We start from the raw sequence: 72,089 nt of genomic DNA, 5'->3' as shown, positions 1-72,089 counted from the left end.
CTGGAGATAGCGAGCTGCGAGATGGGGTAACTATACTTGAGTTACAGGTTCTCCAACAGGTTTCTGGCAAATCTCTGGAAAGGAGGGTTTCTCCTGCACCCAATGTGTCTGCTACAAAGAAAAATGCAAAGTCCAAAACAATGAAAGGTGGGAAGAAAACTCATAAAGGGCTGGACGAGCAATGTACTGCTCCTCCACGGTTTAAAGATGCTTCAGCTGATAGCCCCCTGCGTCGCTGGGTTCAAGCAAAGGGTGGGGTATATCCCAGCTATCAGGTACTAACCCAACAGATGAAAGTGCTGGTAACATAGGGACGACAGAAATAGGGGCAGACAACTCTGAGTTTGGACCTGTGACATCCTCTGGCAAATCACCCACCCTGTACTCTACTGGTCTACCATTAATATCTGGTTCTTCTCAAGCACTGACACAGTGTGCGGGGGAACATCAAACAGGAAAGGTTCAGGATCACGCTGAGCCGCCACTTTCTTTGATTTTCCAGGCTTTAAAGGATCAGAGATTAGAAGCACAGGAGCATTATGCTTAGGCTAGAGCTGACAACTACAGCATTCAGTAGTCATTGAAGGAGGTAATACTAAAGGTCGGGACACTTGCCGATGATGTTTTGGAGTTACAGCACAGGGTTGCAAACACTGAGGAGACTACTTCTCAATAGGCATCCTCGCTTCATATGCATGATGCCCATATCACAGCTATTCAGCTTAAGATAGAGGACTTGGAGAATCGCCATTGGCGGCATAACCTAAGATTGTTCAGAGTTCCAGAGGGAAATGAGGGGTTGGACCCCAGAGCATTTATAGTCCAGCTCTTACAGAAGGCTTTCCCAGATCTGGGGGACTGGGACTGGGACTGTCAGCTGCAAAGGGCTCATAGACTTCCACTTCTACAGCATAAGCAGGGGTCTTGTTATCCAAGGCTATTTTTTTGGGGGGAACTTCTTGCTCCGCCAGGCTGTATTTCTGAAGACTCGCCCTAGTTTTCCGGTGACGATTGATTCTTTCACTATCTTTGTGCGGTCAGATCTCTGTAAAGTGTCAATGGACAGACGCTGGCAATTACGTCAATTGATTGACCCGCTAAAAGCTACTGTTGCTCAAGTATGTTTGCAGGAGTCAGCCTGCCTGAAAGTTTTGCGGGGGCCAAATGTATTTCTTTTCAACTGAAAAAGAAGCTAAAGACGCTATTGGCAGATGGCAAACTGTGGTGTTGGATAAAGCTTGAGGTCTTTGTTCTTTGGTAGAAGGAGGGGAGAAACTGTTTTTTTTGATTCCTTGCTTTTTAAAAAAAATGTATTTCCCTTTCTCTTTGCTTTTTTTGGTTTCTTGTAAATGGTAACCTATAATTGTTTTTTGAGTAACAGGTGTGGGCTTGGCTGGGGAGTCACCTTGAGAGCATTGTCTCCGAGAAGCTGCCAAATCGGCAGCAGCTCATAAAAGGGTATGATTCCTCCTTCACGATATGGGGAGGGGGTGAGACCATTAAGGGTGAAGGGGGTGGACTTTAGGAGAGCAAGAAAAGGTCATCATGAGGGCATATAGGAAATTAAGAAGCATGCTTGTAAACAGGGATAACGAAAAGGGAATAAGTATAAGAATAAGGAAGCATATAGGGTTGGGTAGCAATAAGACAAAATTGATAACTTTTTGTAATGGATTGGATTAAGTGTCTTGCTTGGAATGTTGGAGGTCTTAATAGTAGAATCAAGCAGCAACTTGTCTGTGAAGAGCTAAAAATGTATAATCCCCAGATAGTTCTGTTGACAGAGACGCATCTTTCATTTAAGGATCGGAGACTTCTTAAACACTTGGGGTACGAACTGTAGTGTGTACGTCACAAGGTTTTTCAACAAAGGGGGTTGCAATACTAAAGCATACATGTTATTCATGTATGATACATGAGACACTGGCTGATCAGAGGGGTAGATGGGCAATTGCACATGTGGAAACAAGGGGAAATAAATATGTTTTGTGTTCATTGTATGGCCCTAATATTGATGATTCTATGGTTATTGATATGCTGAACATGGAAATGCTGAATTGGGAGGGTGAGTGGGTGGTAATGGGAGATTTTAATTGTGTTATGGGTTATAGTATAGATACAACTAGACATGGGGCTACCCATAGAATGCGGAAGACACAGGCAGCAATTTTAGAATTAGGGCCGCTCCAGTCCATTAAATCTATTACCAAGAGTTATATACCCCAACTTTTGCACCAAAAGAGCAAGACATACAACAGTATCTCCAGGATAGACATTTACCAACTGTGAGCGAAGAGACATCAGTTTTTAAAAAAAGGATATTTCAAGGGAATAGAGAGACTTGGCAATATCTACCCTGCCATCTGGAAAGGCGTCTGGGGAAGATTCTATACCCATTGAATTTTTAAAGATGTTTTGACCCTGCCATTCAGTTTTGTCATACAGTGTATTGGTACAAGCGGAAAGATACCAGAGTCATGAAATATGACCCAGATAGTCTTCTTCCTGAAAAAGGATCAACCCCCCAACGATTGTGGCTCGTACCAGCCAATCTCGCTTATCAACGCCAACGCCAACATTTTTGTAAAAATTCTCGCTAATAGTCTTGCCCCAGTTATGCCGGGGCTAGTATCTCCTCATCAACATGGTTTTATTAAAGGTAGGGATACTACAGCCCACGTTAATCTGGCAATTTGGGCTTTCGATATGGCTGGAAAGATGTCAACTCCTCTTGGTATGGTACATTTAGATGCCAAAAAGGCTTTCAATAGGGTTGGGTGGGACTTCCTGTGGGCTATACTTGCAATGTTTGGTGTTAAGGGACAATATAAACAATGGATACAAGCCCTATAAAATAAATCTCGAGCTAAACTAGTATATTTAGGTTTACAGTCATTCACTTTCTCGATCCTCTGCAGTACTAGGCAGGGCTGTCCTCTCTCGCCTTCGCTATTTGCTTTAGATATTGAGCTATTTATTTGTGCTTTGCAGTTTAACTCTCAAATTATGCCATTAGTATCAGGTGTAACTCAACTCAAGGTTGTCGCCTATTTGGATGATATCACAGTTTTTACAATGGAACCAGCCAGAGAGATAAAAGTAATTGAAGATGAAGCAGCCAAGTTTGGCTTTATTTCAGGGTATAAATTAAAGGTAAAAAAAACACAAATACTTCTGTATTTTAAACCCAAAAAATTACTTCATGGAGTTTGTTCTGTAGCTACCTACTTAGGGGTTAAGCTATCTGCACAGATAGATAGGATATTTTCTTTAAACTATGAATCTTTATTGAAAGATACATTTAAATCTTTAAAGAATTGGTATAAAGTGCCTATAGGTATTATAGGGCGATCCAATATTATTAAAATGAAGATACTACCCACATTTTTGTATCTATTGCAATCCATTCCTTTTCGGGTTCCCAATTCTTTTTTTTTAGGACATTAGAGGGTGTTCTGACCAGTTTCATCTGGGGCTATAGAAAAGCCTGGTGAGCAATAAACTTGCTAAAGCTTCCATAAAAGCAGGGAGGGCTTAATTTTCCTGATTTTAAAATGTATGTTTGGTCAGCTTTTGCTGGGCGCTTCTGCAGCCTCCTAAACCTTTCATATACAATCTTTTTTCATCAGTTTATGATGGGGGAGCAAAGTAGCATGTATCTATATAGAATCAATAACCCAAATTACTTCAAAGGAGTCAAGTTTAAGACTATAAGAGATAGTATTACCTACTGGCGGTCGCCAGTAGGTATATGTAGTTAGGATTTTTTTGAATAGGGATTTCTGAAAATTCTATGTTGAATAACTTTGGCGTTGATTGACGGAATAGGCAGAAATTTTCAGGACAATGGCACATTTTGTTTGTGAGTGTCCCCTGAAAGTTTGGGGGGGTTTCGTGAAGTGGGGGCCGAGAAAAAAGGGGGGTCCCAAAACGTGTTTTTAAGATTGAGTTTCCATAGGGTGGTTGGACTCACTTTTAGCTCGAACGGCTGAATGGATTTCTATGAAACTTGGCAAAATTGTAGGGACTGGTAGTCCGATGTGCCTTTGCTAGGTCTCAAGATATGTGCTCCAGTGGATTTTGAGTATTTTAGGTTCAAAAAAATATATATATCTGTGACAGCGTCCCGGTTAGCGCCCCGGTTCGCGTACCAGACTCGTAACGGAACTTCGCGAGGAGAAGCGGATTGGCTCTCCGGTGACTGTGAACATTCTAAGCAGTTCGGAGTGGCCGCCATCTTGTCTCTCGGTAGGATCGAGAGACAAGAGGTGGAAATAAACGAAGGGAGAAATGAATAAAAGGGGGCAAGGTAGACCCCTCATGACCACCTACGATTGATGTGGGGGCTATTAAAGGGCCCCACAGGACAAAAAAAAAAAAAAAAAAAGATTTTTCGCGGTGGAAGCGCTACCCGGTACGCGAACCGGGTAGCTTACCGGTAGCGTAACGGGAGTCTGCCATCATATGTTTCAGACGAATTTAGTCATAAGATGGAGGATAAACAATGTTGGGAATGGGTATAAGGGGGCACGGGAGACATGTCTTGACCCACTAGGTTTTCTGAGGGTGGCTGAGGAGGCCCATATATGTTAAAAAAAACACTTTTTTAAAAAATAATTCGCACGGTTAGCGCCCGGTCCGCGCACCGGGTAGCGTTCCGGAACGCGTAACAAGGGGAAAAGCAAGGGAAATAGTAAAATAATATTTTAGAGTGCTTTGAGGTAGGGTAGCTCTGAATAGAGCTGTTGTGTTGTGTGGGTGATGTAAGTACCAACATGTACGTACCAATGAAGAGTCTGAAATTCAATGTACACCGTCTCCTCTGTAGATATCTTGCATGTTCTAATATGGAATCCATAACATAGTCTGTCATGAAAGTAGAAACAGATCCTTTGAGCACTCCATGAGCACATAGTAATATAAAAATGTTGTACTCTTTACCATTAGTCTGACTTTTGTTTATAATTACTCTACTATTATATCTTAAATTTGGAAAAAAAATGAATAATGTTTTAAATAATTTTTAATTTATAAATAAAATGTTATTGATATTAATTTTAATAATCTTTGGAAATTTCAAGTATTACTTCATCTGGAATTTCATGATCTTTATTTTCATAAATTGTCTCTTGTTTTTCAAAATTGTCCATAAATTCCAACAGTTGTTCGTCCACTGTCACATTAAAAAAATCGTCAATATTGTCCTGTATTTCTGATTGTCATGAAACAAGCCAAAGGGAGTCCCATTAGTGTTTGGGAGGAAAGTTTGGAAGCTCGGTGTTTCCCACAGTTATTTCCAACAGGTCGAGGAGGAAGATATGATGAGCGACCTGATCAAATTCCTGCTTCTGAATACCGGACTTTACGATTGTATGCAGAAGATCCTAGGTTTCGTCAATGCATTCCCTATTTGTTTCATCTACTGTATGAAAGTGATCTGTCTGGACTGTCTTATGCAGTGAACCACATCCTGAAAAGTGGTGTACAGCTGCAAAATATCTCGGCAAGGGAGTTTATGGATAAAGTCAATGTGCAAGACAGTATTTTGGATTCTCACCTGAATAATCTCATGGCATGTCAGCGTGGTACTAATGAGTATTGGTACCGTCGTCATGGTGACTTAAAATGTATGCTGAGGAACTTAGGAACTCCCACATGGTACCTCACTCTCAGCTGTGCCGAGTATGGCTTGGAAGACTTACTTGAATTTCTACGAGAGGCAAATGGAAACATTGAAAATATCGAATTCAAGACACCCGGAGAACTGTGCTCTTTGGATCCAGTCAATGTATGCAGGTACTTCAATCATAGATTTGAAGCTATGATGTCTTTCATTACGAACAAGAAAAATCAACCTCTTGGAGAGGTGTTGGATTTCTTCTGGAGAAAGGAGTATCAAGCAAGAGGTGCTCCTCATATACATATGCTGCTATGGATCAAAGATGCACCCAAATTTGGAACAGATTCGGATGACTTAGTGATGAGTTTCCTAGAACAGTATTCTACATGTGCTGTTCCAAAGACAAAGGAAAACAAAAGTTTAAGAGAACAAGTTTTACACTTTCAAAACCATCGTTGTGGAAAGTACTGTCGTCGTAAATTCATAAACAAGAACAAGTTCTATACAAAATGTCGTTTTGGGTTTCCACGATCAGTGATATCTAAAGGAAGAGTGAACAATTTGATGTCTTCGCTGCGACATAATGTGACGAGGAAATCATCCAAAAATACATACAATTTAAAAAGAAACGAAGAGTCCAAGTACATCAACGACTACAACCCAGTGATTTTGTCCATGTGGAATGCTAACATGGATATACAGTTTGTGGCTGACAACTGTATGGCTGTGGCTCGGTATGTGACGTCTTATATCACAAAAAAAGAAAAGACAGAACTGAAGGATATGTGGGATGACATTTCACATGAAAAGAGCCTCAGAAAGAAGTTGTACAGTTTCATTCTAAAGATGTTGTCGCATCGAGAAATCGGAGCATGCAAATGTTCTGATCGGTTATCTTCAGCAAGTCTATGCCAAATCTAGGAGTATATTTTGGGTGAGTCTTGGTCTTGCTGCAAAACGTAATCGAGTTCTGAAACCTGTACGGGAAATTGAGTATTTGGCGGAGAAGGAGCCAAACAGTACAGATATTTTGAAGACCAACATGTTGGATACATATTATCCAAATAGAAGCAGTCACCTCGAGAATGTTTGTCTGTATGAGGTTCTACAAAATTACATATTCAAGAGGAACATCAAAGAAGATATTGATAAAGGAGTGTATGCTGTAATTGGAAGTGAGGGATGTCTGGTCAAGCAAAGAAAATGCCAATTGGTAAATCATCGAAAATTGAGTTGCGAATCTCCTGAAAGAAAATAGTTTTTCTATTTAGCTCTTTTGGAACTTTTCAAGCCTTGGCGTGCAGAAGAGGAACTGCTTGGAGATTTCCTCTGTTATGAAGATTCTTTCAATGCAGCCAAGGAGTCCATAGAATGTCCTGTTTTTCCAAAATATCTAGAAATGTGGAATGCAGAAATCGAGCAGGAAGCAACAATTGCAGCTGAGATTGCTAGAGACAGTTCTCAGGACAGTCAGAGTTCCACTTCATTGAGTCAGGATCCACTAGGAGGACCAGTTATCGAAAATGAAGCTGCCACTGCCATGATTGAAGTGGAAAGAGCCATGGCACATGCTCAGGAGGATGCGGTTAACTTAGAAGATTTGGAAAGACAACTCAACGTTGAGCAGAGGAAAATATATGACGAAGTTACCAACCAAATTGATCATGGATTAAGTCATGAGAAGAAAGAGTGCTCATGTACGTCATTGAAGCCTGTCCGACTGTACATGAGTGGAGAAGCAGGAACTGGAAAAAGTTTCCTCATTAAAGCAATTTCATGTTATTTGCAGAAAAGGACTGAGTCATCGCTGTCTTGTGTTGTCACCGCTCCAACTGGACTGGCAGCACATAACATTAAAGGTATTACTTTGCATCGTCTACTGATGCTGCCAGTGGAGCATGATAACAAATTACAATACCACAAGTTATCTGGAGATGCTTGTTGTGAAGTTTCAAGAGTCCAAAAGAAGATGAAACTTCTTATCATTGACGAAGTAAGCATGGTTTCCAATGTCATGCTTGCCTTTGTGCATTTGAGAATGCAAGAAGTTCTTAAAACAGAGTATGATGTGTTATTTGGTGGCAAACACATCATTGTTTTCGGTGATCTTCTGCAGCTGACACCAGTGAAAGGACAACCAGTGTTTAAACTACTTGCGCATGAAGATACCAGGAAGTGCCTACGGAGCATTGGCAACGTTAATATATGGTCAAACTTCAATTATGCTGAACTGCGTGAAAATATGCATCAGGTGAAGGATGAAGATTATAAGAATATTCTACAAGATGGTAGAATCGGAAAAGTGACCGAGCATGGGAAGGAAGCTTTACATGCACGGTTATTATCAAATTTTTATCCAGATGAAGACGTTCTGCCAGAGAATATTTTTCAGAAAATGACTGAGAAGAAATCTGGGATATGTTTGATGCCAACTCTGCAAGAATGTTCCATCCTCAACAATAAAATGTTGAATTTAGAAAACCAAGACATAGTGAAACTGGAAGCTATTGACAGAATTGAGCATATGGGAGCAACAATTATTTTGTCTGAAAATTTGAAATCTAAATTGGATTCATTATAGAAGACTATATCTAAGACTGCGGGTTTTGAAAAGACTCTGAATGTGTGCTTAAATTGCCGTATCATTTTGAGAAGGAATTTAAATGTTGAAAGAGCTCTGGTAAATGGATCAATGGGTAATGTTGTTGATTTTGAGAAATACAGAAATAGAGATGGAATTGAACTTATAAAAATGAAATTCGATGGCATTGAGGATGTACAGCAAATTGGTCGTTGCTCTGCTAGGTTTATGCTTGTTAAAGACTTATATGTTCGCCGTAAGCAGTTTCCTGTTTGCTTGGCATATGCGGTGACAATCCATAAATCGCAAGTGTAGACAGTGCTTTGGTGAATATTGGCAGTTCTGTGTTCAAGGAGGGTATGGCTTATGTGGCATTATCACGAGTCAGAACTTTATCTTGATTGTACTTGATTGAGTGTGATGAGACAAACATTTGTGCAGATCTAGATTGTGTTAAGGAATACAATAGGTTACGAAGAGAGTATGCGCCACATTTGCCTCAATATCCTTTGTTTGAAAAACGTGTGGTAGGCCGGAAATGAAGAAATGTAACCAATAGTAGGGAGGTTGTAGCAAAAACACGAAAAGTCGATGAACCCGAAATTGTAAGCAGAAAGAAAATGGATGCTGTTCAAGATGCTGTTGGTTTTCAATCTGAAAATAGTTCTGGTGTCAATTGCTATGCTAATGTAGTGGTTAATGTTGTCTTTTATCTAGAAACATTAAAAGAACAGATTGTGGTCAATTCGGATCAAAGATTTTGCTGTTTGTTAAATTCTGTGTTAGAGAAATGTAGCACTGATAGAAGAAAAATAGAAAGTGTGTCTGAAATTCGAAATCTCTTAGACAAATGTTCAGGTCAAACGCAATTCTCTCAAAATATTCAGCAGGATTGTCAGGAGTTTTTAATGTATATGCTTGATGTATTGCAAGATGAAGGTGTAGATGTAGATTATCTGTTTGGCCTTTCTTATCAATGGCAGCATGACTGCGAGAACTGTAGGCTATCAAGTACTACTAGTGTAGACTCAGAAAGATTTATATATTTAACTTTGCCTGACAGTAAATCAGTATCCTTTAATAAGCTAGTAAAAGCAGCCGATCAAAACTTGGAGTGTAGCCAATGTAAGTCTGCAATGATGTCCACATTATTTATACAAAGTTATGGCCAGTATGTCATTTTAATGTTCCAACGATGTAGGTCTGATGGAACTAAATTGACAACTTTAATTAAAAATGTTGTGGCTTCGCAATTGTCAATATCAGGAAGGACTTTTGTAACTGCAGCAATTATATATCATGACGGTCCTTCAACAACTTCAGGACATTACACAGCTTATTTAAAATCTGGAAACGGCTGGTCATTCTGCAATGATTCTTTTTTAACTTTCAAAAAACGTTTACCTTTTGACTTAAAAAATTCTTACCTAGTGTTTTTACAACCAAAATTTTAGGGAAGGAAAGTGGCCTACGAAGATTGGAGCAGTTGATAAATTTTAGTCTGCTGTTTTAAATTGCTTTGTGAATTAGAGTGATCATAATAAATAAAAATGTAAAGTAGTCATAGAGGTACATAACTGGCCTATAATGATTCAAAGAGTTGATATGATTTACTCTGTTGTTTTAAATTGCTTTGTTGGTAACTGAGATCAAGAGAATGAAAAAATTGGAAAAGTCATAGAGGTAGTGTAAGTGTGCCTCATAGTAAGTGGTATCAATGTTATAGGAAATGTGAAACATGAGTAAACTAGAAGGGGAGATATTATTAGTACAAGATTGTGAAAGTGATTTTGGACGTTTTCTTTCTGAAAGTCGGGGAAAAAGAAAATGACGGGATTTGCTTTGAGGAATTCGAAGAGTTTAAAATGGCTCTTACACGATTTGGCCTTGAGGAGAAGTGTGGTAGGGAGCGAAAAGTCATTTATTGTTTCTAACATATTACTCAAAAAGAAAGAGCTTTTCTTTCAGAAAGTGGCGGGCACTGATTTTTTAGAGCACAACAGAGTATAAGCTGTTCATAGCATATCATTCGACGTCATGGAAAGTAAGTGTACTTTTGAAGAGTTCTGATTTCTGATTTGTTATATTTTATGGGTTTTTTAAACACAATCATTTTGATTGTGGTTTTTTTCCCCCACTGTTATATGATGAATACCTTCAACTCACTGTTTTTAGTGAAATTTGATATATTCTGAGAACAGCAAAAATAAACCATTTAACATGTATAATTAATTCTATATTTTGTATTGTGATTTTTAATTTGTACTCGTCTTGTCTCATGCTCACTTGTCTTTTACTACCTTATATCAATCCTCTTTACATACTCACATTGCCTTTTGCTTTATTCTCTTTCACCCTTGTTCTCTAACTCCACTTATCTTTCAACCTTTGTTTCCTTATTCCAACTCTGCTTTTTTCTTTTCTCTCATGTACCATTTTCTAGCTTTTAGAACCTCTGCTTCGCTTCTCTTTTCCATCTTTTCTCCCTTTGTTTTCGAAATTAAATATTTTTGGGTTCTCCTTTTTTGTTGCAATCAGTTAGTATAACTCACCTTCACTCATTTATCTTTCTTTGTTGCTTCACTCAGTCTGTATCTGACACTCTTTCCTTCACTTTCTCTGTCCCCTCTCTCCCTCACTCTCTTTTCCTTATTCACCCTTTCCTTATTTAGTTTACCTTACTCACATTCTTTTAGTATCCTACACATCTTTAGTTTATTTTTCTCTTCTATCCTTCTTTTCTGTCACTGAATCTATCCTCCTTTTTATTCTCTTAGTAATTTACTCTATTTCTATTTCTTATTGACTCTGTCTGTCTTTCACCGTTACTTTATTTTCCTTTCTGAATGTTTATCTCTAACTTTCTTTCTTTGTAAAATTGTATGATTTTCAACCTTATGCCTTGTCTTTTCTATTTTTTAAATACATGTTTTAATATTTTTCAATTTTTTGTTCTTTCTTTCACAGATTGAAAGTAAAAAAATTATAAGTGATGGAGTTAACAACAACTATAAAGTAAGTATTTAGTACTCTTTCCCCTACATCTCTATCACATTCAACTTCTATTAGTTCAATCAATCAATCAATCAATCAAAGCATTTATATAGCGCACTACTCACCCGGAGGGTCTCAAGGCGCTAGGCCAGGGGGTCCGCTACTGCTCGAACAGCCAGGTCTTGAGCTGCTTCCTGAAGGCGAGATGGTCCTGGGTCAGGCGGAGGTGGGTCGGGGGGGAGTTCCAAGTCTTGGCGGCCAGGTAGGAGAAGGACCTTCCCCCTGTGGTGGCTCTTCGGATGCGGGGACGGCGGCTAGGGCGTGGTCACTCAATCGAAGCTGGCGTTTGGGAGCGTAGAAGTTGAGGCGGCTGTTGAGGTATCCTGGGCCTTGGTTGTGTAGGGCTTTGTGTGCGTGGGTGAGGAGCCGGAAGGTGATTCTCTTGTTGACCAGGAGCCAGTGCAGGTCTCTCAGGTGTCCGGAGATGTGGCTGCAACAGGGGATGTCCAGGATGAGTCGTGCTGAGGCGTTCTGGATCCGCTGGAGTCTCTTCTGTAGTTTGTCGGTGGTTCTGGCGTAGAGGGAGTTGCCGTAGTCCAGACGGCTGGTGACGAGGGCCTGGGTGACCGTCTTCCTGGTCTCGGTGGGGATCCATTGGAAGATCTTACGTAGCATGCGCAGGATGTTGAAGCACGACGAGGAGAAGGCGTTGACTTGTCTGGTCATGGAGAAGAAGGAGTCCAGGATGAAGCCCAGGTTGCGTGCATGGTCTGTTGGTTTGGGTGCGCTGCCCAGGGCGGGGGGCAACCAGGAGTCGTCCCAGGCGGAGGGTGAGGATCCCAGGATGAGGACTTCCGTCTTGTCTGAGTTCAGTTTCAGGCGGCTGTTCATCATCCACTTGGCTACGTCTGTCATCCCTTCGTGCAGGTTGGCTCTGGCGGTGGCGGGGTCGTTGGTGAGGGAGAGGATCAGCTGGGTGTTGTCGGCATAGGAGATGATGTTGAGGTTGTGCTGGCGTGCGATGGCTGCGAGGGGACTCATGTAGACGTTGAAGAGTGTTGGGCTGAGCGAGGAGCCTTGAGGGACGCCGCAGATGACTTCGGTGGCCTCCGATCTGAACGGGGGGAGGCAGACTCTCTGTGTCCTTCCGGCGAGGAAGGAGATGATCCACTCCAGTGCCTTCTCCTGGATTCCGACGTTGCTGAGGCGCTGCACTAGGGTGCGGTGGCAGACAGTGTCGAAGGCCGCGGAGAGGTCTAGGAGGATGAGGGCCGCTGTTTCTCCGTTGTCGAGCAGGGCTCGGATGTCATCGGTGGCTGCGATCAGGGCGGTCTCGGTGCTGTGGTTGGCCCGGAAGCCAGACTGCGAGAGGTCGAGGGAACCGTTCGTCTCGAGGAAGGCGGCCAGCTGCTTGTTGACGGTCTTCTCGATGACTTTAGCCGGAAACGGGAGCAGCGAGATGGGGCAGTAGTTCTTGAGGTCGGTGGGGTCGGCTGATGGCTTCTTTAGTAGAGCGCTGAGTTCAGCGTGCTTCCAGCTCTAGGTAGGTAGGTAGCGGTGTCGAAGGAGGTGTTGATGATGTCCCGCAGGTGGGGTGCGATGACAGCGTCGACCTTGTTGAAGACGTGGTGAGGGCAGGGGTCGGTCGGAGATCCGGAGTGGATGGAGTTCATCGTGCGGACGGTGTCTTCGGTGCTGATCGGGATCCAGGCGCGGAGGGTGGTGGTGGGGGGCGGTGGTTCGGTCGTGGCGTGCGTCGGTTGAGTGCTGAAGCTGTTGTGTATGTTCGCGATCTTGTTGCGGAAGTAGGAGGCGAGGGAGTTGCAGAGGTCCTGTGAAGGGGTGATGTCGTTGTTTTCGGCGTTGGGGTTGGAGAGCTCTTTAACGATGTTGAAGAGTTCCTTGCTGTTGTGTGCGTTGTTGTCCAGTCGTTCCTTGAATGCAGTTTTCTTGGTGGCGTGGATCAGTTGGTGGTGTTTTCAGGTGGCGAGCTTGAGGGCAGTCATGTTGTCTGGTGTTGGGTCTCTGCGCCAGGTTCTCTCGAGGGCTCGGCAGTTCTTCTTGGAGCACTTAAGTTCGTCGGTGATCCATTGGGCTTTCTTGCTGCCGGGTCTGCTAGGCGGGGTCCTCAGGGGGGGCGAGGTCGTCTGCGCAATCGCTGATCCACTTCGTGAGGTTGGTGGCCGCCTGGCTGGGGTTCGTTGCGCTGGTGGGTGGGTTCTTGCTCAGGGAAGTTGCGAGCTGGTCGGCTGTGATCTTGTTCCAGTTTCTGCGTGCAACCTGTTGCTGGTGGTGGTGGATCGTGGTCCTTCTGAAGCTGAAGTGGACGCAGCTGTGGTCCGTCCAGTGGAGTCAGGTGGCGTGGCGGAAGGTGATGTCCTTGCTGGATGAGAACACGGGGTCGAGTGTGTGTCTGGCGTAGTGGGTGGGGGGTGGTAACCAGCTGCTTGAGTCCGAGGTTTGCGAGGTTGTCCAGCAGGGTGGTGGTGTTGCGGTCATTGTTGTTCTCCAGGTGGAAGTTGAGGTCCCCGAGGAGGATGTAGTCAGCGGTGGGGAGGGCGTGCGGGCTGATGAAGTCGGCGATGTCTTCGCTGACTTGTGTGCGTGGTCCCGGGGGTATGTAGATGAGGGTGCCTCTGAGGGTGGTCTTGGGGTTGACATGGATCTAGAAGTGCAGGTGCTCGGCAGGTGCGAGGGTGTCATCGGAGTTGGTCATGATGCGGATGGTGTTCCTCTGGATGATGGCGATGCCTCCTCCTGTCTGGTTGATGCGGTCCCTCCGGATGATCTTGTAGCCGTCTGGGATGGCGATGGTGATGTCGGGCGCTGAGGAGGCGTTCATCCAGGTTTCAGTGAGGAAGGCGACGTCTGGGGCTGTGGTATCGAGCAGGTTCCAGAGCTCGACGGCGTGTCTGTGGACGGAGCGGGTGTTGAGCAGGATGCACTTCAGGTGGTTGCTGCTGTTGCTCATCTTGGTCTTGGTCGGTGCTGGAGTAGTGCAGGTGCGGATGCAGGTGAACTTGCAGGAGTGGCAGCAGAAGGGTCCGTGGGTGCATCTTGGTGTGGCTCGGTAGCAACCCGGGGTTCGGCCGGCATTGAGTGCGTTGAGTTCGGTGGCGTCGTAGGTCCGGCGGGTGGGCTGGTGACTGCGGGGGCCAGGGGTCCTGGCACTGGGCGCGGGCCAGGCACGGACGGGCGCAGACGGGCTTACCTTTGGCGCACCTTTGGCGCTCAATCGGTGCTCCCGCTGCGCGGTCGCTCTGGGGGCATCATAAATCAGGAGCCGGGAGGGCGGGTCAGCTGGGTGGCGGGAGCGGGGTGGCCAATGGGCTGGTGGTGGGCGGGGCCGCAGGGAGGCAGCAGCGGGAAAACGGCACAGACGGCCGGCTCAGTGGCGGCTGGGTCGCTCGGAAGCAGCGGCAGCAGGCAGCAGGAAGGCGTCAAGATCAGGAGGGGTGACCCGGCCTAGTTAAAGGCACGGTGGTCACTCCTGAACTCGCACTGCGGTCCCCTTAAATCAGGAGCCGGGAGGGCGGGTCAGCTGGGTGGCGGGAGCGGGGCGGCCAATGGGCTGGTGGTGGGCGGGGCCGCAGGGAGGCAGCGGTGGGAAAACGGCACAGACGGGCGGCACAGACGGGCGGCTCAGCGGCGGCTGGGTCGCTCGGAAGCAGTGGCAGCAGGCAGCAGGAAGGCGTCGGGAGCAGAAGGGGTGACCCGGCCTAGTCAAAGGCACAGTGGTCACTCCTGAACTCGCACTGCGGTCCCCTTAAATCAGGAGCCGGGAGGGCGGGTCAGCTGGGTGGCGGGAGCGGGGCGGCCAATGGGCTGGTGGTGGGCGGGGCCGCAGGGAGGCAGCGGCGGGAAAACGGCACAGACGGGCGGCTCAGCGACAGCTGGGTCGCTCGGAAACAGCGGCAGCAGGCAGCAGGAAGGCGTCGGGAGCAGGAGGGGTGACCCGGCCTAGTTAAAGGCACAGTGTTCACTCCTGAACTCGCACTGCGGTCCCCTTAAATCAGGAGCCGGGAGGGCGGGTCAGCTGGGTGGCAGGAGCGGGGCAGCCAATGGGCTGGTGGTGGGCGGGGCCGCAGGGAGGCAGCGGCGGGAAAACGGCACAGACGGGCCGCTCAGCGGCGGCTGGGTCACTCGGAAGCAGCGGCAGCAGGCAGCAGGAAGGCGTTGGGAGCAGGAGGGGTGACCCGGCCTAGTTAAAGGCACAGTGGTCACTCCTTTCCACTGCTTTATTTCCTTAACCCTCAGTTTCCTTCCTTTGCTTTTTCCCTCATTCCTTTTCAATTACTTACTTACTCCACTCCTTCCACTCCTTTTGTCAGTCCCTCTGTTCTCACAGTTCCTCACTCCTTTTCACTCAGTCCGTCTCTCTTACTCTCACTGTCTCTGTCTCTTCACTCTTTTACTAGTTGTTCATTATGCTTTCTCCCTGTAGTTCAAGCACACTATCTTATTTACATTTTTTTGCTGCTTCAATTATTCTTTTTCTGTCACTTCTTCTTTTTTTCTTTCTGTTTTTTCTCTCTGTCATTCAACATGTTTTAACCTTATTCACTATCATACACCTTGTTTTAATCCTATTTACTTTCACTCACTGTTTTTCTAACACCTTCCCTCAGGGTTATTGTTTTAGTCCAGTTCTATCCCTACCTCTTACTCCACATCCTTTACTCTCTTTCTTTTTAATTTGAAGATTCACTCAAATTCTCCAAGTAACTCTTGTTTATTATTCTTCTACTCTCTTTTTTTCTTTCACTTCCTTTTCTATTTTCTTTTTCTCAATTTTACCCTCTTACATCTTTTCTTTGTATAATTATCTTTTTTTTTTTTTATTTATCAATCTTTATTTCGGCCATATGGCCATCAAAGATATACAATAAAAACATATACAACCATTATAAAATCATCCACAATAACAATCGATACATATTTATACCATGTAAAATCGTGCCATTCTAGGAATTAAAACTACTAGAGTTACATTTAAAGTTGTAGACTTAAAATTAAATGGGAGCCTGCGACTTCAGAATACGGGTGCGAGTGTGCCAAACATTGGTAAGAAATTTTGCTAGTGCAAACACAATTGGACTTGAAACATCGTTTTTTAGAATTCTGTACATTGGGAGATACTCCCTACAACCAAGGTTTCTAATCAGTGGAAGGAGCCAATATTTCCTAGCTGCCTTGTAAGTCGGGCAAAACAGGACCACGTGTAGATCGCTTTCCTCAGCACAAGAGCATGCCGGGCACTGCTTGGAGGAGGGCAGAGTTGACCAGGAGCTGGTAAAGGATCGCAGAGGCAGTGTGCCATATCTCCATTGGAGAAACAGCTTCCTGGCCAGCACGGGGGACATGGCGTCCAGGACCCTCTCCAGCCTATATGAGTCCTTGCTTAGCGCAAATACGGATGTAAGTGACCCCTCCCCCTGACAATCCAAGGCCATGGCTAGTTTCTATTCGTGGTAAACATTGGCCAAAGCTCTCCGTGAGGTGTTTAGTGAGGCATTAGCAGGATCGGACCAAAGGCCAGGGAACCCCAGTCTTGCACAGGATTTTTGAATATATTTTATCCAGGGGATCTGTAACGCTTTAGGATGGGTTAGAAGCTCCCTCAGTTCCACCCTATAAGCAGAGAGTTCTACGCTACTCCATAGCCTTCGCCAGAAGACTATGGGTCTGAGACCTAGTTCGTCCGCTATCGGTCTCAGTCCCAGATCCAGCCTCAGGGGGAGGAGCGGGGTGCTGGGCGGAAGTGCAACTATATGTCTGATAAAGTTGTTCTCAGTTGAAGACAGACTGCGGGAGGGTGTGTGGCCCCACAATTCCGCCCCGTACATGGTAGCACCCCTGGCCTGTGCCTTGTAGATCTGGATGAGCGGCCCCAACAGACGGTATGTGGAGCTTTTCATCATCCGAGCTATACCCCCAGTGGTCTGTACTAGTTTGAGGTTGACCCTAGTCTGATGTGGTCCCCAGGACATGGTTTCGTTCAGGTTTACACCAAGATATTCAAAGGTGGAGACGCTCTCTAGCCGTGACGCTCCCAATAGTGGATTCAGGCGCAATTTTTGGCTTGGGTTCAAGACCATGAACTTGGTTTTTGCAGCATTGATTTCTAAGCCCCTATCTGCAAAAGGCCACAAATGAGTCGAGGATCCGCTGAATCCCCATAGGGGTTTTAGACAGCAGCAGGGTGTCATCTGCAAATATGATTGCAGGCACCCTGCTGCCGTTCAACCTTGGGGCGCAAGTATATTCAGTGCCATTCAGGTGGGCAATTACCCCGTTGACAAAGAGGCAGAACAGGGTCGGTGCTAACACACAACCCTGTCTAACCCCCCTGTCAACGGGGAATCTGTCCGTCAATTCCCCAAATTTCCTGCACCTCACTCGAGCATAGTTGTTATGATGCAATCTCTGTAAGATTATCAGGATGTCCGGGGGACGCCCATCTCGGCCAGGACACTCCAAAGTTTCCTTCTGGGCACCAGGTCGAAGGCGGCCCTCAGATCCACAAATATTGTGTATAAGCTGCTGCCTTCGAATATCGCTGCCCTCCAATAGATGATGTTCAATCGAAAGACCTGGTCCACAGTAGAGACTCCCTTCCTGAAGCCCGCCTGATAGGGACTAAGGACACCCATTTCTTCTGCCCAGTCCTGAAGCCGGGTAAACAGTATCCTACCAAACAGCTTCTGTGACACATCAATTAAACTGATTGGTCTGTAATTGGCTGGGAGCAGAGGCGAGCCCTTTTTGAATATGGGAACCACCTCTGCCCCCAGCCAAGTACTCGGGATTTCCATGCCACTCAGAACTCCGTTAAACAGAACGGCAAGGTAGGGGGCCCAAACAACGGGCTCATGCTTGAACAGGTCCCCCGGGTAAGCCATCCAGTCCTGGCGCCTTACCCGATGTCAGTCCTGCTATTGCTGCCTTAACCTCCCCCACTGTTATTGGGGCCCCCTCATAATCAGCCCGGCCAATACCAATGTCATTCGTGGTTTCTCCAAACTCAGAGCTATAAAGAGATTGGAAGTGTGCCTGCCACACCCCTGCTGCGATGTTATGCTCAATAGCCGAGTGGAGACTCCCCGACCCCCCGTTCACTACTCTCCAGAACATTCGGTGGTCTCTTTTTGCGAGGGAATTAGTAAGCTCCTCCCATTGGTTCTCCTCCCATTCAGTTTTAGCATGGGCAATTAGTTTTTTATATGCCCGTCTGCTATCTCTTAGTTTCTCTCCACCTAGGCCCTCCTTAATGTTTCTAAGAAGTTCTCCCTTTGCCTTTCTACAGGCTGTATTATACCATGAGGATTTGTGTTGCTGCCCCCTCCTCAGATTCTGTACATTACTAAAGAGGTTGGGGCCGCACCCTTTATGAGGTCCTCGTGAGCCTGATATAATTTGCCATGTGCATCTTTCTTGCCCACCTCAATGGCTAGATCTCCCACACTTTCAAAAATAGGGATTAACCCTGCATAAAGCCTCGGGAGTTTCTCTTGGCTCGAGGCTAGTTTTTCCCACCTGATTCTTCTCCTGTTGTTGCCCAATAGAAGTTCAGGTTTGTTCTCCTCCCCAGTCGTTATAGAGGTTTGAAGGCCGGGGTGAATGAGATCAAGTTCGAGAGCATTGTGATCGCTGTCTAATCTTTCAGTAACCCTAAAATCCTGAATAGATGGCCAGTTCACTATCTGTACCAAGACATAATCCAGGCGGGATTCTCTTCCCGCTCTATTATAGGTGGTTCTACTAGGCACATCAGAATTAATACGCCCATTACAGGCTCTAATTCCAAATTTTAGGGTGAGAGCTGTGATCTGCAATGCTACGGGAGTCCATGCCTTCGGGGGAGGGGCTTCTACCGAAGGTACTGACCACCTGACCTCTTCTTCCATTGGGAAACCCTCTAGGAGGCCGGGCAGCGGCTCAAAATGGGAGTTTAAATCCCCTCCCACTACATAGGGTAGATCTCTTGGTATTTCGGCTAAATAAACGGAGAGTTCATCAATGGTGGGCGACTCCCTGGCAACTCCCACTGGCCTGGAATACTTGTTTATCAAGGCGAGTTTCGCTTGATTCGGCCAGGACAGTAAAACCACGAGGATGTCATCAGATGGCACCGGTAAACGTGAAGCCTCACAGCCTAGGTGGGATGACACCCACGTTGTTAGTCCACCTGACGGGCGACCTTTACCCTCCCACCTGGCCGGGATTGAAAATGAATGGTAGCCCTGGTGCCTGTATTCCTCCCTTGCCCAGGTCTCCTGGAACATACAAACGTCCCCAGTCTCAATATAAGTTACCCAATCTTGAGTGACCAGCTTGCTAGCTAGTCCGGCCTAGTTCCACCAGATTGGTCTCAGGTGCTCAGTAGGAGGGGTTGCAGGGATGGGAGTGTGGGAGGAGCCAATGCCAGATGCTACACCAATTACTACATTGGGAACGTTGTCAGCGGTATATCCAGCTGGCTCAGCAAGATCACAGGGACCATTGTCCGGGGTCACAAGGTTGGGGTCTGAGTTTGAGGACAGTCAATCAACCCCGTCCAGCCCGCTCAAACAGTTAAAACTGTTGTAGTGGAAAAAGGGTGTGTCAGGTGGTTGGTAAACTGGACGTGTAGCATATTCCTTGTATCTGGGTCTCCGTTCTACCCTTGTCCAGTTGCCTTGTGGATGGTCATGGTGCATACGAATGGGGGGGAAGAAGAAGGAGACTGGCAGAGTCTGTATGGTGGAATCCAGAGATCTGTTTGACCCTGCACAGATATGTAGAACAGTACCAGGGTTTCGGAAAGATACCATGATGCAGTCCCCTATTATTGTTTTCCTCGTCTTTCCCAGCCATGGTACCCTTCTGACCATGATGATCTCATTGTTGAAGTGGGACGGTAAGGGTCTGTTCCAATTCAGCCATTTGATGACTTTCCTCTTGAGTGATTGGAAATTTTCATTGTCGCCCCTTTCAAGAGGAGGGGCGCCCGCCAACACCACCATAAGGCTGTTAGCTTCCGGTGGCAAGTCCGGTCTCCGTGGTCTGGGAGCGGGCTCGCCAGCGGGAGGAGGGGAGATACTAGCATTTGGTGGGGCCCTGGGATTTATGCCTGGAACTACACTGTGGGGAGCTGGAACTGCTATCTGGAGAGGCGTGGTATTAGAAATGTTGGGTGGAATTGAAACTGGGATAGCCATGAGTGGCTGCAAGGGGGGAACAACAGCGGCACCCTGAGTGCGTCCTGCATTAAAGGGAGGGTTTTGTGTGTTGGGGAGGGTTCCTATAGGTGGGTTGGCCCAGTTGTTTTGGTCTGCTTGCTAGCCGTGGTGTTCAGACTGGTTAGGGTTGCCTCTAGGATGGTAAGCCTGATCTCTACTTTTTTAGACTTTCGCTAATAGGCAACAGGAGTGATCTGAGTAGGAATTCTATGTTCCCCAAAGATGTAGCAGGGGGTGCTGTGTTGAGCGGGTTAGCCCCTAGGTCGCTGTTGGCAGCAACGGTAAAAGTGTTGGTGCCCTTAGGGGGAGCAGCGGCGTGCACATTCTCTCTGGACCTATCTGGGGTGTGTGCCAGCTTGTGATTTTTTCCAAAGTCTGAGTGGGGTATCTTAGTTTTCCCCTGCCCACCCCTCGTCTTCCTTCTGCGCTTGTTGGGTGGAGGGCCGCGCACCTCCGCCACAACAATTTGCTTGGGCTTATTTTTCCTGATTTTAGCTGCAGGGGGCGTTTGGGTAACCAAATCAACAGCCTTACTAGTAGGAGTTGAGAGTGGGATAGCCTCCATAGTCTGTTCGGGGAATGTGCCGGAGTTGGGAATGCTATCCCGTAGTAGTAGGGTGACGCCATCTTGGGTTGATAGATCCTGACTAGCATGAAGGGGGCTTTCCTCTTGGGAGATAGGGTAGGGAATTATCTCACTGAGAGGTCTGTTTTTCATATTTTCAATAGAGCGGCGACGCTCTACCCTACGCTTCTCTAAGGAGCGTTCCTTTCCCCCTTCACCCTTAGCTGCTTTAAAGTAGTTGTCCAGAGTCCCAGTATTGCCTCCCCCCGCCCTTGATGGAGTTTTGCCTAGGACTGGCGAGGGCATGACCGTAGCCTATACCGTGGTCCAACTAGAATCAAGAAGGTGCAGGCGAAGGAGGGTGGGCCCAGCCCAGCCTCCTTCGGCCCCTGACGGCCACAGACGGTCCCGCCCTTGTCCCGGGCTTCTCCCGGGCACGCTCCCGCGCGCTCCCGCGCTGCGGGACACGTCAGCCGTAGATATAGTAACTTAGATGTAGGTGGGAGGAGCCTGCAGGGAGACCGTCACAGGTGTTGTTAATTGGGGGTTGCAGGCGCTCCTGGGACCTGTGGTCCTGCGCCCGCAACACGCTTGCAGCCCTGCTCAGTCAGACTCCCCCAGGCAAGTTTCCAACGATGTCCGATCAAAATCCGGCAACCCCACATGCAGCGGGACCCGCACAGCGGGTTCCGCAAGTAGTTGACAGACAGTGCGGGGAGAAAGTTCAGCAAAGCAAACCCAGCGTTTAGGAGGCAGCAGTATCTCTGTGTTACTCCCTCTAGCTGTCTTTCTTTTAATATTATTCTCTCTGTCTCCTTCCCTTATACTCACTCTTTATTTTTTTTTTTTTTTTTTTGGTTCGCTTCCGGTTCGCGCACCGGCGCGCGAACCAGGAAGCGAATAAAAAAAAAAGAGATTGCCAGAGTGCTAAACATCTTAGCAATTTTTTATAAATGGGAGGTAGTTCTGAAAAGAACTTTTTTTTAATTGTTTTTGTTGTTTTATATTTTTTTATTACTTTTCTGAACATTTTTTTTATTTTTTTTTAACAATTTTAAAACATGTTTGTTTTTTTTGAGGGGGAACAACGAAAAACAGGCATTAGAAAGGGCTCAACAGGAGCAAAAAAAAAAGATACTTTTTGGGGCGTTTCGAGCACTTGTGGTTCTAAAATGCTCTATTCATTAAATTGACACTCCTCTCCCCATAACAAAGTAGTGCCCCACAATAAATGCACACTAGCTTCATGTGCGCAAAATTGTTCTGAATACTTGGGACCGTCTCCCTCGCCTCTGGTCCCGATAGACTTTCCTGTGACGAGGTACTGGCCACAGGAGTTGGTGGGTTTTCTTGGAGGTGATGCACCTCAGCAACACTGTAATTAATTGGATGCCACCTCTGCATGTGGCGGTGCATAGTATAGTTTCCGAAACTATACTTTTTGTCTGTGCCTCAAACAGAAATGCTTTGCAAATGAGGCATGTCACATGGGAAAGAAAAAAATTGCCAAATAAAATTGTCTTTGTGGTGGGATTGCCGGGGCTGTTCAGGCAAGAATTGTCTCTGCTGTACCTCCTCTTCCTCTTCTTCTTCCTCTTCCTCTGGGTTTGGAAGGAACTGTGTAGGTGGTCCTTCCTTCCTAGGTGGTTGTGGTGGTGGTGGGGGTCCATCAGCTGCAGCTACTACTGATGCCATCACTGAATAATGAGAAACAGGTCTTCCTCTCACAAAGTTGAAAGTCAGAGTGAAGAAAAAAGGTGGGGGCTTTCATCATTTGGGAAAAAAAAATGTTCTAAACCAATGAAAAGTGTTATTTTCAGGTCACATGACCTTTTACGCTTACGTTACGCGTCCCGCTTTGCACCCGGAGCGCTTCCGGGGTGCTGCGCTTCGCGCCTCAGTTCGCGCTCCGGAGCACTTCCGAGTGCGCTAACGCGGCGCGCCATAAGACGCATTACGAGGCAACGTGATACGTCGCGCTTATGCGACGCGTCACAATGTTGTTTTCGAACGCGGCAGTTGCGTAACGGAACGTTTCCCGGTGCGCGGAGCGGGTCGCGGCACCAAATTGAGCTAACGGGAAGCTACCCGATGCGCGGACCGGTAGCGAAACAAAAAAAAATAATTAAAAAAAAAATTATATACATAAAAAAATTATATTGAAAACATATAAAATATATTTTTCCTTTAAAAGGAAAATACATTTTACAGCTTTTGATATTTGCTATTAAAAAACCATTGCAATTCACTGAAAAAACCATAGGTTATAGACCATATATAATTAGGAATTAGCATTTACAAAACCTTGAAAATTCACTGAAAAAACCATAGGTTATAGACCATATATAGTTAGGAATTAGCATTTACAAAACCTTATTTTACTCACACAAAACCATTGAAATTCGCATATATAGTTAGTTGCACTAACTATATATCGCGCACCCGCAATCCACTGCTCATGATGTCACATATTACATCATTCATGACATGGTCAGTGACATCACTGATGACATCACTGATGACAACTCAAATGACATCACTGATGACATCATTCATGTGATAATACGGTGAACCTCTTCAGATTCTAATATAATCTTAGATACACTCTGAGTAAATAGACACTCACAGACTGTCACTCATCCATGGAGTTACTCACACTCCTAGTCAGTCATGCAAAGAATCAATCACACTTCCATTTCCTCAACTATACAGTTATACACACCTTACTTATTCAAACATATACTAACACATATTTACTCTCTTATACAATCCCTGATACAAGTTCACAATGATCCATACAGCCACTCACAAATTCACTGGCTCTTATGCACAGTTATTTATATATGTCAACTCTCACATGTACTGTGTTTTACATATGTACTTACTTTGACATGTAGCACTGAGATATCCATTCACTCACCAATACACTCATGCACACAGTCAACCGCCCATACAGCTGTTTCCACATGCACTTTTGAACCCATACATCTAGTGAATCAACTGCTCACACATCTATGCACAGAGTCACACACCTCCCAGCCACCCCCACACACACTCAGTCTCCCATACAAATACTTGGGCAACCAGTCAATAACCCATATACTTAATCATAAAGCTACTGATCAACACATGCAGCAGTTTACAGAACAACAGACATAATGATGCACAAATTAAGACAGTTTAGTCACTAACCCATGCACTCAGTGAGAGACATTTAATCACTCACTCATACAGTCAGTCATGCACCTACTAAATCCTTCATCCAGACACTTATACATCCACTCATTCTTCAATATGTAAGACATATTTTGACTTTTCAGAAACATACAGTCACTGGATGTTGTTATCAGTGATGTCATCAGTGATGTCATTTGAGATGTCATCAGTGATGTCATCAGTGATGTCATCAGTGATGTCACTGATCATGTCATGAATGATGTAATATGTGACATGATCAGCAGTGGATTGCGGGTGCGCGATATATAGTTAGTGCAACTAACTATATATGAAATTTCAATGGTTTTGTGTGAGTAAAATAAGGTTTTGTAAATGCTAATTCCTAACTATATATGGTCTATAACCCATGGTTTTTTCAGTGAATTTTCAAGGTTTTGTAAATGCTAATTCCTAACTATATATGGTCTATAACCTATGGTTTTTTCAGTGAATTTCAATGGTTTTTTAATAGCAAATATCAAAAGCTTTAAAATGTCAAGTACGTGGTAGGTAAAAACATTTTCGTGTTTATGCACGCTGATGTGCTCTGAACGCTGCCCCCCCCCCCTCCTCTTTCCTTTTAGGAGTATTCTCTCTTTGCAGATAGTGAAGGGTAGGTAACGCAGGCCTTTGCCCCCGTTGTAATCCGTCGTGCCTGCTTCCCTCTCCATTTGATTGATTGTTATCCTAGCATTTATTGTTTTGGAATTGGTTCTCTTTGGTTCATTCTCTATTTACAAACAAGCACAGAGTCGCAATACTCTGTTTAGTCTTTGCAGATAGTGAAAAATCGTTAAAAAAACAAAAGGAATCAAGCAAAATCAGTAGGCCTCTAATGGGATCTCTTTTTGACCTCGCTAAAATAGAAACATTATGAACAACCCCTCATGAGAAATACGAAACTAGTGAGAGGAACTGAGCTCGACACCATTATGGCTGCAAGACAGCTCGGCTCCGCCGCCCACCCCACCCAAAATAACGAAAAACCCTATGCAAATATTATAAATATATACAACACACCAGCAAAGTAACAGCGTAAAATGTTTTATTAAATAACTATTTACATGGCAGCCTGCTGCAACATCGATCCAAACAAGCCTTTGTATTTGGGGCTCAAAATCAACAAGTAACAGGGTAAAACGTTTTATTAAATAACTATTTACATGGCAGCCTGCTGCAACATCGATCCAAACAAGCCTTTGTGTTTGTGGCTCAAAATCAACCATCAATAGTAAGATTTTCATAGGTGAGTGTAGGTTCATGGTTTTCCATCCACAGACTAAAAGCCTGGAGTGGGAGTGAAAGAACAATAACTAGGTAAGAAGGAAGGCAGAGGTTGTGGGAAGGACTCTGGATATGGTATGTTGCTTGGTCCCTGAGATGCTTCGATGTCACTGCCTTGCACAAATGGCATAAGTCCTGGATGTTGGGTGCTATAGTTGAGGATTCCGAGCAGCGCTTGTAACACTGTCTGAAGCTTATTTGCACCTGCTGCAGCTTCACTATTCTCAAAGTAAGTGGGGGCTGTTTGTGGACCTGACTGCATTGGAAAACAATGTGATGCGGTGCCTCCCTGAACCGCTTGACGGAGGCCCCGAGATAATTGCGCCTGCTCCACACCTTGTCTCACAATCCGTTTGACCTGAAGACATGTCCTGCGGTGCCCTAGTCCGACCATCACATATTCCTGCGCCAGAAGACGGTGTGGGGTGCACTAGAAGGGAGAGGTGGCGCGAACGAGCCTCCCCCACCTCCCCAGGTGGAGGTTTCTCAGCTACACCCCAGTGCTTCACGCAACCAGCTGACTTGCGCCCGCTCTTCCGGAACAGTGCCTCCCTCGGCCAGCTGAATTGCGCCTGCTCCAAACCTTGTCCCACAATCCGTTTGACCTGAAGACACGTCCTGCGGTGCCCTGGTCCGACCATCACATATACCTGCGCCAGGAGACGTCGTGGGGTGCACAAGAAGGGAGAGGCGGCGCGAACGAGCCTCCCCCACCTCCCCAGGTGGAGGTTTCTCAGCTACACCCCAGCGCTTCACTCGACCAGCTGACTTGCGCCCGCTCTTGCGACACAGTGCCTCGCTCAGCCAGCTGAATTGCGCCTGCTCTTGCTATTACAACGTCTCACCCGCCATCCAACGGAATTGCACCCAATCTTGCGGTACAGCGACAGGCGGCTGCTACGGAGCTCACGAAATGGCGGTCGGCTCCACAGACTTGGGCCTGGCCTGCAAGGATGGCTCTGGGCAACCGTGGAACTCGGACGCTTGACTGCTAGGGCATGGGCCCCATTCCCAAAAGAGTCCCCTCAGCCTTGAAGATTCTACAACAGTCACCGGGACCCCCGACTCCCGCAGAATTCCGGTGGGGAGCGACTGCCATGATTGCTCGCGGAATGGCCACGACGTAGCCACGGGGTGCTCTCATGCTGACGCCAGCTTCAATCTGAAAAATCCAGAAACACTGTAGACTACCAATTCGATCAGTTTCGGTGGAGCCCCAACGTGATCCGGTAGAGAAGAACTTGCCCTCCCCTCTTTGACTGAAGGTTCTTGTTGCCTGTCCCTTCTGTTGTCATTTAACAGAACTTTTTGGACTGCTGAAAGGGGTTCTGTTCCGACCGCTGGTTGGTGGAGACATTGTGACTATATTCTGGACCTGCGTTGTCGCGTAATGCGTCATATGATGCGCCGCGTTAGCGCACCCGGAAGTGCTCCGGTGCGCGAGGCGCAGCTTCCCGGAAGCGTTCCAGGGCGCGGCGCGCAGCTCGTAACGTAAGCATAACAGGTCATGTGACTTGTTAATAAAACTTTTCATTGGTTCATTTTACTTTTGTTTTTCTAATGATGGAAGGCTTGGTCATATGACCTAAAAATAACACTTTTCGTTGGTTTAGAATTTTTTTTTCCCAAATGATGAAAGCCCCACCTTTTTTTTTCTCACTCTGACTTGTAAAGCAAAGGACCCAGAAGCATTTACAGTTTATCACTAACAATGTTCCAGGCTAATGTATTTTCCCGGGAAATTTACAACTGTCCTGCAAGTAAAATATTCCTATTTCGAGAAAAAGGGCGTTTCTTCATCCCATGAGGGAGCCGTTGAACAAAAGAGGCTCGACCTGCTGTCTTAGTTGCTGATAGGCATGAATATCGGATTATTATCGATCACTTTATGTTGCAGGAGTGGAAAACACAACAGCCCTTGACCATTTATCTTTACTGCTTTCCTACGTATTATACCTTTTAACCGTCATGTAATCGGGCTGCTTTATTTCACTTGCCTTTTACTGATTCGAAAACAGTGGCTAATATTCAAAACTTTACCAATCTAGGTACTACTACCATGTTTTGTTTTAAAAACCTTTATTGTGAAAATGTCAGTATACAAATACGGGCCTATAACCACGTGGGCCGGCCACGGAGCAAACTGTAATCGTATATGATGAGGGGACATTTACACTGTAGAATAACGTAACGGGCGGGCCATTAGGTTGCAAGAACTAAGGTGTCTAACAGTTGCGGAATCGGTGGACGTACATTTTATAATTAAAGTACGACAGGGCCAGTTACAATAAAATTATCTAGATATACATTTGCGGGCAAGTACCATGGGTGACGTTAATTCGAACTTTCAATAGTACAGTAATCAATAACACATCAGAACTTAATATCAATAGGGATATCCAAATGTTCAATCAGTACTCGTCCCCACCCGCCATGTGCTTCAAAACTGCATACGTATCTCGTGATATCAAGGCTGGGCAACCAGTACACAACAAGGAGTTACGAGTCCCATTTATACCGGCGCCATTTTGGGCAAGGCCGGGCAGGTCCAGGATATAGTCAAAATGTCTCCACCAACCAGCGGTCGGACCAGAACCCCTTTCGGCAGTCAAAAAAGGTTCCGTTAAATGACAACAGAAGAGATAGGCAACAAGAACCATCAGTCAAAAGAGGGGACGCTTTCGGGAATGGGGCCCATGCCCTAGCAGGCAAGCGTCCGAGTTCCAAGGTGTCCCAGGGCCATTTTAGAGGACCAGGCCCAAATCCAAAGAGCCGGCCGCCATTTTGAGAGTCCTGTTGCAGCCGCCTATCGCTGCACCGCAAGAGTAGGCACAATTCAGCTGGATGGTGGTGAAACGCTGTAGCCGCAAGAGCGGGCGCAACTCAGCTGGATGGCGGGTGAGGTACTGTGCCGCAAGAGCGGGCGCAATTCAGCTGGATGGTGGGTGAAGCACTGTGCCGCAAGAGCGGGCGAAACTCAGCTGGATGGAGGGTGAGGCACTGTGCCGCAAGAGCGGGCGGAACTCAGCTGGATGGCGGGTGAGGCACTGTGCCGCAAGAGCGGGCGGAACTCAGCTGGATGGCGGGTGAGGCACTGTAGCTGCAAGTGTGGGCTCAACTCAGCTGGATAGCGAGTGAAACGCCAAGGGGCGCCCCACTGCAGCTGAGGAGCATCCACCTGGGGAGGCGGGAGAGGCCCGTTCGCACCGCCTTCCCCCCCCCCCCAGGGCACCCCACGCCGTCTTTCAGCGCAGCATTGTAGGATGGCCAGACCAGTGCAGAAACTTGCTGGACACCACCTCAGTGCCATCCGGATCTCGGCGCGTTGTTCTGCCTTCGGCCTACTGTAGCCGCAAGTGCGGGCGCAACTCAGCTGGATAGCGAGTGAAACGCCAATGGGCGCCCCACTGCAGCTGAGGTGCCTCCACCTGGGGAGGCGGGAGAGGCCCGTTCGCACCGCCTCCCCACCCCCCGGGCACCCCACGCCGTCTTTCGGCGCAGCATTGTAGGATGGCCACACCAGTGCGGCAACTTGCTGGACACCACCTCGGTGCCATCCGGATCTCGGCGCGTTGTGCTGCCTTCGGCCTATTCGCACATCGGTCCGCTACTGACGCCGCCTCACAGGCCAACAGATTTTGTAGGCTTTTTATAGCCCAAAGCCGCATAAGAGGTCATGTGACTTGTTTATAAAACTTTTCATTGGTTCATTTTACTTTTGGTTTCCTAATGATGGAAGGCTTGATCATATGACCTAAAAATAACACTTTTCATTGGATTGGAACATTTTTTTTTCCCAAATGATGAAATCCCCACCTTTTTTTTTCTCACTCGGCAGTCCAAAAAGGTTCCGTTAGATGACAACAGAGGGGACAGGCAACAAGAACCATCAGTCAAAAGAAGGGAGGGCAAGTTCTTCCCTACCGGGTCACATTGGGGCTCCACCGGAAGTCATCGAATTGGTAGTCTACAGTGTTTCTGGATGTTTCAGACTGAAGCTGGCGCCAGCATGAGAGCACCACCATCTTGTGGCTCCGTCGTGGCCATTCCGCAAGCAATCATTGCAGCCGCTCCCCACCGGAAGCCTGCGGAGTCGGGGGCCCGATGACTTTTGTTGAATCTTCAAGGCTGAGGGGACGCTTTCGGGAATGGGGCCCATGCCCTAGCAGGCTAATGTCCAAGTTCAAATGTGTCCCAGGGCCATTTTAGTGGACCAGGCCCAAATCCGAAGAGCAGGCCGCCATTTTGAGAGTCCTGTTGCAGCCGCCTATCGCTGCACCGCAAGAGTGGATGCAATTCAACTGGATGGTGGGCGAGACGCTGTAGCCACAAGAGTGGGCGCAATTCAGCTGGATGCCGACTGAAACGCCAAGGGGCGCCCCACTGCAGCTGAGGAGCCTCCACCTGGGGAGGCGGGGGAGGCCCGTTTGCGCCGCCTCCCCCCCCCCCCCCGGGGCGCCCCACGCCGTTTTTCGTTGCAGCATTGTAGGATGTCCAGACCAGTGCGGCAACTTGCTGGACACCACCTGGGTGCCGTACGGATCTCGGCGCATTGTGCTGCCTTCGGCCTATTCTCACAACGGTCCGCTACTGACGCCACCACACAGGCCGACGGATTTTGTAGGCTTTTTATAACCCAACTAAAAGACAGACCAAAGCAGCCCATTGTTGCTACTCCGGGGAAGGAGGGGCAAGGACAGTATCAAGCAGACGGTGAATGCTTTGAGATGGATGTTGCAGCAGGCTGCCATGTAAATAGTTGTTTAAAATGTTTTTTTTAACGTGTTTACTTTGTTGGAGCGTTGTATATTTTTATAAGTTATTAAAGTGTTATAATCCTACTACTTTGTTGGAGTGCTATATATTTTTAATGTGACACATAATTGTGAAGACTTTGATGTACAGAAAGGCATCCCTGGAATCTTCCGCTTCAGGCTCGGTCCCACACACCCTTACAGTGAGAATCCCCTCCCCAATCACAATACAGGATTGTTATCAGATAGTAGGAACGCGTGTGGTGTGACGGATCTCATGGGGTGGGGGCCTTGAACTACTGTAACTCCTTTGAAGAGGGGTGATTCTTTACAGTTGGGGCCATAAACTACATCTGCAAGGCTAGGTGATAGCCTGGGACCGGCCTGGACAATCGGACACAGAGGAAGAGGAGTGTCAGAGGGTGCGGTAGTGAATAGGGTGAAAGGGAGGTGTCGGGTGGGCTCAGGGTGTGATTTTCAGGGAAGAGCAGCGCAGATGGGGGGAGGTTTATGGCCCATGCATAAGAGAGAGAGCGGGGGTGACCAGTGCGTGGGGGAGATGCTTGCGAGGGTGGGGAGCCATGCTGAGGATCGGCGGCGTGCAGAGAGTGGGTCTGGTCAAGGCATCTAAAATGGCTGCCGTGCACAACAAAAGTGTGGCATTGGAAAAAAGGCAAGATGGCGCAGACAATGTTTATCAATACGGATTAATTTAAAACAATTAATTTTAACAATATATTTACTCGCAGTGACAAAATGGCGGTCAACACTTCCTGATTTCCTTCGAATCGAACGTTAACAGACGTCACGCAGCAAAAAAAAAAATCCGCTCATGCGCAGCCGCTGGAAGACATGTATCAACATATATGCGCATCCTCAGCCACCCTCAGAAAACATAGGGGGTCAGGATACGTCTCCCGTACCCCTTTATACCCATTTCCCACATTGTTTTTCCTCCATCTTGTAATTTAATTAAAACGAAACACAAAATGGCGAATTCCCGTTTCGCTACCGGTTCGCGACCCGATTCGCGAACCGGGAAGCGCTTCTACCGCAAAAAATAATTTATTTTTTTTTGCCCCAAAGGACCCTTTAATAACCCCAACATCATTCTTAGGGGGTCAAGAGGGGTCTACCTTGCCCCCTTTCATTAAACTCCCCCTTTGTTTTTCTCCTCCTCTTGTCTCTCGATCCTACCGAGAGACAAGATGGTGGCCGTTCCAGACTGTTTAGAATGTTGACAGACACCGGAGAGCCAATCAGCTTCGCTTCGCAAAGTTCCGTTACGCGAAAAGTACGCGAACCGGAGCGCTACCCGGGACGCTGTCACAGATATATCTGTTTTTTAAAATGTTAATTTCTCAAAGTCCACTGGAGCACATATATTGAGACCTAGCAAAGGCACATCGGGCTAACAGTCCCTACAATTTTGCCAAGTTTCGTGCAAATCCATTCAGCCGTTCGAGCTAAAAGTGAGGCCAACCGCCCTATGGAAAAATGAATGGGAAAGACGCGTTTTGGGACCCCCCTTTTTTCTCGGCCCCCCCTTGACGAAACCCCCCAAATTTTCAGGGGCTGCTCAGAAACAAATTGTGCCATTTTTCTGAAAATTTCAGCCGATTCCGTCCACAAACGCCAAAGTTATTAGACATAGAATTTTCAAAAGTCCCATAGAAAAAAAATCCTAACTATATATACCTACTGGCGACCACTAGTAGGTTATATATATATATATATATATATATATATATATATATATATATATATATATATATATATATATATATATATATATATATATATATATATATATATATATATATATATATATATATATGGCGTACTATATCTTCTAGATGTAATATATCATTTTATTATGAAAAACTTCCCCTGTGGTGCAATCCGTTAATCCCGGAGGTGTTCCAAGATGCTGTTATTAAATAAAAACAACAAAAACCCCTGCACTTGGAAATTAACAATAAAGTCTGAGTGATTTATAGTTGTGGTAACATTAGTAAAAAATGCACATCGACAGTGTTTCAAAGTCAATAGATTGCAAAGTGCCGAGAAAGGAATTTCAATGAAGTAGAATCCTTGGTATAAAAAAACAGTTTATTGTTCCTCTTGTTCTGGCCAACACGTGTTTCATCGCAGGGCAACAGACTGCGAATCTTCAGGGCTGGGTATAGATACAAAAGACACATTTGTATGGTTGTTCTACGTGAGTGAAAATGAAAAGTGGTTGGTGAACCCTTAGTGATGAAAGTCGGGCATGCCATGGAGTGACATTGTGTCATACAAGAGTGACTTGAAATCTGTTATACTGGTGACTGCAGTGTAGGTAAATGGTGATAATCTTTTTATCGTGAGTATACAGTTTACGTGGATGTAACTTCAACAATCTAAAGTATTGCTAATTCTTAAATGCAGACACACTGACCAGTGTGCGAAGATAAACATAAAAAATAATAAAATACAAGGGTGGCGAAGTTGAGTAAAAAGTGTCTGTGCTTATTATCGGGTACACACCCCAATGTGACTTTGTAGTGACTGTTTAGTGAGTCCATTTGAACAAATATATTTACAATAACTTTTGTGGAATATATCGACAATTTTATAAAGTACAACAGGCAGAAGTAAATAGTACTATTATAAATGAGGATAGGGGTGTTAATATGTTTAGAAGGATTTATATTAATTTATGGACCTTGTCGATTTACACGAAAGTAATGGAAAGATCAATGGAACCCTAACGCTCATCTCATGATATTTTGGACACGTAAAATGTGCTCCAAATAATGAATTTGTTGTAGAGCCAAGGGGTAGTGTCAACAATTTCTATAGAGACGATAATCATTCCGTACGCCACTGGTCACTGTGTACGCCAACACGGAAAAGGAGGAAAAATATCAAAGAAGTGTGCTTAGAGAAAGCACCTATATATTTTGTCAGAACACCAAATGCAAAGTATCACGTGTTTGTCAAGAACACGCATTTCGTGTTATAGCGGTAATTATAACACGTTTCTTAATGAGTGTGGGTAGTACTTTAGGGTGAGGCCAAGTTCAAGTTTTAGTCCCTGACAGTAAATGAGACATAACTACGAAACTCACCCTCTTGAAAGAAAAAGCCGGAAGTGGTGATGTGGCCAACGCCCGAGAGGGCGAAATATGGGTGATGAACTTTATTCGCGTAGTTTGATGGTTCCTATAAGTATACATAATATGTATCATATATAGTAATAGACAGAGACAGTAATGATTATTATGCCACGAAACCCCGATAGGAGCTGGTATCCATAGGAAGAAAACGTAGATCAGTACTCATACCTTAGTGTGGTCATAAGGAGGCCATAACCGGGAGGAGAAGAGATTGGAGCTGTAGCGCTCAAATCAGGGTTGACAGGCGGGTACACCTGTAGAGGGAGTAAAGACAAACCAAGGGGTGTGGTGTAATCCTCCTTCTTAGTATTTCGGTGTATTTTAGAGAAGGAAATTGATCGGTATGAGACGCGAGATAATTTACCTGACTAGATTCGTTCCCCCTCCTGTGGTTCCCGGCGCCGTTTTTCGAAGACGGTCACCTGACAGGAAGTGGGGACGTCTTTTATGCTTTACTTCCGTTTTTTTCTCTCTCCGTTCTCAAAGAACTAGAACGGCGAAATGTAAAGCTTCAAGTTGAAACTTGACTGTATTTAGAAGAAATACTATAAAACTCCATTTTATGGAGTAAGTAAACAGTTGGTGATGAGGTTGATGGAAGAAATACCAGTTTGTCGAAAAGTCGGTGTTCTGACAGGGAATATAGTTAATAAGGAAACCAAGAATCAGTGAGCGGTGGTGAGACAGGAGTTAATTAGGTTGATTCCTAGTTCTAAGGATCGGGGTATTTAGAGTTACCTGGTGTGTCAATCAGCAGGCGATTTAACAACAAAGTACATGATTGTAAGACAAGGTTGTCAAGTGAGTAAATATAGTTAAGTAAACACAGTTCAGCAAACAACAATAATAAGACAGGCGTTTGTATCCACATATTTTCAAAGACATGGTGTGGTGTAGTGGTAATGAGAACATTTTTTCTATTGTTGTAATGTGGAGTTGGGTTTATAGCATTTGTAAATGTTTGTATGGACTTGTCCCAGTTTAGTTACCCAAGAAATATTGCATCTCAGGGTCATAGTTCAAACCGAATTCTATGCTGCGCAGACGCATAATCCAAGTCGCTTCTTTGCGTCTTAGAGCCAGCTCTCGGTTTCCACCTCTTATGTGGATGGGTACTGTTTCAATGCCATAGAAACTGATGCGGAAATCCTCAATGGTTGATTGACATTTGGCTACATGTAGGGCAACAGGATACTTAGGGTCTTGTTTTTGTATGGCTCTCATGTGCTCAGAGATCCTGTCCTTTAGACACCTTATTGTGCTACCCACATATTGTTTTCCGCATTGGCACTCAATTATGTATATTACATATTTCGTAGTGCAGTTGATATTCACTCTGATGTCATATGTGTCTCCATTTGGACCATTGAATTTCGTTGTCTTATGTTTCGCCCATTTGCACATTACACAAAAGCCGCATTTGAAGAACCCTTTACTGCGTTGTGTCAGCCAGTCCGGAGTTGTGTCTGTTCGTGGAACAGTGGGACTGAGTCTGTTTCTCAGAGTTCTTCCTCTGCGGAAAGTTATTTGGGGAATTGGCGGAATTAGATCCTTAAGTACAGAATCATTTTTTAGCAGACTCCAGTGTTTGGTCATGCTGGTGCGAATTGATCTGTGTAGACTGTTCAATTCAGTGATCATCCTCACTGTGGAGTCTTTCGCCTTATTAGAGTTGTTGCATTTTAGTGTCTCTGGTCTCGTGATTTTAGTTAATCTCTTTTTGGCTGTGGACAGGATGGATTGGGGATATCCACGTCTTTCGAATCTCCGTTCCATGTCTTGTACGGTATCTGCCAGGTCGCTATCCTTGCTGCAGTTTCTCCTGGCTCTGAGAAATTCACCAAAAGGTATGGATCTGATCTGGTGTGGCGGATGATAGCTGTCAGCTCGAAGAATGGCATTACATGACGTGGGCTTCCTGTATAGTTTACTGTGTAATTTGTTGTCAAGGACGTAGAATTCCAAGTCTAGAAACTCCATTTTGGTTTTACTGGACTTCATGGTAAAGTTCAATTCCCAGTCGTTGTGGTTAAGGTGATCAAAGAAGCTTTGGAGTAGTTCGTCTGAGCCTGTCCACAGTAAGATACAGTCATCAATATAGCGTCCCCAAAATAGTATGGAGTCGGTGTATTCGCTGCCTTTTGTGCCCCAGATGTGGTTGGTTTCAAAAGCACCCATGAACAGATTGGCGAAAGATGGCGAGAACTTGGAGCCCATGGCTACTCCACGTTTTTGTCGATACCAGTTTTTTTGAAACATAAAGAAGTTGTTATTGAGAATTAGGGTCATCATGGATGTTAGCATTTGGGTATGTGCCCACAGGGATGCCGGTCTGTTGGATAGAACCCGTGATATAGCCTCTATACCTAGGACAGGATTAATGCTCGTGTACAGGGCAACCACATCCATTGTCACTATGGTGGTATTTGGTTGCCATTCTAGGTCACTTAGTACACTCAGTATATGTTTGGAGTCCTGAATAAATGAGGGTAGGTTTTTGACCAGTGGGCCTAGAAACAAATCCACATACTCTGCCAGTCTCTCAGTTGGGCCCCCTATGCCAGAGACAATGGGTCTGCCTGGTGGGAAGGGGAGATCCTTGTGGATTTTGGGGAGGGTGTAAAGCCATGGAAAAGTCGGTTTGTGTACTTTAAGGTACAGGTATTCTTCTTCATTCAGAAGGCCATCTTCTTTCCATTTGTGTAGGTGGTAGTTAATGGACGTTGTTAAGGTGCCCATGGGGTTAAGTGTGATCGGTTCATAACAAGAGGTATCTGCCAGTTGGCTTAGTACTTCGTTGTTATAGTCGTCTGCGTTCATGATCACAATGTTACCTCCTTTATCCGCTTCACGGATCACAATGGTGGAAGTCTGTGTGAGTGTGGCGAGGGCAAGACGCTCTCCTTTGGTGAGGTTATCTTTAAAGGTAAATGTTTCATTGAGTTTTTTCGTATTGATTTTGTTGATGTCATCGAGAACTCGCTTGTAGAAAGTGTCAATGTTGTTACCACCTGGTAGTGTTGGTGTCCAAGTGGATTTACTTTTCAAACCGCTAACAACCCCCAGATCTGTGTCTATGTTCAATTCCTCTAAAAGTTGTCCCATCTCTAGGGGGCTGTTTTCACATTCAGTAATAGATAACAATAGGTGAATTGCTTGTATATCTTTTATTGTAGTCACATTGTCTGTTAATACATCAGGAATATTTTTAACATTTCTAGTGTTGGTAGTTTTTCCAGCAAAATACTTTTTTTATTTGAGGCTCCGTACAAATTTAAAGAGGTCTATTTTCGTTTGGCATGTATCTCCTGTAGAATAGGGATTGAAATTCAGGCCCTTGGAAAGGAGATTAGTCATATCGGGAGTTAGTGGAAAAGAGGAAAGGTTAACTACTTGGACCTCATTGTGTCCGGTCCCTATTTCCTTGCTGTTCCTGACCTCAGTTTTTTTCTGTAGTCTTCGTTTGCCACCCCTACTGCCTCTGTGGGTCTTTGATCTGTTGTATCTCATTGGGGTTGAGTCTTGTTCCCTTTGCGCATCCGTTCTAGCTCCACTAAAAAAGGGGTACTGTTGGTATCTTGTAAGTCCTGCTCGGGTTCGCTTACACCTGCAGAATTTAGGGATGCATTACTGGATGAGACAGAACTTGGGGTGGATGAGATGTTGCCACTTTTTTTGGGGTTGTTAGGTCGAATTAGAGAGTCGTATTTGCGATCATAAGTAAAAATTCGACCATTACGGTAATCTGCGTCATCTCTTTTTATTTGCCTGGCCTTCCTGTTTTTTATTTCCTCCTGATATTTAAATAATACCTCATCCAAAATGGTGTAATTTTTTACAGTTGGTTCAGGTAGGTTGAGGTCTTTAATTTCTTGCTCTAGTATCGCAATTTGCCCCAGTAGTTTACTGGACTTGCGATCTGCACTTTCTATCAGAATGTCCATAAGGGCAAAAGAGATATTAGTCACGGACTCTTCCCATTTTTTCACTAGATCTAGATCGAGATCATCCTATGTTGGGAACGTATTGGAGCGCAAGCCTCTCGGTATCTGTTTCAAACGCATATATTGTTTCAAGGTCGTAGAGTCCCACCAGCGTGAGTTCTCTTGTTTTTTGAGTCTCTCTAATTTTTTGAATTTATCTTTAAGGCCCTCCACTCGGGGGGGACCAGCATTCGCCGTGGCAGTGTGAGTGGGCATGCCTTTGGCTAGATTTTCAAACAAATCTGCTGCTATTTTATCTCTATCCATGTTGGTGTAGAGATATTGTTGATTGATGCCAAGTCGATGTGCTTGATGAGAAGATGTGATTTTTGAAGAGTAAGATGGCGGGGGGCAGCCTTTGCTGGAAATCAATAAGCTATTGATCTACTGGGAGGGTTTGAGGTATTCCAGAATTGGAAAGGCGCACAACCAAGTAACCGCAGAGTGTTGTAGTGTTATAAGGTATCAGATTCCAGGCAAAAGGGTGGGCGGTAATCCCTCGTAACCGCTCAAAGGTGGATTACAAATCCACACAAATTGCACAAAAACAACAAAAACCCCTGCACTTGGAAATTAACAATAAAGTCTGAGTGATTTATAGTTGTGGTAACATTAGTAAAAAATGCACATCGACAGTGTTTCAAAGTCAATAGATTGCAAAGTGCCGAGAAAGGAATTTCAATGAAGTAGAATCCTTGGTATAAAAAAACAGTTTATTGTTCCTCTTGTTCTGGCCAACACGTGTTTCATCGCAGGGAAACAGACTGCGAATCTTCAGGGCTGGGTATAGATACAAAAGACACATTTGTATGGTTGTTCTACGTGAGTGAAAATGAAAAGTGGTTGGTGAACCCTTAGTGATGAAAGTCGGGCATGCCATGGAGTGACATTGTGTCATACAAGAGTGACTTGAAATCTGTTATACTGGTGACTGCAGTGTAGGTAAATGGTGATAATCTTTTTATCGTGAGTATACAGTTTACGTGGATGTAACTTCAACAATATAAAGTATTGCTAATTCTTAAATGCAGACACACTGACCAGTGTGCGAAGATAAACATAAAAAATAATAAAATACAAGGGTGGCGAAGTTGAGTAAAAAGTGTCTGTGCTTATTATCGGGTACACACCCCAATGTGACTTTGTAGTGACTGTTTAGTGAGTCCATTTGAACAAATATATTTACAATAACTTTTGTGGAATATATCGACAATTTTATAAAGTACAACAGGCAGAAGTAAATAGTACTATTATAAATGAGGATAGGGGTGTTAATATGTTTAGAAGGATTTATATTAATTTATGGACCTTGTCGATTTACACGAAAGTAATGGAAAGATCAATGGAACCCTAACGCTCATCTCATGATATTTTGGACATGTAAAATGTGCTCCAAATAATGAATTTGTTGTAGAGCCAAGGGGTAGTGTCAACAATTTCTATAGAGACGATAATCATTCCGTACGCCACTGGTCACTGTGTACGCCAACACGGAAAAGTAGGAAAAATATCAAAGAAGTGTGCTTAGAGAAAGCACCTATATATTTTGTCAGAACACCAAATGCAAAGTATCACGTGTTTGTCAAGAACACGCATTTCGTGTTATAGCGGTAATTATAACACGTTTCTTAATGAGTGTGGGTAGTACTTTAGGGTGAGGCCAAGTTCAAGTTTTAGTCCCTGACAGTAAATGCGACATAACTACGAAACTCACCCTCTTGAAAGAAAAAGCCGGAAGTGGTGATGTGGCCAACGCCCGAGAGGGCGAAATATGGGTGATGAACTTTATTCGCGTAGTTTGATGGTTCCTATAAGTATACATAATATGTATCATATATAGTAATAGACAGAGACAGTAATGATTATTATGCCACGAAACCCCGATAGGAGCTGGTATCCATAGGAAGAAAACGTAGATCAGTACTCATACCTTAGTGTGGTCATAAGGAGGCCATAACCGGGAGGAGAAGAGATTGGAGCAGTAGCGCTCAAATCAGGGTTGACAGGCGGGTACACCTGTAGAGGGAGTAAAGACAAACCAAGGGGTGTGGTGTAATCCTCCTTCTTAGTATTTCGGTGTATTTTAGAGAAGGAAATTGATCGGTATGAGACGCGAGATAATTTACCTGACTAGATTCGTTCCCCCTCCTGTGGTTCCCGGCGCCGTTTTTCGAAGACGGTCACCTGACAGGAAGTGGGGACGTCTTTTATGCTTTACTTCCGTTTTTTTCTCTCTCCGTTCTCAAAGAACTAGAACGGCGAAATGTAAAGCTTCAAGTTGAGACTTGACTGTATTTAGAAGAAATACTATAAAACTCCATTTTATGGAGTAAGTAAGCAGTTGGTGATGAGGTTGATGGAAGAAATACCAGTTTGTCGAAAAGTCGGTGTTCTGACAAAAAAAGTGGCAACATCTCATCTGCCCCAAGTTCTGTCTCATCCAGTAATGCATCCCTAAATTCTGCAGGTGTAAGCGAACCCGAACGGGACTTACAAGATACCAACAGTACCCCTTTTTTAGTGGAGCTAGAACGGATGCGCAAAGGGAACAAGACTCAACCCCAACGAGATACAACAGATCAAAGACCCACAGAGGCAGTAGGGGTGGCAAACGAAGACTACAGAAAAAAACTGAGGTCAGGAACAGCAAGGAAATAGGGACCGGACACAATGAGGTCCAAGTAGTTAACCTTTCCTCTTTTCCACTAACTCCCGATATGACTAATCTCCTTTCCAAGGGCCTGAATTTCAATCCCTATTCTACAGGAGATACATGCCAAACGAAAATAGACCTCTTTAAATTTGTACGGAGCCTCAAATTAAAAAAGTATTTTGCTGGAAAAACTACCAACACTAGAAATGTTAAAAATATTCCTGATGTATTAACAGACAATGTGACTACAATAAAAGATATACAAGCAATTCACCTATTGTTATCTATTACTGAATGTGAAGACAGCCCCCTAGAGATGGGACAACTTTTAGAGGAATTGAACATAGACACAGATCTGGGGGTTGTTAGCGGTTTGAAAAGTAAATCCACTTGGACACCAACACTACCAGGTGGTAACAACATTGACACTTTCTACAAGCGAGTTCTCGATGACATCAACAAAATCAATACGAAAAAACTCAATGAAACATTTACCTTTAAAGATAACCTCACCAAAGGAGAGCGTCTTGCCCTCGCCACACTCACACAGACTTCCACCATTGTGATCCGTGAAGCGGATAAAGGAGGTAACATTGTGATCATGAACGCAGACGACTATAACAACGAAGTACTAAGCCAACTGGCAGATACCTCTTGTTATGAACCGATCACACTTAACCCCATGGGCACCTTAACAACGTCCATTAACTACCACCTACACAAATGGAAAGAAGATGGCCTTCTGAATGAAGAAGAATACCTGTACCTTAAAGTACACAAACCGACTTTTCCATGGCTTTACACCCTCCCCAAAATCCACAAGGATCTCCCCTTCCCACCAGGCAGACCCATTGTCTCTGGCATAGGGGGCCCAACTGAGAGACTGGCAGAGTATGTGGATTTGTTTCTAGGCCCACTGGTCAAAAACCTACCCTCATTTATTCAGGACTCCAAACATATACTGAGTGTACTAAGTGACCTAGAATGGCAACCAAATACCACCATAGTGACAATGGATGTGGTTGCCCTGTACACGAGCATTAATCCTGTCCTAGGTATAGAGGCTATATCACGGGTTCTATCCAACAGACCGGCATCCCTGTGGGCACATACCCAAATGCTAACATCCATGATGACCCTAATTCTCAATAACAACTTCTTTATGTTTCAAAAAAACTGGTATCGACAAAAACGTGGAGTAGCCATGGGCTCCAAGTTCTCGCCATCTTTCGCCAATCTGTTCATGGGTGCTTTTGAAACCAACCACATCTGGGGCACAAAAGGCAGCGAATACACCGACTCCATACTATTTTGGGGACGCTATATTGATGACTGTATCTTACTGTGGACAGGCTCAGACAAACTACTCCAAAGCTTCTTTGATCACCTTAACCACAACGACTGGGAATTGAACTTTACTATGAAGTCCAGTAAAACCAAAATGGAGTTTCTAGACTTGGAATTCTACGTCCTTGACAACAAATTACACAGTAAACTATACAGGAAGCCCACGTCATGTAATGCCATTCTTCGAGCTGACAGCTATCATCCGCCACACCAGATCAGATCCATACCTTTTGGTGAATTTCTCAGAGCCAGGAGAAACTGCAGCAAGGATAGCGACCTGGCAGATACCGTACAAGACATGGAACGGAGATTCGAAAGACGTGGATATCCCCAATCCATCCTGTCCACAGCCAAAAAGAGATTAACTAAAATCACGAGACCAGAGACACTAAAATGCAACAACTCTAATAAGGCGAAAGACTCCACAGTGAGGATGATCACTGAATTTAACAGTCTACACAGATCAATTTGCACCAGCATGACCAAACACTGGAGTCTGCTAAAAAATGATTCTGTACTTAAGGATCTAATTCCGCCAATTCCCCAAATAACTTTCCGCAGAGGAAGAACTCTGAGAAACAGACTCAGTCCCACTGTTCCACGAACAGACACAACTCCGGACTGGCTGACACAACGCAGTAAAGGGTTCTTCAAATGCGGCTTTTGTGTAATGTGCAAATGGGCGAAACATAAGACAACGAAATTCAATGGTCCAAATGGAGACACATATGACATCAGAGTGAATATCAACTGCACTACGAAATATGTAATATACATAATTGAGTGCCAATGCGGAAAACAATATGTGGGTAGCACAATAAGGTGTCTAAAGGACAGGATCTCTGAACACATGAGAGCCATACAAAAACAAGACCCTAAGTATCCTGTTGCCCTACATGTAGCCAAATGTCAATCAACCATTGAGGATTTCCGCATCAGTTTCTATGGCATTGAAACAGTACCCATCCACATAAGAGGTGGAAACCGAGAGCTGGCTCTAAGACGCAAAGAAGCGACTTGGATTATGCGTCTGCGCAGCATAAAATTCGGTTTGAACTATGACCCTGAGATGCAATATTTCTTGGGTAACTAAACTGGGACAAGTCCATACAAACATTTACAAATGCTATAAACCCAACTCCACATTACAACAATAGAAAAAATGTTCTCATTACCACTACACCACACCATGTCTTTGAAAATATGTGGATACAAACGCCTGTCTTATTATTGTTGTTTGCTGAACTGTGTTTACTTAACTATATTTACTCACTTGACAACCTTGTCTTACAATCATGTACTTTGTTGTTAAATCGCCTGCTGATTGACACACCAGGTAACTCTAAATACCCCTATCCTTAGAACTAGGAATCAACCTAATTAACTCCTGTCTCACCACCGCTCACTGATTCTTGGTTTCCTTATTAACTATATTCCCTGTCAGAACACCGACTTTTCGACAAACTGGTATTTCTTCCATCAACCTCATCACCAACTGTTTACTTACTCCATAAAATGGAGTTTTATAGTATTTCTTCTAAATACAGTCAAGTTTCAACTTGAAGCTTTACATTTCGCCGTTCTAGTTCTTTGAGAACGGAGAGAGAAAAAAACGGAAGTAAAGCATAAAAGACGTCCCCACTTCCTGTCAGGTGACCGTCTTCGAAAAACGGCGCCGGGAACCACAGGAGGGGGAACGAATCTAGTCAGGTAAATTATCTCGCGTCTCATACCGATCAATTTCCTTCTCTAAAATACACCGAAATACTAAGAAGGAGGATTACACCACACCCCTTGGTTTGTCTTTACTCCCTCTACAGGTGTACCCGCCTGTCAACCCTGATTTGAGCGCTACAGCTCCAATCTCTTCTCCTCCCGGTTATGGCCTCCTTATGACCACACTAAGGTATGAGTACTGATCTATGTTTTCTTCCTATGGATACCAGCTCCTATCGGGGTTTCGTGGCATAATAATCATTACTGTCTCTGTCTATTACTATATATGATACATATTATGTATACTTATAGGAACCATCAAACTACGCGAATAAAGTTCATCACCCATATTTCGCCCTCTCGGGCGTTGGCCACATCACCACTTCCGGCTTTTTCTTTCAAGAGGGTGAGTTTCGTAGTTATGTCTCATTTACTGTCAGGGACTAAAACTTGAACTTGGCCTCACCCTAAAGTACTACCCACACTCAATAAGAAACGTGTTATAATTACTGCTATAACACGAAATGCGTGTTCTTGACAAACACGTGATACTTTGCATTTGGTGTTCTGACAAAATATATAGGTGCTTTCTCTAAGCACACTTCTTTGATATTTTTCCTCCTTTTCCGTGTTGGCGTACACAGTGACCAGTGGCGTACGGAATGATTATCGTCTCTATAGAAATTGTTGACACTACCCCTTGGCTCTACAACAAATTCATTATTTGGAGCACATTTTACGTGTCCAAAATATCATGAGATGAGCGTTAGGGTTCCATTGATCTTTCCATTACTTTCGTGTAAATCGACAAGGTCCATAAATTAATATAAATCCTTCTAAACATATTAACACCCCTATCCTCATTTATAATAGTACTATTTACTTCTGCCTGTTGTACTTTATAAAATTGTCGATATATTCCACAAAAGTTATTGTAAATATATTTGTTCAAATGGACTCACTAAACAGTCACTACAAAGTCACATTGGGGTGTGTACTCGATAATAAGCACAGACACTTTTTACTCAACTTCGCCACCCTTGTATTTTATTATTTTTTATGTTTATCTTCGCACACTGGTCAGTGTGTCTGCATTTAAGAATTAGCAATACTTTAGATTGTTGAAGTTACATCCACGTAAACTGTATACTCACGATAAAAAGATTATCACCATTTACCTACACTGCAGTCACCAGTATAACAGATTTCAAGTCACTCTTGTATGACACAATGTCACTCCATGGCATGCCCGACTTTCATCACTAAGGGTTCACCAACCACTTTTCATTTTCACTCACGTAGAACAACCATACAAATGTGTCTTTTGTATCTATACCCAGCCCTGAAGATTCGCAGTCTGTTTCCCTGCGATGAAACACGTGTTGGCCAGAACAAGAGGAACAATAAACTGTTTTTTTATACCAAGGATTCTACTTCATTGAAATTCCTTTCTCGGCACTTTGCAATCTATTGACTTTGAAACACTGTCGATGTGCATTTTTTACTAATGTTACCACAACTATAAATCACTCAGACTTTATTGTTAATTTCCAAGTGCAGGGGTTTTTGTTGTTTTTGTGCAATTAGTGTGGATTTGTAATCCACCTTTGAGCGGTTACGAGGGATTACCGCCCACCCTTTTGCCTGGAATCTGATACCCTATAACACTACAACACTCTGCGGTTACTTGGTTGTGCGCCTTTCCAATTCTGGAATACCTCAAACCCTCCCAGTAGATCAATATGCTGTTATTAAATGTTGGGGATCTTTTTGATCATAATGGTCTTGTATCATTTATGAATTTGAAGCTGCAGTATAAGCTACCCGATCATATGTTTTTCAAATATCTCCAGATTAGGGACTACTTTCTGAGACATTTAACCCTGGCAAAAACATCTAACTCTGAGGTTTGGGATTGTTTGCATAGGGAGAAAACAAATTCATTGACCAGCCATATGCATAAATGCTTTATTAATTACAGGCAAAGTGATCGTGAAAGATTGGCGGAGCGCTGGAGTAAGGCTTTGGGGACAGGGGCCACACCTTTTGCTTTTGAACAAGCATTAAGTATTATTGATGATTTAGTTCATTCTATTAGTTTGCAGCTACAGCAATTCCAAACTATGGGGGTCATTACGATCGCGGACGGATTCGAGTCCGTCCGCGACCCCAGAGCATGAGGGAACGTCCGCATGGGCTGCGGCGTTTCCTCTGTGCAGATTAGGATGTGACCGCCTGGGTGGCGGTCACATCCTCTATTTTAACATTGCGGCGGGTGGAGCTTCAAGCTGCACCCGCAGCAATGTTAAAAAAGCATGCACAGCATTTACGTGCACAAAGCGGCAGGTACCGCGCGGTGCCTGCTGCATTGTGCACGCAAATGCAGGGGGGTACCATAGTTACCCCCATGTGCACCCCCCACTACACCTAGGGGGCCCGCAACGGGCCCCCGCAGTGCAGTTACACATGCTTTTCCAGGGTGGAAAAGCCGCCTCGGAAAAGCATGTTCAAAAGCACATCCTAATCTGGCTGACGGTGTCTGAGAGACACCATCACCATTTTAGGGCTTTTCCGCCGCCGTTGTAAGCCAGCCGCGGCGGAAAAGCTGCGGACCTAAACCATGACCCACCAGCCATCCTAATGTGGCGGTGGGTCCGGGTGGGTCCGCAGAGGATTTTCCGCATCCTCCGGGCCGGCGGTGGCTTCCGCCGGCCCAGAGGATGCGGAAAATCCTCCATCGTAATGACCCCCTATATGTTTGTTGTATTACTTGCCACAAAAAATTGCTGAATGGGCTCCACTCTGTTTAGTTAGAGATTGGACGAAATGTCCTAGATGTGATTTGTATGCGGTTTGTATAACGTATATGTTCACAACATGTCCAGAATTAAAGATATTTTGGCAGCAGGTCAGTCAAGTATTCTCTCAGAGATTGGGACTAGACTCACCTGTTATGGTTATGGACATTATGATTGGGTTTAAGAATACGAATCGTGGATTCACCCGGTTATCTTCAATACAATTGGTTGCTGCTAGGCTGACAATCTCCCAGGTATGGATTGTCCCAAAACCTCCCTCTATAAGTTATTGGTGCATGCTGGTAGGGAAACGTACCAAATGAACAGACACTGACAAAAGTAAGGGGTATCTGTTATCTAACAAAATTAAATGCAATATGGGGGCTTCTATTTTAGAATCATGTCTATGTGAATACAACTGGGGTCTGATTTTAAAATCTGTTATGTTTTCAGACTTTTTCCACCTCCCAGCTATCCAGTGCCCCCTACATTATTTCTCAATGCCTGATGCTGTGCAACATGCGCAGAAGGCAGACCAGTGGTATACCAAAGGAATATATTTTGGTTGCAAGGCATACCATCACATTGCATTCCATTACAATGCTTGCCAAGAGGTCTCATATTGCAACACTGGAGAAAGAGCTGTATAGGGTAGCATTGTAAATTACAGTTCCCACTACAGTGAGTGCAACCCTAAAAGGAACACTTGTAACACATAACAACCCCTGCTCCCTGAGATTCATCTCAGACCCCCAAAACCACCTTAAATGACAAGCGTATCTCATTCCCCTTTATTCTTTATGCCTCCCCCTTTCTTGGCTTCTTTGGCCTTCTTAGCCTTTGACTGTATGAATTGTATATGACTGTACAATTGTTTTTATTATATGGTTTATTAAATAGATTTTTATATAATAGCCTCTTGGGTCTCTTTAGGACTGATACTGATGAATATATATAAGTGAAAGGAATGGAGTGTGAATTATTTGATTGTTGATCACACCAAGAAATCTTTTTTTTTAATATATTGCACCTGTGCTACTGCCAGAGAAAGACATTCACAGTAATTATCTAGTTATCTAGTACACTTTAAGAGCATTACATTGGCATGTGTAGGACTCAGAACGTCCAAGTTCAGGCAGCTGGATAAATAAACTAAATGATCACAGCGGCTGGAGGATTAACACTTTTTTGTGGAAGTACACAATATCTGTCCCATCAAAATATCTACTCCTTAGCCCCAACATGTGGGCAAAGCCAAAGCCCATCTCTTGATGATTCTCGCATAATTGAGTGGTGGCTGCACTGTCAAGCCAGATCATAAAAACAAGTTAAACAGCAAAGAGGAGCACCTGAGATTTTCAATCATCTAAAGGAGTATGATACTATTAACAAATTTAAAAACATTTCTACTAAGAAACATGACAACTCACATTTCTAAAGCATGATGGTATGTGGAAAAAAGCAAATTAATTATGATTTATTTTTCAAATTTAGATTTTGGCAGAAATGTCTTGAAGGTAGGCATCGAAAAAGTCACAACTTGAGATGTTGTGTCAAAACTCAATAAAATAGGAAGAGAAGGACGAGAATGGCATGCAAGCACCGAAATAAAAGGGAGACAAAATTGGTAGAAAGGGTAATAGATGAACACATTCAAACCAAACACTAAGCCTGTAGGCCTATATTTAAGTGGTATGAAAAATCCACAATACTGAAATCCGCCAAAGCCATTCGTGCCACTGCTCTGTTCAAAATGCCACTTTCGGTTCCTCCTACGTTTGTGCCTTAAGTTTTGTTAACCAGGCATCTGGGGCTGTTGTGCCAACTCATGGTACAAATAGTTTGTGCCCTTTTGTGTGCACGTGGTCGCATGTCTTAGTATACTTAAGTCTGAGCTGTGGGCATTGCAAAGGATCGTTTTGAAGATATTCTCTTTAGTTGACCTTTTATTTTGCATTATATTATTTGAATCGATATATACCAAATGTCTTCAGTTTCATTTAAAAGTTAACCTAGTCAATATTTGACACAATGCAATGTTACCATATGCAAAACCTAGAAATCGGTGTGCACAATGTTTCAAAATAGTGGATTGTGTTCACTATTTCACACAAACCAATGCTCCCAGTTACATTTCAAATTAAGTTCTCATTCCTGTTTATATAACAGAGCCCCACATAGGTATATTTATTGCCTCTGAATCTGCTAAGCTTCCTTAGAAAAAGTAAATGGGCATTTTGCCGACCATGAAAATGATACAGTGTTTAGCCTTCAAAACATTTTTTCTTTTCCGTTTTCGAACCCATAGGGAGAGCATCTGATTGTCTTGTCACCTCTGCTCTTGATGTGCATGAATACAGATTCTTCGTGGCTTTTCTTTGGAACTGTGTCAAATATGACATCTCCTGCTGTTAGTTTTCACTCCTTTATTTGCTCTGCAGCCAAAGTAATTCCCAGTGCATCCTGTGAGAGAAGAGGCTTCTCTTGAACCGAAATTGCAGCTCTTCATGTAAACCATTATTATTGATTTTGATGCACTTTGAATACACTGGTACACTTATGGAACTTGTCCTCAAAACACGAAAATGAAAAAATCTAAATATTCTACTGACACGAGAAAACAAAGTGACGGATCTCTATAGTGTCAGACCCTTGTCTGTGAGAAAAGGGTAGCTTGATGCTGGTCCATTAAGAAATTAAGTTATTCTTAATTAGAATATACAATTTATCATTACCTTTAAGCAGATTGAAACCTTGTCTGTAGGTTTTTTAATAGCATTTTGCATCATTTACATATCCGCTTATAAAAAATCTTCTTGGGACTGCTGCTCTATCTGTGGTCTTCTGAGTGTGGGTTCAGCACCCCCTCCATCACATGTACATGTATATTTAGTTGGTCATGTTCTGATTGGCAGCATGTTGTCTCATTGTAGTATATTCCCTTCGTTGGAAGTCCAGGTGGTGACTTTTGAACTGAATTAGCAATCATGTATTTATAACCATTGTGTCATGAATCAGTGATTCTGTATTTCTTTAGAGAGTTGCGTGCCGACTGTTGGACCTTCGACACTATTTCTGCATGTGGTGAAGATATGTGTGTGGTGAAGAAGATGGTGCAGGGCAAGTAGGTCTGTATTTGAGTCATGCTAGTTTTGTGGCATTAAAGTTGAAGGTAGGAAGGCTAGCGGGATAACGTGGGGGTCAGAAAATGAGAGGAGTATTGTAAACTAGTGTGAATGTTTAAATGAGATTGTAGATGTGAGGGTTTTGATCTGTTGATAGCATGTCTCAGCCTCTCCCTAGCTCAGCAGAAAATAAGATCAGTAAACTTGCAGATTTCCCACCGGTATCAATGGAGGAGATAACCACCCTAATCACCCAGACAAAGAGTGGGTGCCCTTCAGATATCATCCCAGCACGGGTCATGGCACTTTTGAGTGACGGGCTGGGGGCTGGAATTCGGCAGGTTGTCAATCTTTCCCTGAGCACAGGGGAAGTTCCCCTTGACTGGAAGCATGCTTTGGTAAGACCTCTACGGAAGAACAACTCCATTCCGTGGACAGATCTGACAAATCTGAGACCCATCTCCCTCCTCCCTTTCTTAGGGAAGCTCACTGAGAAGTTTGTACACCGACACTTATCCAAATACATTGAAAGTGCGGGGGGCTCGATCCATCCCAATCGGGGTTCAGACCCAGGCACAGCACTGAGACCGCCTTGCTGTCCGTCGCTGACGATCTTCGTATGCTACAGGATAAGGGTTTTTCCGTTATCCTGGTGCTCCTAGATCTGTCAGCGGCGTTTGACACTGTGTCACATGATATCATGACCTCCAGACTAATTGACATCGGTCTGGGAGGCAAGGCGCTGGCCTGGTTAAGGAGTTTTTTCACCAATCGCACTCAGAGAGTCATACTGGGTCCATACCAGTCAGAGGAGGTTGAGATCTCAAAGGGGGTGCCACAGGGCTCCTGCTTGAGCCCAACGCTTTTCAACATCTATGTGGCACCCCTAGCTAACATCATGAGATCTCATGGGTTTATCCCTGTATCGTATGCAGACGATACTCAACTCCTCTTCCCATTTAAAATCATGACTCCTGAGGTGCGTAACTCCTTTGCACGGGGAATGAAAGAGGTGGCACATTGGATGGCAGCAAATTTCCTTCAGTGTAACGTCTCTAAGTCTGAGGTTATGCTCTTTGGGGAAGCCAAACGATTATGGACTCCTGACTGGTGGCCTCAAGATCTTGGCCCAGTCCCTGTACCCAGAATGGTAGTGAAAGACCTAGGAGTTAAGCTGGATCAGGAGCTTGCCCTTAAACATCATGCTAATCAAGTAGTAAGCTCCTGTTTCCATGTTATTGGCCTTCTCCGACGGGTATTTCCCCTGTTACCTGATACCACCAGGAAAACACTAATTCAGTCGCTCGTGCTGAGCAGACTGGATTATTGTAACGGTTTGTTGCTAGCCGCCAATGAGGGGGTCATTGCCAGACTACAAGTCGTGCAAAATACAGCTGCACAGCTTGTTTTCAATGCCCCGGCCCGCACTCCCTCAATTCCACTATTAAATAAACTCCACTGGCTCACTGTGAAACAGAGGGTGCTGTTTAAAACGTGCTGCACCATCCATAAATGCCTCACTGGTAAAGGTCCTGACTACCTAATTAAAAAGTTCATTCCCTACACCCCCTTAAGGTCTCTGAGATCTGGAGATCAAGAATTGCTTTGTGTCCCTAGGTTTTGGAAGTCCAGACAAGGGGGAAGGGCTTTGTCAGTAGCTGGTCCAAAGCTCTGGAATGATCTCCCCTATGATATCAGAGCATGTAAGGAACATTTTCCTTTTAGGAAAAAACTAAAAACTTTCCTGTTTAATTACTAATTCTGATAGGGCAATTGTTATTCATCAGACAGGGCTCTTGTTGACAGATGTTGCCAAAGGCGCGGAGATACTCCTCAGGGATTAGAGTTCCTAGCGTGGTATAAGTCTGTAAATAAATACATAAAATAAAGGAAAGTTTGGGGAACTTAAAGGGTGTCACAGCATATGGAGATGAAAAGCGTCTTGAATGAACTAACTAGAAATGAAAGCATAACTAAGTGAGGGAGGGGTGCTGGGTGCACAGGAAATTGTCAGTGCCTTCCTGTTCCGGAGCAACTGCTACTAAGTATTCTTTCAACGTCTTGATCCATGTCTTTCGTATCACTTTATCCCTTAGACCTGTCTCTCTGCTGCAGAAAACATCCCAAAGATGTTTTAAAATCGTGATAATAGAGCACAGCCTAGAACTTGCACACCACTAAGTATTACGGGGAAGATTTACAAGCCCCTTTCGCCTCATTTACACTGCTGTTGCGTCACTTTTGTGACTCAGCGGCGGCGCAAATCCTGCGCCATGGTGCGGGGTACTTACAACGTGACGGTTCTAGGAGATGCATCACGCTGTAAAGCCCTGCGCCACATGTAGGCGTTCCTGTGCAGGGGGGGGGCGTTCCGGCGCAGGAACGCCTCCCAAAAGTGGCTGAGTGAAATCTACAAGATTTCACTCAGTTACTTTTGGGCCCATGCTGCGTCAAAACCCTGCGCCTGCTTGAAGCAGCCGTAAGGATTGACACCGCATTAACAAGATAGGCCCCCAGAGCATTGCTGGAGCTGCGTCGCACTTGCAACGCAACTCCAGCAATGCACCACTTTTACGGCACAGATGCGTCACGCATCTGTGCCATTTTTGCCCCATGGTGCGCCGCATTGTAAATGCGGTGCATCCATGGTGGCAGAGCTGTGGTGCACAATAACTGGCGCATCCCTGCTGATATGCAGGGATGCACCAGTTATTGTAAATATGCCCCTACATGTTCAAATCTTTGCAAACAATAATGATGGACAAAAATCCGAAGAATGCATCTTGCTGATGTTTAAAATGCCACAGGTGACTGAGACTATCATGTATTAAAAAGTCTGAATTGCTGCAACAGATGTCCTCTTGTTGATGTGCAGTGGACAGATTTCAGCATGCAAGTTAAACTGGTGGTTTCAAGGCAGGACTGAAGTAAGTCGACTGATAGAAGGAGCAAGGGATATCAGTTGTTCCCGGTGCAACTGGTGGGGAGGTGGGTTTACTGCTGGGTTATTCATTCCCTCTTTCCTTTTTGATATGGTGTGTTTTTATCATTGTTGGTCGAAGCCTAAAAGACGGCATAGCTTTCGGTTGCTAAAGACTTCTAGGGGACATTCTTAAAGCTTTCCGAAGAATGCATTCTGCCCATAGCTTGTCATTGGCTTTGTGATTTGTAACTCACATTTGCTTGCTTTTTACTTGCTAGTATTATTTCTTTTAGACTGCCCAATATGTCAACTCACAAGGAGCGTAGTCTGTCTACAGTATTCTTCCACAGGTGCTCACTTTCTGTAAACAGGTTTTTAAATTTTGTTTTCATCTTGACACATTTGCTGTGTATTCAAAACAGTGGTCAAATACCAGGCTCTATCTTTGGAGGTAACTTAGTTTGTACTTTTCTTTCTCTGATTTCAAAGTGAAGATTTATCTGACAATCTGGGGGTGTAAAGGGAAGGTCTTTTTTGAAGTGCACAACTAAATGTAAATGTCTGTAAATGAACTGTGATAATATTTTAAAATACATCATAATTGGATTAGCAGAAATGAAGGACATTTTATGTAATTCTGAAGTGTGCTGGAGCCAAATATTTTATTATTATCAAAACAAGTCAATACATTAGGTGATGCCATATCCACACATTAATGTTTGTGTCGAGCTTTAGTTTTATCAGTAAAACTGCATTTCTGTGAAAGTGTAAAGGCCCTTTCAATTGAAAATGTGTTGTCTGTAATGACAGTGCACTCTATGCCACTCTATGCCCCTCCATTCTACAACTCTCTTTGCCACTCCACTCTACACTATTCTACTCTATGCCACTTCATTTCACTCTACTATACTTCATTCAGCGCTACTTAACTCTATGCCACTCTCCTCCACTCTACGCCACTCTGATCCAGTCCACTGTATGCCACTCTACTCTATGCTACTCCACTCTACGGTACTCCCCTCTATCATACACTACTCTGCTCCACTTTGTGACACTCTATAACTTTCAATTCTACTCCACTCTACTTCCCTCTACAACACTCTACGTCACTTCACTCTATGACACTCTACTCCACTCTATGCGACTCCACTCTATGCCATTCTAATCCACTATACAAACCTTCACTTTATGACACTCCATTCTATCCTATTCTACTCTATGACACTCTACTCTATGACAACACTCTACTCTACTCTATGACACTCTACGGCACTCCTCTCCACAACACCCTACTTCAAGTCACTCTACGTCACTCCACAAAACTGTACACCACTCTACTCTAACACACTCTATACCACTATATGTCACTGTACTCAGGGACACTCTACAACTCTCTATACCACTTCATTGTAGGCCTCTCTACTCCTCTATACACCACTCCATTTTATGACACTCTATGCCATTCTTCTCTACACCACTCTAAGACACTCCATGTTATGAAACTCTCATTTGATGACACTCTATGAAACAATATTCCACACTATGTCACTTCACTCTACTACACTCCTTGCCACTTTAATTCATCTATCTAGCACCCTATGCTATGAAATTCCACCCTATGACACTTTTCTCCTCTCTATGCTATGCCACTCAACTCTACTCCACTTTTCTACACTCCACTCTACTCTGTAATACTTTACTTCACTCTATAACACTTTAATCTGCTTTATGATGTGCACTTTACACAATTGGCACTCCTCTAATCTATGCCACTCCACTCTACAACACTCTACTCCACTATTTGCCACACTATGCCACTCCACTCTATGACACTCTACACCACTATAAGCAATACTGTACCACTTAATTCTACAACACGTTATGCTACTCCACTCTATGACACTTTACTACACTCTACGTCACTCCACTTTATAACACTTTACCCCACTCTATGCTATACCACTCCACTTTTCTCTACGACACTTTAATCCACTCATTTCCACTCCTCAATACACTCCACCACTCTAAGCCCCGCCACTCTACACCACTCTGCTCTATGACATTCCACACTACGATACTCCACTCTATGAGACTCCATGCCAATCTACAGCACTCCACGCCACTCTATACTCAATGCCCCTGCACTCTACTCCCCTCCGCCCTCTGACACTCCATAACACTCCTCTGTATGACACTCTATTCCACCCTAAACCCTCCACTATAAGTCCCTTCATAGTACACCTCTCCACTCTATGAACATCCATTAAACGCCACTCTAGACCACTCTACGTCACTCCGCGCCAGTCTATGACACAGGGCCAGCTCTAAGACGGTGCAACCGCACCAGGCGCTGACTTCAGGTGGGGTGTGGTGCTTGCAGGTATTTCATGGTTTTAAAAGCACCTCATTGCTAGTCTCCAATAATTTTCAGGCAACAATATAAATGTCAAGGTAACTCCGGTGATTAGTTTTCTTCCTAGGAAGTTATCTGAGGTTTGTCTAGTGAAAGTTTTGACTCATGGTGAAGCAGAGCATTAATGCCTGCTGCAAAGAATGTGTACCATTCAGATCACAAAGTGCAAATAAATTAAATGGGTCAGTGGGTTACTGCTTTTGTCTGAGAGTTCCTTTTCTTACTTGAGGTTTACATGTTATAATCTTAACATAGAAAAGGAAGCTATTAACTGCCATGAAAGAGCTGCATGCAAACTGCAAGTTATAGATTAGAGCATTATGATTTTTTCCCCAGTCCTTCAATATCCTAATGTTGGAAAAAGGGTTCATTTGGATAAAAATCAATTCTGATTATGAAAGAGAACCCCCAATCATAGTATCTCAGGCCAAGCACTACTAAACTGTATTGGCTATCAGTATGGATGATATGTAACTCCCACACCTTGTAGTCCTCTGTCTTATTTAACATTTCCTATACACTAATTTACACACCTATGATTGATTGTGTCTTTGTAGAGTATGTGATGTAAAGTGCTCAGACACCCTAAACTGGTATGAGTGGTGGTGGCACAACAAATGCATCTGAGAGAGAGTGGTTATGGAGACTTGAGTGGTTCTGTTAGAGGGTGGTATGATGGAATCCATGGCTGAGGAGGTCACTGGGAGCGGCAGCAAACATTGTCACATTGGGAGCCACCAGCACTAAAGCAGGCCCTGCTATGCCTCTTCCCTACACTCTATGTCAGGCCACTCTACTGTATTGTACTCTACTCTATGCCACTCTAGGGCACTCAATACAAATTTGCGACACTCCATGACACTCTATGCCACTCCATTCAATGCCACTTTACTCTTCTCCACTCTACAACACTTCCTTCAGGAAGTTATCTTTGTGCACAATAAAGGAGGCAACTCTAGATGTTTTAATCTAACAAAACATTAAGTACAACCCAAAAACCAAGGCGGCCATGATTTGGAGCAATTTTGGTCCAAATCAAAGGAATTCGCCGTAGACCTTAATCAAACACAACCACATTCGAGGATCAGTGCCATTTGGAACAGGCAGAAGATCGCACTCCTAGAATTGCTGATCAAGCATGATGACAGGAGACCTATTATGTCTCTTTAAAGGAAGCCACTGATAGGAATACTTTACTGTCATACCGTAGGTTTCATCCAAGAGCTCTTCGTGATGGCCTACAATATGGGCAATTCCTAAGATTGCAGTGTAACTGTACCCAAAAAGGGGATTATGTTAGAGAAGTCACCATATTATCTGAGAGACTAAAGGAGAGGGGCTACCCCTGTAGATTGGTGAGAAATGCACTCAAGAGAGCCTGGTTCTGTAATGAGAGGAAATACTACAGATAAAATCACATGAGAATGAACAATAAATAGCATATTTGACTAGTGCTACCTCTTGCTCTCACACCAATAAAATCATAGCATCGATTTGGAAACACTGTCTTAATATTCAGAATATTGTTGCACCATTACACGTACCAATGTTTTCCCTTAAAAGGGGCAATAACCTAAAAGATCACTTTTTACTCTCAGCAGGATGTAACAAGTTGTCTAAAATCCCCCTATGGGATGTGTGGTGCTCACCTCCTGTGAAGGGGCATTAGAGAGGTGGAGATAGTGTTGTGTGTTCATTTACAGATAATTCCAACTACTTTGAGCATGGCAATTTCAAGGTAGAATTGAAGCACTTTTCCAACTCTGATACAGTCAGTGTAATATCATGTATTTGGTGTCCCTGTGTTAAAATGTATATAGGTTAACCAACCCAACAGGTAAAAGTGTGAATGGGACAACATAAAAGCAGGATTTGGTGAGGAGTGACCTCTGCACCGTTAGTGGCACACTTTATTTATTCTGGTCATTCTGCCAATGACATCAGTTGGCAAGAACTGGAAGTGGCAGACTTCAACAAGAGGAGGAGACATCTTGTTGGTTCTTAAAAGATTGGCAAGCTCTTAGAGGATAAAATGGAAATAGGTAGATGCACCTTTTGGAATCTAAGAGAGATGTTTTGCATGTGGGGGCTATGCCAATGGAGGCTAAGGATAGACTCTCAATATTTAGATTTGTTTACTTTGTCAGTTCGCCTAACCTATTGTATGGTCTGAGAAGGGATGGAGGGATTGAAATTAACATTTCATTTATACCTCCTCAGTATAAATTTAACTTAAGTGGTTGTTAATCATTGAGTTCTGAGAGGAACTTCTTGTATTGCTTTATGTTTACTTCAGTGACTAGTGTTTTATGTCATCTTTTCTGGTGTCTTTGAGGGTCTGGATTACGGTGGGCTAATGGGCATTATCCAACCCCTCCTCTCGCCCTGAAATAAGCTCCCCTATTGAGGCTTACATACAGCCTCTCTTTCACCTCTTCCTGATGTGCACGCACACCTGCTACAAGCTTGAGACAGTGGCGGTAGGTGACCGCACTGCCTTTCATTGTGGAAAGCGCTATCCCTTGGAGTTTTGGAAACTTGCACTCAAAGCTGTTACTCCTATATTCTTGGGGTAAGTAGATGTTTTATTCTTGTGGGCAATGCAGGACCTATTGGGCGAGTCTGTCCCCTTGTATTTACTCCTCAGAGACCTTATATTGAGAGTTAGTGGGCCCGAATCACAGAATTAACTTAAGACAAAATCCTAAACATACTACTTTTGGTATTCACAGAATGCACTTACTGCTTTTGGTATTCACAGAATGGATTTACGACTACTAACTTTACGTCTGCACTCGGGCCGGAGAGTTCTGCCAGGAGACGGACCTTCCGGCCCAGGGGCAGATCTTCTGGCTTGGAGGCGGATCTTCCGGCCCGGAGGTGGGGATTCCGGCCGGTGGTGGATATTTAGCCATGGCTGAAATCTCCACCTCCGGACTGGAAGCTCCGCCTCCGGGCCTGAAGCTCAGCGTGCAAGCCGGAAGCTCCGCCTCCAGGCCAGAAGCTCCGCCTCAGAGCCGGAAGCTCCGCCTCCGGGCCAGAATCTCCAGCCCGAGTGCAGACGTAAAGTTAGTAGTCATAAATCCATTCTGTGAATACCAAAAGTAGTAAGTGCATTCTGTGAATACCAAAAGTAGTAAGTGCATTTTGTGAATACCAAGAGTAGTAAGTTTAGGATTTTTCTTAAGTTAATTCTGTGACTCGGGCCCAGTGCATTTAACTCTTTATTGTATATTTTCAAGTATTCCCCCAAAGTAAGTTGATTGTTGTATTTGCTCACGCGGATGCATTGTACATGGCATTCTCTTACATTATTTTCTGGATGAAGGTACTTCTGTACATCTATTTCCACTTTTAATTTTTCACCAATGTGTTTTTTATTTATTATTTTTTCTTTACATGGTTTCAAATGGTCTCCATATCAATTTAGTTCCTGATGAGACCTGGTTATTCCTTCCTTTGTGTGAAAACATCAATAAATGTAACACATGAACAGATATTGTGGTGCCACATTAGGGCCGCTGGACTAGTTATGGTAATTTTTTATGGTTGTTTATTACTTGATCATTTTCTCTCATATAACAGGCTACCTATGTTCTTTGTGGTTCTGTTGCATTCAGAGGGCTATGCTCCCGTGGATCTGCTTTTAACAGTTGTCTGTAACTGTGTAAAAAACGTATGTTGGTGTACATTATTAATATGTATTTCTTTGAAGTACCTTGATTGTTCATTGCATGAGTTTATCATTCTGCATTAAACAGGTGTGGTTATTTAGCCTTCTCAATTTGTTACCTTACCAAATTATATTTATGGGAGCAATTGTTATTTTATTACTAATTTGTTTTAAGACACAATCAGATGCTTTTATAGGGACACTAACAACATTTATGGACATGTACGACCCAAATTAAAAGATAATCAATAATCGGCCTGTATAGAACATATTTTTTGTACTTTTATGAATGCACTTTAATAGCTGGAGAAATATAGACCTATCTTAATTTTTAACTGTTTCTTCTAGCACTTTTGTGTTTGTTCAGTTTAGGGTATTGATTTTAACAATGAACATTATATATTTCATTAGTCCAATTTTTCTGCAGGTATTTTGTACAGAACTATGTATTGTACATATTAAAAAGAATTTACCTTATCTTACATATCACTCTACAAATGTGTACTCCATTCTACAATACTTTACTCCACTCTACGCTATACTCTGCCCCACCCTACTCTACTTCACTTTATGACACTCCACTCTATGACACCCCATGACACTCCACTCTATCCCACTTCATTCTACAATACTCCCCTCTATGACACTCCACTCCACTCTACAATATTCCACTCTAGGACACTCTACAACACTCTATTCCACTCCACTGAATGGCACTTTACACCCCCCCACTTTACACAAATATACTTCACTCCACTTTATGCCCCTCCTCTCTACGCCCTCCACTATACATCCCTCCACTTTATGATCATTCACTCTATGTCCCTTCAATCTTTGCCACACTAAAACACTCTAGGGCACTTTATGCCACTCTTCACCACTCCGCTCCACGCCACTCCCCTTCACTCTAAGACACTCCACTACACTCTACACCACTCCACTGTGTGTCACTCTACTGCACTCTACTTTACTCTCCCCCACTCTGTGGCACTTTACTCCACTCTACAGCACTTTGCTCCTCTCTAAGAAACTTTACTGTACTCCACTATGCAGATCTACATTATGCCACCCCACTCTATGCCACTCCACTCTACAATACTCTACTTCACCTCTACTAAGTTTGTCTTAAGATTGTCTTAAGCCTGTCTCAAGTTTGTCTTAAGTTTGTCTTTAGTCTGTATTAGGACTGTCTTAATTCTGTCCTAAGTGTGTTTTAAGTCTGTCTTAAGTCTGTCCTAAGTCTGCCCTTACTACTACTAAATGCCTTCTGTGAATACCAAAAGTAGTAAGTTTAGGATTTTGTCTTAAGGTAGTTCTGTGAATCGGGCCCATGGGGCCTCACGCAGGGGAATAGTATACCTTCCTGAATTTCCCAAATTTGATTTTAGTATGATGTCTGTAAGGTGTCCCTAATTTGGGGACCCCAATTGCGCACTTCTTACAGATATAATACTAAAATAATGGACAGTCTATGAAATTTAGGGACGGTTGTTCACCCTACTTTACTACACTCTACTCCACAACATGCCACTCTACTCCATTCAACTCCACAACACTCATATCTGCTCCATAACACTCAACTCCACTTTACAACACTCTACTCTACGACAGTCTACTTCACTCTACTCTAGTCTATTCCACTCCACTCTATGCCACTCAACTCCACTCTATGCCACATTGCTCCACTCTATGGCATCGCACTGTCTGCCACACTCCTCCACTCTACAACACTCCACTCTATTATACTCTACTCCTCTCTATGCCACTCAAGTCTACTCTATGCCATAGTCTTCCACTCTATGGCACCATACTCTACTCCACTCTAATTTACTCTACACCACTCTACTTCAGTCCATCACACTCTATCTCTCTCCACTCTATGCCCTCCCACTTTATCACCCTTCACTCTAAGACACTCGATTGCACTCTCTGTCCCTCTACTCTGTGTCTCTCTACTCTATGATACTCCATCTATGACACTCCACTCTAAAACACTCCACTCTATACCACATTCTATTCTACGACATTCTACTTCTATCGTGTAGTTCCTATAAAGAATATATAGGATCTGTGCATTTAGACATCATATACTGTAAGGTTAGTGTTAGACTGATTCTAGACTCCCCAACCGAGTATGTTGGCCTGTATACCAGATAGCTCACAGTGCCACTAGAAACTCCTCTTATCAGGGAGAGAATAGTTTTTGGCAACTATCAAACATGACAACCCTGATCCCTCAGGACAGTGAAAACAGTGTACTACTTTTCGCTCAGTCATTCATGCTCACTTAGTCTCAGAGGGATACACAGAATAAACAGTATGGACGTTTTTCAATAAGTATTTATTGAACAGTAGTTACTCTAGTGTAAAATAGGTGTGCTCAAACAACAATTAGACTGTAACGGATAAAAATGATTAGAAGCACTAAGAAAGTGAAAGGATGGTAGATTTCTACCATTTTGCTATAACCGTCAATACAATCAAGTATATAAAATACATGACAATAAAATGTGTATGCCTACGATTCTACACTAACTAGATGTATCTATGTGGACCAGGTATGTATGTAGGTGTTATGCCAAGATTCCCTCTAGGATAAAGTCAACCCCATTAGCTGAAGTGAGAGACTGTGGGACCCCGTCTTGGTTTTGAGTTAGACACTCTGCAAGGGATGTTAGTCCACTGTGGGCTAGAGTATCTGCATGCAGGAACCTAAGCGTTTCACGTCAGTGTGGCGGCAGGGAAATCCTGATCTCCTCTGTTTGTCTCAGCAACATGTGATGTTTATATACCCAAAGGTCTCCCTGGAGGTTCTACCTTGCTGTGCCACTTGTCGGACTTAGGATGACGTCCGGAATTAACTTTATACATAGATATTATACAGGAGATGGCAGTCCTGAAGAGTTTCCAAGAATCCTCATGCATAATGTGTGCAGATTTTACTTGGGGAATCCCGCGTTCTGTGTACATTGTTGTATCTAGGTAAAATGTCAGTCTACAAGAGCTGTTATGCAGTGTAATGTAGGGGAGAGTTTAGTTGAAAGGTTATGATGATACCTGAGCCTATATTGGGTTACCTATATAGAATATAACACTCCAATCTTTTACACCCTCTTTCACTCTATGCCCCTCTACTCTACAACACTCTACTCAACTGTATGCAACTCTACTCTACAACATTCTACTCCACTGTTCACTCAATGCAACACCCTACATGCCACTCTGTTAGACCTTTCAACTCTAGGGTGGTCTTCCCCAACATTTCTTGCCCTCTTTACCTCCCACTGGACCACACATTTATGTTTTTATGATGGACTTAGGACTCTGGGCCCCTTATCACTGCTAAACAGTGCTGAGGTGCAGGTGCTCTCCCTTAAAAGCACGTTGACACTAGTGTATTAGTCATAGGCCCTGCTACTGTAGCAAGACCTACCCTCTATCTGCATGCTGGTAGTCTGCACGGTCTGGGACTTTTTGCAACTATAGCCTTTTCTCCCTGTTGACAGACAGGTAGGAAAGAAAGGGAACAACCCAGAGCATCCTGGATTTTTCCAGAGATTTCAAACCCCTTAGATTCTTCCAGAAAGTGCTGCCCCTCCCGGTAAACTGACCTTAGGGTATAATAGGGAGGGTTCTGGCCTCACATCTCTATTACACTGCTGGACCAGCATAACTTAATGCAGGAGTGGAGACTGCAGTGCCAGGAGGATTGCCACACTGTTGAGGCTGACTCCCAAGATCTGCTGCCCCCAACGTGCTGAGCTGCCCTACTGACTGCTGATCTTGCCATCCCAGGGAGACTGAAGTGACATCTCCAGAGGGTCTCCACAACCTGCTGTGAACTGTTCCCCCCTGCCTAGTGGGGACTTCCTAGGGCAGCAACGTGTGATCATAGCTATAGACTGCCTCTGCAGCGCAAACTGTTGTGCGCATCACCGGGTGCCAGCCTCTAAAAGTGCTGGGGGAAGAAGCGCTGATTAACTTGGACTCACTGCCGCTGCCCGGGATCCCAAATGCTATGTGCAATGTTGTGAGCTTGAAGCACTGACAGCCTGAAATCAACGCCGTTGGCCCAAGCGGAGCGCGTCACTAAAAGCACGCTTGCAGCGCTGTGCATGGATGCCAGCCCTTTTACAGCTGACCAGACTTTAAACTGACCCCAGGTTCACTGCCACTGGCCCAAGTGAAAGACCAGATTTGAAGCCGTCTTTGGGATCACAGCTGCTGGCCACGAGTCTGCAACGGGACTGATATTACCCACGAGGAGCCCCTGTCAGCATCGCCTAGCAACCGGGATTCCCTCCCCGGGCGCGTCACAACAGACAAACTGCTGTTGTGGAAGGAATCTCCCAGCAGGGCATCGGCCTCCCGTAGTGTGCACTGAGTCCAGTGGAACACCAAAGTAAGGCAAGGGTCAAAGTAGACATCACCGTACTCTCTATTTATGGTATTGTGGGAGAGCAGTAAGGCTGTATCAGAGGGTAGTGTTAAGCATGTGTTGTACACACTCAATCAGCAAATGATGTCACACACTCAAAGACTGAACTCAGACCAATTTGCTTTGTATAAAAAAATATTATGTAGTTATGTTTATGTATTAGAACCAAGCAAGCCTGGCACAGATAAGTGATTTATACTTTGCAGTAACAATGCAGTTTGAGTTGCAGTTGTATATATACTTTGTTTTGGTTACATTAAACTTACTGGAAATGCAATACTTTGAAATATTGTGCATATACTTTGCATGGATTTTTCAGTAGTTGGATATGTATATAACTTTGCAGATTACTTTTCTTACACAGTGTAGTAATACATGGATACTATACTGGGACATTTCCTGTATAAAGGTAAGTAAATGTGTTTTTGTTATTGGTACACAGTTGTATAGATTTTTATAGATTTTCCAACTCCACACTTTGTAACTTTTACATAGAAAACAGTCAATTTTATCCTAAGGGAGGAAATAGAGTTATCGGTTAACAGGTAAGTACTTTGTTGTGGGAGTTGGTTTTCTGGGGTTAGACACAGGGGTCTCCCAGGGTCTAGGATGCACTCTCAAAGCACCCTCAACAGCACTAGGACGGTTGGGTGCAGAGTGCTGAGGCCCAATGTAATACAATAGGGGATATGGGGCCTCCGGTTGGTGGCTGCTCAAGAGCAGGCCACAAGGTTGTGGGAGCAAAGCTCCTGGACTTCAGCTCAGGACAAATTTTGGTTCAAGTTAGCACCAAAGGTACAACCACAGTAGCACTAGGGCGGCCAGGTGCACAGTGCTGTTTTGGTTTCAGATGCCCAATTTACCTTCAATGGGTATTCTCCAGTTTGCAAACACACTGCAGGCTCGTGACGAAGGTATTCTGGGAGCGGCCACCACCTGGAGAGGTAATTTGGGATGCTGGGGGTTGGTTAGACACCGTTGGTTGGGCACCCAAGGCTGTAGGGCATCGGGTGCTAAGGCATCTTTTAAGGTCGGATCTTGTTACCAGCTCCTAGTCGCAGTTAGGTGGACCCTCCAGATTGAGGCTGCAGATGTTGGCTAGAGGCGTAAGGCAAGTCAGGGATCACAGGATCTCGGGTCAGAAATGCCAGGGAGACCTCCTTGTGGTGTTGGGCCACTCAACCTCGGGCTGTGGGTGACGGGCACAGAGTGGTGCAGACTCGCGGATTTTGCAGGAGCTGGAGTGGGTTGGTTAACAAATCCAGTGTTCACGGGAGACAATGTCTTTTCTTTGGAAGGCAGGGCAGGTGCTTGGGGTTCTTGAGGTTGCTGGCTGCAGGACACACCAGAGTTTTGCTTCAGCAGGTTTGAGATGGGGACAGGCTTCTAGGGCTGGGGCCAAGCCAGTGGGAGTCCTCCTCTTCTTAGCTTTGGCATGGCGGTTCGGTCCTTCTTTGCCTTTTAGTTGTTTCTTGGCTGAGGAGACAAGGTTCAGGGATGCACCTGAATACTACATTTAGGGGCGTTACACATAAGTGAAAAGTTGGGACCAATGTGTCCCTTCCTTAGGGTGGGTGCTCCCCCTATTAAACCACCCTCCAGTGGGAAGTGAGCATGTGCCTCACTCTGGTTGGCTGGGTCCTCCCATCTGCAAGATGGTGGGGACTAAGAGTTGTGCTTCAACTCGCCTCCCCCATCCTGAGGGGTGGGATTGGCAAAGATGGGCACACCTTCCTTACTCACTTGGTTTTCCTGCCAGTTCTCCCGCCCAAAGCGAGGGTCAGAACTGGTGGGGGCCAGTTGCTGGAAGCAACAAAAGGTCTGGGAAAGCTCACAAAGGTGGCAGGCCTTTGAAGCTTCCCCTTCTTGGACCCTGTCCTTCCTGAAGAAGGAGGCTTGACAACTCACCCTAGGATGTGCATTGTTTCAGGCCCCCGAGAGCAGCAGGCTCTCGTACCAGGGGTCCAGAAACAAGTCTTGTGGTGGCAGCTGGGGAGCAATCACTCAGCCTGGACACTAGTATTAGGTCACTTTTCAAGAGGCACCTCTAAGATGTCCTATGTGTGTGTTTTCCATTAAATCCCACACTGGCATCAGTATGGGTTTAATGTGCTGAGACGTTTGATACCAAACTTCTCAGTTTATAGTTAGGCCATTATGGTACTGTGGAGTTTGTAAGGAAAAAGTCCCAGCACCATATACTCTTAATGGCATTACTGCACTTACAATGTCTGAGAATTGGCTTAGACACTGTAAGGGTGCAGGGCTCTTGAAATGTAATGTAATGTAACTTGTAAAGCGCGACCTCATGCCCAGGGGTGTCTTGGCGCTATCAAAATCTGATTAGGCTGAGACAGTGACGTAGTTGGAGAGAGGCAGATGTGCAGAAAACTACTACTCATGCACTCATGCACCTGTACCCTCACAACTGGTAGAGTGCACCCAGCTAGAGGGGTGGCTGATCTATGTCAGGGCAGTGAATTGTAGGCATGACACACAGGGATGTGTGCCATGTCGACTCTTCACTTTGTTCGGTACCAAAACACGCAGACTGCAAAGGCAGTGAGTGAGTGTAAAGGTACAGGGCCTCTAAGGGTGGCACAATAGTTGTTGCAGCCCTTAAAGGCCTTCCCTGGTTACAGTGCCCCCTGTACCTGTGGTACCATCTACCAGGGACTGACCTGTGGCCAGAGAGTGCCAATTGGGTTTGGTCTTCAATGCAGTTTTAGGTAAAGAAAATAGGCCCTGCGTACCAGATTGGCAGGAGCTCAGGGCACTCTCAGTCAAAGTACATCAGCAGTTCAGCAAATAGTGGAGGCAACCAAGTAGAAAGAGGGTACTTTCTCACACGACCTACCCCCCTCCCAAACGAAAGAGGATGAGACTAACCTTTCCCTAGAGAGGCTTCATTGTCCAAGTGGAAGAACCTGGAGAGTCAGCCCTGCATTGGCATGGGCAGTCCCAGGTCTGTGTTTCACTATAAAGTCCATGCATTTCCTGTAGGGAGATAGATTACCTCAACAGTTTATGATTTTCACCTTTCATCTGCATTAGCCACTTGAGAGGTCAGTGATCAGTTTGAACAAGAAGTGATACAAAACAAGTATGGCGTCAGCTTCTTCAGGGACCAAACCACAGCAAATGCCTTCATCTCAATGGCACTTCAACGCAGCTCCCTGGGGAGAAGCCTTTCTGCTTATAAAAGCAACAGGTTGGTCTTGGCCTTCTTCATTGATCTGTGATAGGACCTCTTCTATCCCTAGCTCAGAGGCATCAGTCTACACTATGAACTGCTTGGTATAGCCTGGACCTTTGAGAATTGGTGCTGAGCACATTGCCTCTTTCAGGGTGTCAAAAGCCTTTTGAGAGCTAACTGTCCAGTTTCCTTTTCGGAGAACTTCTTGGAGTTACGTTCTGTGAGGGGTCACAATGGACCCATATCCCTTCACAAACCTCATTTCGTACCCAGCCAAGCCAAGGAATGCCCTGACTTGGGTCTGGGTTGCTGGAGCTGCCCAATCTAGGATGGCCTGGGTCTTGGGCTGTAAGTGTTGCACTTGGCCTCCACCAACAAGGTGGCCCAAGTATACCACAGTTCCCTGCCCTATCTAGCATTTAGAAGGCTTGATAGTTAAGCCTGCAGTTTGCAGATCTTTAAAATCTTCCCCAGGTGGATCAGGTGATCCTGCCAGGTGGAGCAGAAGACAGCAATATCATCTAGGCAGCCTGCACTAAAGGACTCCAATTTAGCAAGGACTTGATTTACCAACCTTTGAAAGGTGGCAGGAACATTCTTCAAACGAAAAGTCATAACAGTGAACTGATAATGCCCATCAGGTGTGAAGAATGCTGTCTTTTCTTTTGCTCCCGGTACCATGCCAATCTGCCAGTACCCTGCAGTTAAGTCAAAGGTACTTAGAAATGTGACTGCACCCAATTTATCTATCAACTCATCTGCTCATGGAATAGGGTGAGCATCTGTCTTAGGGACAGAGTTGAGCCCTCTATAGGACACACAGAACCTAGTTTCTCTCTTTCTATCATGGGGAACGGGTCTGGGGAACAGACCCACTGGGCTGGCCCAGGGGCTCTCAGAGGGTTCAATGACCCCTCTCTCCAGCATCTTGCTGACTTCAGCTCTGATGCTTTCCTTGACGTGGTCAGTATGTTGATAGATGTTGTTCTTGTCATCAGTGTCCACATCAAGGGTATACCAGTTTATCTGACCAGGGGTCAATGAAAAGAGCTTAGCATACTTCTGCAAGACATGCTTGCAATCAGTCTGCTGTTTGACAGTGAGGGTGTCTGAAAAGACATCTCCATCCATTGACCCATCTTTGGGGCTGTATGAGAGGAGGTCAGGGAGAGGTTCACTCTCTGTCTCCTGATCCTTATTAGTCACCACAAGCATGGTGATGTCAGCACTGTCATGGAAGAGCTTAAGGCAGTTCACATGGATCACCCTTTTGGGTATCCTGCTTGTGCCTAGGTCAACAAAGTAGGTGACCTCACTTTTCTTTTCATAGATGGAGTAAGACCCACTCCATCAGTCCTGGAGAGACACTTGCTGCCACTGGCTCCAAAACCAACACCTTTTTCCCTAGTTGGAATTTCGTCCAGGGCAGATGTTTGGTCACATATTGCTTCTGCAGCTCCTGGCTGGACTCAAAGAGTTTTGGAAGCTTTTTCCATGCACTCTGCCATTCTGGATCTTAGGCATAGTACATAGTCCACAATGTCTTGTTTTGGTTGTTGGACAGGCTTCTTCCAACTCTCTTTTACAAGACAGAGTCGTCCCGTGACAGGATGGCCAAACAGAAGTTCAAAGGGGAAAAACCTACTTCCTTCTGAGGCACCTCTCCATAGGCAAAAACAAGCATGGTAAGAGGACATTCCATCTCCTTTTCAGTTTTTTAGGGAGCCCCATATTCATGCCTTTCAATGTCTTGTTAAATCTTTAAACAACACCATTGGTTTGTGGGTGATATGGTGTAGTAAACTTGTATTGCACTCCACACTCTTTCCACATGTGCTTCAGGTAAGCAGACATGATGTTTGGCCCACTGTCTGAAGCCACCTCCTTAGGAAACCTTACCCTGGTGAAGACACCAATGAGGGCCTTGACTACTGCACGAGCTGTAGTAGTCCTAAGCGGAATAGCCTCAGGATATCTAGTGGCATGATCCACTACCACTAGTATGAATTAATTTCCTGATGCTGTGGGAGATTCAAGTGGACCCACTATGTCCACAACTACCCTTTCAAAGGGAACCCCAAACACTGGTAGTGGATTCAAGGGGGCCTTTGGGTACCCACCTGTTTTGCCACTTTTTGACAGTTGACACAGGAGCTGACAAAATCATTTAATTTCAGAAACATCTGGGGCCAATAAAAGTGTCTATCTAGCCTTTCTCAGGTTTTGGTTTGGCCCAGGTATCCAACTAGGGGATGTCATGAGCTAAAGTTAGTAGGAACTCCCTGTATTTCTGAGGCACTTCCACTCTCCTAGAAGCTCCAGGGTTGGGGTCTGTGACCTCAGTGTACAGTAGCCCCTCTTTCCAATAGGCTCTGTGGATACCACCGACATCTTCCTTTTCCTGTGCAGCAATTTGCTGCCTCAGGCTTTCAAAAGTTAGACAGTCCTGCTGTCCAAGGCACAGCTCTTCCCTAGAGGGTGCCAGTGGGCCTAACAGTTCAACTTGGTAAGGGTCAAGAGCCATGGGCTCAGTTCCCTCTGGGGTGTCCAGTTCTCTCCCTGAGGAGAGGAGTCCTGATCTTTTTGCTGTACAGAAGCTGGTTTCCCAGTCTTTTTACCTTTACTCTTGGAAGGCTGGGCCATAGGTTCAGGCTCCAACACTTCTTTTTCACCCTGCTTTCAGCTCTGTGCTCTTGTTTTCACACACACAATCTCAGGGATGTCCAGCATTGCTCCATGTGTTTTTAATTCAGCCTCAGCCCATGCTGAGGTTTCCAGGCCATTGCCAAGCAGACATGTAGCTGAAAGCTTTGGAGAGACCAATACCTGTTTCAGGCCAGTAACACCCTCCCAGTCTAATGCCACCATACCCATTGCATGGTTAGTAGTAACACTGTCAGCATTGGTGACTGGGTAAGTTTTCCGAATCAGTTATTGCTCTGGGGAAATCAGTGTATCCCTCACCATAGTGACACTGGTACCTGCATCCCTCTGGGCTTCTATTCTAGTCCCATTGATCCAAGGGTATTGTAAGTACTTCTTTAAGTTGGGTGGTCACACAGCTAAATTGGCAAACTCAACTTCCCCTTCTGTGACTTGAAATACTTCAGTGTGCAACCTGATTTGCTCTTGGCACACTGCTGATCCCATCTGGAGACTAGCTAAACCAGGAGTAGCTGTAGGATGACTAGGGGTCTTCTTGTTAGGACACGTAGCATCTCCAGTTAAGTGTCCCAACTTACAGTTGTTACACCAGGCCTTTGCGGGATCAGAGTTCTTTCCCCTGTACCTATGATTGGACTGGGAAGGGTTTTCAGTACCACCCCCCTGTGCAGGTTTTTGGGGCCCTTTTGAAGACTCTGGCTTTTTATCTTAGGGATTCTCACCACCCTGGGGAGGTTTTGTAACCCTTTTCTTCTGGTCACCCCCAGTGGTTGTTTTGTCACTCTTGTCTTGACCCAATTCTTGGGGAGGGTTAGACCTAGGTCTACCAAATGCTGATATAACTTTTAATTAGTGCAATACTTAAATATGTTCTTTCATAAATAAATTGTAAAGTCCATTGAAATCATGCACATTGTGTCCAGTTAATCAACCATCTAGTGTCTTAACTGAGGAGTCAACAAAGTCAATCCAGGATTGGTTTGGGGTTTTGTGAGCCTCCCCTGAATCTAATTCTTTATTCCTCAGTTTTGAGTCCAAAGCCCTCAATCAGAGTTCTCATCATGAGGTCATAAGACCCAGCATCTGCCCTGTAAGGGTCAGGAGTCTTTCCCAGCATTTACAAGAGAACAGTTCCCAAAGGAGTGCTATCCAGTGTGACTTATTCACTTTTCTCATTTCACACGCCCTCTTAAAGGCTGTGAACCATGATTACATTACATTACATTAAAAATATTTCCACCGCGCACATACACCAACGGTTTCTTGGCGCTCTTGACAAATAGCAGAGGTTATGGAGAGGGGGTTACTCGAATGCTGACTGGAAATGGAGGGTTTTCAACTGTCTACGGAAGAAGTCATAACTGGGACACAGACGGAGAGTGAGAGGCAAGGAGTTCCAGGTGGAAGGAGCTAAAACAGAAAAACTCGAGCCACCGTGTTTTTTCGGTTTGTATTTGGGGACTACAAGGAGATTGAGAGAAGAGGAACGAAGAGCTCTGGGGGGGGTGTAGCGAACCAGGCGCGATGATATAAAGGCGGGAGCCGCCTCGGTAAGTGCCTTGAAAACAGTACAGGCCATCTTGAACAGACACCGAGAGGAAACAGGAAGCCAGTGCAGGCTGCGGAGGAAGGGGGTGACATGATGATACTTGGGTTGGTGAAAGATCAGGCGAGCAGCCTGGTTTTGCACCAATTGCAGCCGGTGGAGGTGGCATGCAGGGGTCCCCACGTACAACAGGTTGGCGTAGTCTAGCCTAGAGGTGATGAGGGCGATGACCACTAAAATCAGGGCGTCTCTTGTGAGGAACCTACTAATTTTACGGATCCTCCTGAGTTGGAAAAAACACAATGAGGTCACTGAGTTTATTTGTGGCCTCATCGAGAGATCTTCAGAAATCATCACCCCTAGACTCTTGACTGTACTGACCGGAGTGGGAGCCGTCCCTAGGGAAGGTGGCCAAAAGGTGTCATTCCAAGGGTTAGCGGGACCGCCTGTGAGTACCAGCTCAGTCTTAGTGGGGTTAAGTTTTAGTTGACTGTGGCACATCCAATTTGAAATGGTCAACATAGTAGACTGAAAATGAAAACTGGAAGAAAGTTGGGAATCGATGGGGAAGATTGACTGAAGATCATCTGCATAATTGAAAATTGTGACCGGGGAGTTCCTGAGGAGAGCTAGAAGGGGTTGTAAGTACAAATTAAACAAAAGAGGGGAAAGTGCCGAGCCCTGGGGGACCCCGCTGGTTAAGGATGTGTAAGGTGCAGAAAAAGTGGACAGGTGGACAGCTTGAGTTCGCTGGTCAAGAAAGGAACTTAGCCAGTCTAGGGCCACTCCCTGGATGCCAGCATTGTGGACACAGTCGATCAGAATAGCATGATAGACCGTGTCGAAAGCTGCTGAAAGATCCAAAAGGACAAGGGCCTGAAAGGTGTTTTTATCGGCGCCAGTCCTGAGGGCATCCATGACTGCTACTATAACCGCCTCGGTTGAGTGGAGGGGTCGGAATCCAGCTTGTTGGACGTCCAGGAAGGAGGATTTCTCTATAAAAGAGGTCAAGCAGCGGGTTACATACGTCTCCAAAATCTTTCCTAAATAGGGAAGAAGGGATATGGGGCGGTAATTACTTAAGATGGTAGGGTCCGCATTAGGTTTTTTCAAGATAGGTAAGACGGCTGCTTGTTTGATGGAGCGAGGGACCTCTCCAGTGGCCAAAGAGTGGTTGAGCAGGGCCAGAGGAGGGTCCGGGCAGGCCAGGAAGGCCTCCCTCAGGATCAAAGGAGGGCAGCAGTCATTGGGTGAACCTGAGCTGACTTTGAGAAGCAATGAGGAAAATTCTTTTAAGGAAATAGGTGGAAATTCTGTCAAAAGGCTAGTATTCCTGGCGGGGGGGGGGTGGAAAGAGAAAGGGACGGGAGGGATGGGGATATTGTTTTTTATGGTGATAATTTTTTCAGAGAAATAAGAATTTAAAGAGTCACAAAGAATTTGAGTTGGCTGAGGTTGGGGGGTAACCCTGTCTGGCAGGGAGAGCTCATTTACGATAGAGAAGATCTCTTTAGTCTTGTTATTAGAAGCAGTTATCTTATGAGAGAAATAGGCAGTTTTGGCTGACAGGATCGAGCGTTTGTAGGATTGTAGGGTGTCAACATAGGCACGTTTAAGCAAGGGGTCAAAGTTGCGCCTCCAGCGGCGTTCCGCTTGCCGAAGGGCAAGTTTGTCGGTTTTGAGTTGGTCGGAGAACCAACGTTGGGCGTCGTGGGGGCGCTTGGCTTTGATTGTTTTAAAAGGAGCCACTTTATCGCTGGCGACGCGTAGCCATTCGTCCAAATGGAGAGCCTGGTCCTCCAGCGAGGTCGCAGGGGTGGGAGGGGTGGAAGTCAATATGGCATGGAAATCTGCCAGATTAGCCCTTTTCCAGTTGCGAGCTGAAAAATTATTTGCCAGGGGAGGAGGACAGGGAGAATGAAGGTGTAGAGAAAAAGAAATAAGAAAATGGTCAGACCATGAGCTGGGGAGGACGTCAAGAGAGGAAATGTCTAGATTGACCGTCCAGACCTGATCCAAAGTGTGGCCTTTTTGGTGAGTAGGGGAGCGGACATGCTGGGAGAAATTCAGACTGGTCAGGAGATCGGTGAATTCCACCGAGGAGTGACTTTCGTGGGCGTCGGACGGCCAATAATTAAAGTCCCCGATAATGAACATATTAGCGTGATTAATCGCTAAATGAGAGATGGAATCACTGAATAGTTGGAGAAAGAGAGAC

The sequence above is a fragment of the Lissotriton vulgaris genome, chromosome 2_1, assembly GCF_964263255.1.
Source record: "Lissotriton vulgaris chromosome 2_1, aLisVul1.2, whole genome shotgun sequence".
NCBI lineage: Eukaryota > Metazoa > Chordata > Amphibia > Caudata > Salamandridae > Lissotriton > Lissotriton vulgaris.
This window is presented reverse-complemented; position numbering follows the sequence as displayed.